Source organism: Vipera berus, assembly GCF_964194415.1.
Source record: "Vipera berus genome assembly, chromosome: 2".
NCBI classification, from domain to species: Eukaryota; Metazoa; Chordata; class Lepidosauria; order Squamata; family Viperidae; genus Vipera; species Vipera berus.
The window spans coordinates 24,727,519-24,788,466 of NC_138203.1; the positions used below are offsets into that span (position 1 = coordinate 24,727,519).

Genomic DNA, 60,948 nt, shown 5'->3' on the forward strand with positions numbered 1-60,948 from the left:
TTATGTCCAAGGCAATACAGAGCCATGTATGAGTGTTCTATGAGTTTGATCATTCAATTATGAATCTATCCAATAATTGGGACATTTAGCTTATTCTTACTATTTTATTAACAATGTCACAAGAGACTTTGTCAAAAGCTAGGCTGAGGTTGAAGTAAATAATATCCATAGGATTTTTCTGATCTGCAGAAAAGGCAGTAAGATTAGTCTGACATGACTTCCTTGTGACAAATGCATGCTGGCTTTTGTTCTATCCAAATTCTCACAAACATAGAGATATAATAAGATCTGTTGGAAGATCTTGCTCAGTAATCAAGCTGGTAGTATAATGTCCAGGACATTACAGAAGGACAGATACATTTGTTCTTCAGTCTTCTGGGACCTCACTAGTTCTCATGGAATTCTTGGAAATTACACCTAACAGCTTTTGCTCACCTCTACTTTAGTCTCCTAGAAAGGAATTCCACCTTATCATGGAAATTTGAAATCCTTAAATTGGCTAAGTATTCCTTTACTATCTTCAATTAGAATAGACTGAAAGGGACCTTGGAGGTCTTCTAGTCCAGCCCCCGCTCAAGCAGAAGTCTCTATACCATTTCAGATAGATGGCTGTCTAGTCTTTTCTTAAAAACCTCCAGTGATGACCCCTACAACAGGGGTGACTAAGGAATTCTGGGAATTGAAGTCCACAAGTCATAAAAGGGCCAAGTCTGAAGACCCCTGACCTACAACTTCTGATGGCAAGCTGTTCCAATGGTTAATTGTCCTCACTGTTAGGAAGTTTCTCTTTAATTCCAGGTTGCTTCTTCTAATCCAGGGGTCTTCAAACTTGGCCCTTTTATGACTTGTACACTTCAACTCCCAGAATTCCTCAGCAAGCATGCCTGGCTGACAAATTCTGGGAGTTGAAGTCCACAAGTCATAAAAGGGCCAAGTTTGAAGACCCCTGTTCTAATCTATGCTGAAGTTACGGCCTTGTTTCCCTTCTGAAAGAAGAAAAATGTACTGTATTGTGTATGCTGGCCAGAGTCAGTACATGAGATGGGTGGTTATGTAAATATAATAAATAAATGAGTTAACCATTCTGCTGTTTTGCCATTACCTATTTCTAATGCAGTCTCTTTCTATTTTCTTTTGTTTCTCATGCAAGTCTTTGAGGAACTTTTTTCATAAACCTCTGAACATTAGCTTTTCTGACATAATCACTACAGTTTCTGTTGATTGCCTCTTTTATTATATGCCCCTCCTTTAATCTTTATATGTGTTTCTTTTCTTTAGTATTTTGGAAAGCTCTATAATCTGCATAGTCTCTTTAGAGATATCTCACTTTTCCTGATAGAAAAAAAATAGTTTGTGATTGTGCTGTCAGTATCTCTTTAAAAGGATTTTGCATATTTCCTGTACTCTTTTTTTTCTTTTGGGATCTAACTTACTTCCATCTAAGATCATCAAGATCCATTATTCTGAAATATAATTTGGAACTCAAATTATTCCTCCCCTTGATATAATAAATACATGATGTTAGTATCATGAGCCTAGGTCATGAACTCAGAGACTGTGATTTGCAAAACATGGTTTAACTTGATGACTGAGACTAGTCAACAAACTGTGATTGAGTTATCTTTGCCTTAATGTGATAAATGAAACAGGTCAGTGAGATGGAACAAAATTAAAGATATACCTAGTGTGTTTAATCACATCAGAAAAGTTTCTGAATAGAAACAGAAGTATGGCATTACAAGCCTGTTAAACAAAACTACAGCATTACAGGCCTCTTAAGGATACTATTGATACAAGCATATCAATATTGCTCAACTAATAGTGAATGAAGTGTAATCTATGCACTTACCATAGTTTGTATTATCAACAGCACTAGAAAGAAATCCAGCATGGTCAACTGGAACACTGGGCGCTATCTAACAAAATGAAATTCAATGGTGAAAAAAGTAAAGTTGCAAGAAAAACCAAATGCACAGGTATAGTTTAGGACAGGGGTAGGCAACCTCAGCTCTTTTATGACTCATGGAGAGCTGAGGTTGCCTACCCATGGTTTAGGACAGGGGTGTCAAACTGACAGCCCGCGGGTCGGAGCATCAAAGAGAAACTGCGCCCATCCCATTTTCGGCAATGGGAAAAAGTTCCAATACGTCGCGAGTTTGACATGCCTGGTTTAGGAGGTACCTTGCTCAATAGTATCAACTGTGAGAGGGATCTCAGAGTCCTAGTGGACAATCACTTAGATATGAGCCAGCAGTGTGCTGCAGCTGCCAAAAAAGCCAACACAGTGTTAGGCTGCATTAACAGAGGGATAGAATCAAGATCATGTGAAGTATTACTCCACTTTACAATGCCCTGGTAAAGCCACACCTGGAATACTGCATCCAGTTTTGGTCACCACGATGTAAAAAAGATGTTGAGACTCTAGAAAGACTACAGAGAAGAGCAACAAAGATGATTAGAGGTCTGGAGGCTAAAACATATAAGGAATGGTTTCTGGAATTGGGTATGTATAGTTTAATGAAGAGAAGGATTAGAGAAGGTAACATGATAGCAGTGTTCCAATATTTCAGGGGCTGCCACAAAGAAGAGGGAGGCAAGCTATTCTTCAAAGCACCTGAAGGCAGGACAAGAAGCAACAGATGGAAAATAATCAAGGAGAGAAGCAACCTAGAGAGAAACTTCCTGACAGTTAGAACAATTAACTAGTGGAACAACCTGCCTCCAGAAGTGGTGAATGCTCCAACACTGGAAGTTTTTAAGAGATGGGTCAGCCATTTGGTATAGGGTTTCCTGCCTGAGCAGAGGGTTGGGCTAGATGACCTCCAAGGTCCCTTCCATCATTATTATTATTATTATTATTATTATTATTATTATTATTATTATTATTATTATTATTATTATTATTATTATTATTATTATTATTATTATTATTATTATTATTTGCAAGCATAGGGAATGGTAAGAACTCTTCTTTTTGTCTTCTGAACATTTCTGTATGTAAGCTTCCAGGCAAGCCAACTGCTGTCTGAAAACTCAAATATGTAGCGTGTCTCAAACAGAGACAAACTGTTCCAGAGGGTGAGGAAGGGCTAAAGAACATGCTGGCTTAATTGTTTGCAGGTATATGCTGGGATCAGAAGGGCATTCTTAGGAAATGAGAATGTTTATTTTAAGAATAACTGGATGTTCTGAAGAGGACTAGTGAAACCATAGAATTATTATGCTTCACTAGTGAAGTCATAGTTTTATAATATTATATTAGAATCAAAAAATCCATACTCCATTGGGTCACCGTTTCAGCAACATTTCCTCATTTAAACAAAGAAATAGAATGACTATGGGTGGACCAAAAAGCAATGGGAGCAGGAGTGATTTCTGACTTCCCCACTGAGTTTCCATGTGGGAAGCTGGCAAGGAGCATCAGAAATCTTTCTTCCTTCCTTCCTTCCTTCCTTCCTTCCTTCCTTCCTTCCTTCCTTCCCTCCCTCCCTCAAATTCCTGATGGCTTCCCTATTTACTTTGCTTGTAGGAAGCTTGCAGAGAGAAAGTCAGCAGGAAGTTGCAAGAATAGGTCCATCTGGAAGGCAAGTGGCTGCTTCCAGATAAAGGAGGGAACAAGGGGGCATGCAGGGGTATGGGTCAGGAATGATATGTTGTATGAGAGATGCCACATGGGTTAAGAAGGGTGTGTGGGTATATGTCACAGATATTGAGCTGGTTGGGGAGGATGTATGGATGGATAGCGTACATCAGGAAAGGTGCCTTGGGGTGCACAAGAGATACTTTGTAGGTCAGGTCAGTGCATTGGGGTGGCACAGATCAAGAAGGGTATAAGGGGGTCACAGATGTGTGTAAGAGGTGCTGTGCATGGGTCACGGGTGCAGGAAAGTGGCATGGTTAAGAAGAATGCATGGAGGTTGCAGTGGTGTATATATTTTAAAACATGCCTCATTAGGCAAAAAAAAAATCTCTCCAGGATAAAAAAAGTCTAGATAGATTGAATTAATAAGTGTTTGGCACTGAGGGAAATTACAATTAAAAACATTTGTTTCTGACAAATTCCAAGTAATAGAAAGAAAACCCTGTGGTGATGAGAAAATTCATATAAAATGTTCGTGGTCTTTTTTCTCACTGTTGCACTGCCAATTACTTATTGGTATCCTTGTGACATCCTGCGGATATACGTGAATGGATTATTTACAAAAGTGAACAAGTGATTAATAAAGCCATCAGCGTTGAAAGCATGCTTTGTTATGCTACAAGGGCATAAACCTTCTTTGTAATCAAATGTTGTGGGGGGAAAGAAAGCAACTATCACAACATTGTTCTGTATGACTCACATTCATGTCAGTGTCCTGACATAGTTCAGCTATAAGCAAAAAGAAGACAATGAAATGTTTTCTGTGGAAAACTTTCAAATAGGGTTAAGAAGCTCCAAGTTTAGGAACAGACACTCTAGATCAAGACTAATATAATGCTGGATTTAAAAGATTTTAAAAAGACAAAAGCTCTAAAGGTTTTCCTTCTGGAAATAAACTTTGTGAACATGGATTTGAAAGTGGATAATAATCTAAGTAAGACACACAATATTGCTGTTCATGGAATGTCTTCATTTATTTTTAAGAATGCATATACCCTCCAATTCTGCTACATCCCAGTAAAAACTCTCAGAGACTACAAGGAGTTTATCACAAGTTAAAATAACAATGCCTCAATTCTGGCCACTATTCTTTTACTCTTTGCCTGTCCATATCAAGAAGGTGGGCTGTGAGATTGTCAGAAAAGGCCAGAGGGTGACTTCAATTGTACAGTCAAAACTCTGCCCCCTTTTAACATATAATACCAATAATAAGGGGCAGTCATAGTGGGTCTAGGACAACTCACCACAGCCTTCTCGCCATGGTCATCTCACTCTGGCCAAACTGGCATGGCCATCTCATTGAGGGACAACTCACCATAGACAATTCCCAGTGAGGCAACTTGGCCTGGGACAATCCATGCAGGATAACTCAATATAATAAATGTTATTCACCACGGTTTCTTCTACATTATTTCCATTTTTGTCAATGGAAATAGTGTTGAAGAAACAGTGGTGTATAATGTTTATTGTGTTGAGTTATCCTGTGTGCAACTGTCGCACAGTGAGTTGTCCTGCAGCAAGTTAGTCATGGCGAGATGACCATGGCAAGATGGCCATGGCAAGTTGTCCCATTCCGAGCTGGATTTGCTTAACTACTATATTTCACTTAACATCAGTGATTCACTTAACAACTGTGGCAAAAAGGTTATAAAATTAGGTGCAACTCACTTAACTTGGTGAGCAACTTACCAACCTTGCTCAGCAATAGAAATTCTAGTGCCAGTTGTGGTCATAAGTTGATGACTACCTACTGTATAATGGTAATACCCATCAATGAAAATGTCAAAACCTGAGAATTTTCAGAATATTTTAAAGTGCTGAAGTCAACAGGAAAGGTACCAGAAACAATAGAGATGCACTATTTGTGAAAGTGGTATGTCAGAACCGATATAATCTTTCCAGCCATGTTGCTCTAAAAAATAACCTTAGGGTCATATTTTGGTACCAATTGAACATGATGTTATTTTCCATTGTATTCATTTAAAGTGCATTTTAACAGTTTGCTTTGAATGTAACTAGCATGAGTAAGTCTAGATCTGCCTTTTTCTCTCTCTTTTGAGCAGAATCATAGCTGGCATGCAAGCCCAAACTTATCAAAAACATTCCTGCTATTTCTACCATTTATTCTTTTATAAACAGTCCCAAAGTTCTGGGAATTCAGTCCTTCAAGAAGAACCAGAAGTCACTGTGTCCTTCTGCTTAGTTCCAAATGGGTTTCTTCCAGTCTAACTAGGCTCTGAGAAAGGAGTACACATCAATGCTTGCCTCAGAAATGAAAAATTAATTGAATCACAGAAGTTACCCAGATCTATCTACTAACACTTTGAGAACATCAAAAATATGCCATCTTTCATATATTCAGTCCGTATAATAACTTTAACATGCAGGTTGGGAAAGATTCCAAACACTCATGCGTTTGGTCCTCTTCCTCCAAGTAGCTTGGAGATGCTTGTAATTGAAAATGTGCAAGCATTGTGGTGTTTTTGATGTTGTTTTTCTAAGAAGAATACTAGAAAAAAACCATTTTTAAAGTATTGATAGCTAGATTGGAAGATCAGTGTTTAGTGTTACTGAATCTGTTTGGTTTCATCAGAAACTCTTCAAAAGTAATATACACGGTAACTGCTTTCAACATTTATATCTGAAGTATGTAGGTTCTTATCTCTCATTTTATTTGGAGGAGTATGCTGAAACCTTTTTCAAACTGATTTATACTACCTAGCTAGAATTCATCTGTACATTCCAATTACCATCCTACTTCCATAATTAATATGGATATTAAGATTTTAACAGCTATCTTGGGCCACAGATTATAACTTCCAATAGTTATGCTTGTAGTTCTGGCTGGATTTCTAGACAACAAGGTTCTGATAATAAATACTTTACAGGTCATCTCAGTATAAATAGAATATAGCAGACATTATTAATTTAAATGTTAAGGACTGAAGGCTGAAATCAACATTGAGCCAGTGAGAATTGAACTCCTTGCAGTCAGCATAATAAGCCTGCAAGACTGCATTCTAACCACTGCACCACCGTGGCTCTTCTAGGTAGTATATGAGTGTGGTTATTCAATATATTGGAGTAAGTCAAATCTGAGACCATTTGATCCCACCTAAACGTGTAGAAATTAGTAAATTTAATAATCTAATTTAACATAGTAAAACAGGATCTAAAAAGATAATCTAGAATCTTTTGAGAATTTAGAGTAACTTAATTCCAACTCTGATTGATATTTCAAGAAGAATTTATTTTAGCATTCCTTCACATTCTTTGAAGCAAATTATATATTATTTAATAACTTTCTTTAACAGGGGTATCTTTCAAGATTTCATTGTGTATAAATTGCCATTAATTGCCTTATGAGAACAATGCATTAGATTACCATTGGGCATTTATTTTAACTCTGAACACTTGTTAGAAAAGGGTTTCAGCTCCTTTTTTGGTTTAATTTGAAATATGCTATTTGATAGCACTAACATCCTGCTATTTGAAATACTGTAATCAAAAGAATGTTTAATGCTGATTTGACTGGTGTTCTAAATAATCTCATGAGTCTCATATCCCAAAGTGACCCATCTGACTCTATTACAGATGAACAATTCAGCTAAGGTTTTTTTTAAAAGGAACATTATAAAACACACAAAAACTGAGAAGTACGTGCATCAGATACTTTAAAAGACTGAATATTTATTCTGTATAATTTGAAAAAGGAATTATTTCTGCTAATAGAATAGAAGCTATTGGAGGCTCATAAAAGAAAAAGAAATAAAGCTTGGGAGATTGGATTATTTCCCATTTTGAGCACATTAGTTTACTTAATTCAAAATGTCTGGTTTATATTAATATTGTTAAATACTAAATGGGATTTTAGGTCACTGGTTGATAGTAATTCTATAAAAATAAACCTTTTTCAGTTCTACAAAATCTAATTTACAATGTGAAAACAAATGTTTTGTGTAAATTTGTTATGTGTTATTGTTTTTCAGCTGGAAAATAATGCATTAGGTTTTAGGTAATCCACTGCTGCTTATTCTCTGAGTTCCTATTACAGATGTCTGGTGTTTCTCATTATGTTTTTCTTTGTTTTGCTTTTTGTACTGATTCCAATTTAAAATTTCCCCTTATTTATAAATTATAGGAATTGACAATTAAGCAACCAAGAACCTGCAAGTGAAATTAAGCCAAAATATAACTTTGTAATGTGCTTTGAAATTTATTAGCCATCTTCAGGCTGGTGCCCCTAGATATATTAGACCATTTTCCACAATTCTCCAACTAGGCAGGAACTAGGTTTGTAAAAAAGAGAAATAAGAAATAAGAAGTATGCCTTCAGAGGTTGCCATTGAGGAAGAATGAGTACAAAGGCCTGTGTTGAGATGCCACACAGTACAACAATATGTGATCTGCTGCCCTTCTTATAAAGAACTAAATAACAACTTTTTGTGTTTTCCATTTAATATTTTTGTAACATATTTATAATGCTTTATGAATTTGTGGGTCCTTTATGTTCCCTGAGCTTGGTTGTTTTCCTGCAGATATTTCATTACCAAACTATGTAATAGTGCTAAAAGGAAGTGGGGTTTGCTTCCCACAGTTCAATTCTGAGCTACAAATATTCTCTTCCTTTATGGTTTTTTTAAAAGCACATTATTTTGAATTGTGCTTTGAACATAGTGAAGAAGTTACAGGACCTAAAATGTTTATGCCATTCATTGATGCCTACAGAAAACTGGAACAATCCAGTTTGACAACACATACACAATGGATGTTGGGACACTAATTCTGCCATAATGGGCTTGTATCCTGACATCTGATACAAGTTAAGACATGGCATTTGGATGATGATGTTATCACACATATGTCATCATTCACCCACTCTCCACCCATCTCTCGGGATGATTCTTTATACATTCTACTGGCTGGTTTACACATTGGTTTAAGCTACATTAGTTTGATTATAGCTTTGTGTTTTTTGTAACCTCTGCCACTGTAGTTTGTAAACCATTCTATCTGGCTTAGATAATTTGCAAAACACATTAATTAAGAATTACTCAGTAAATTCTGGTTAAAAAAATTACAGCTAAGCACAGCTGTAAGTCCAGCTAATAAAATGCAGCTTTTCACTCCAAATATATTCTGTCTGATGTTAGACAACAGCTCCTCCTGAGCTCCCCACTTTGACATCCTTGCATATCTTTGTTTCTTTCCTTCACATCCAGACTCTTTTCTTAGCCTGTCAGTTCTGTCTAGATAACAACATTCCTAAAAATATGCCCTTTCCACTCACCCTTGTCTGCCACTCTCATCAGCAAGAACTGTCACCTCTGATTGTCTTCTTTAGGCTTTTTGAGTTTATACTAAAAAGACACATAGTGTTCTGCTTTGACTGCAGCCTTAGAACCATTTACAAATCCCACACTCTTTTTCTCTTCTCCATAGAAAGCAGGCTGAAAGCTTTCAATCTGTAAAGGTTAGCCTATATACTACTTTCAGATTGGTATAGCTTCTTCTCTAATTTTTCCCATGTTTGAAGTTTTCTTTTCAATTTTATAGCAAAATCTTCTTTCTTGATATGCATAAGAGTTTTCCTAATCCTGGTGTCCTCCAGGCATGATGTAATTCGGTACATGTGAAGAGCAGTAGACAGAGGAAGGATGATGTCATATTCAGTCTTTCTCCCAGCATGACAATCTTTATTTCAAGACTACGTTTATAAGTCAAGAGAAGAATAGATAGTTTAAATGAGTGTTATCATTTACTGGCTGCTCTGTTCATTTGCATCTATATATCTTAGCATAATTCACTTCAGCACTTACTTCAGAATTCAAGTAAACAGTAATAACTTTGTATGTTCTTCTCTGTCAAAAATGTTTGTAGAAAACGAGCATATCCTTAAAAAGGCACTAATTTATGTGGAAGAACATTATGAGATCAAGATATTCCAACCCTTTGAATTATAGTATGATACAATCTTTGACAAATGTTATGCTTTTTTAATGTATTGCAAATTAATCGTCCATTAACAGATATTATAGGTAATGATTGATATGCTTTACTGTATTATATAAAAGCAAACCATTTTGGTTTATTTACCTGACAAAGTTATTCATGCTTTACCCTCTAGGTTTTGTATCAGCTGCATAATCATTCCTGTGCACAGTCAGTCATGTACAATCTTCATATGCCTGATTTTAAGTCATTCTTACGAAACTGTTGGGTTGAATGGCATGTTGAGAAGAACTCAGAGATTTGATTTTGCATCAGCAATTCCTCCAAATCCAGTTGCAGGGAAACTTTAAGTATAGTTAATGGAACAGATGTGCCATGTGACATAATATAAAAAGCAACTTCTTTCTTGCACAGTTGCCAATTGAAGACATAAGCTAGCACAATTGCAAGAGCAGGATAGCCATATCTTGAAAGCAAATTGCAATCTACAGTGAGATCTTTCTAGCCTTGGTGGAGCAGTGGGCTAATGCCTCCTTAAGTAACACCAGCTGCCTGCAATTAGTGCAGGTTCGCATCCCACCAGGCTCAAGGTTGACTCAGCCTTCCATCCTTCCGAGGTAGGTAAAATGAGGACCCAGATTGTTGGGGGCAATAAGCTGACTTTGTAATAATGCCGCTTGGGGGGGCACAAAAGCCCTAATAAGCAGGCATATACATAGAATGAAGGCTACTGCTAAGCTTGTAAGCTGCCCTGAGTCTTAGGAGAAGGGCGGGATATAAATGGAATTAAAATTAAAAAAAATAGAATTAAAATAAAAATATTAATGGGTAAAAAAGCAATGTTTAAATTAATAATAAATAGTTTTATGTATTGGATCAGTCTTCCTATTTAAGAGCAGAACAAAATATGGCACTGATAATATGTTTAAGATTGATAATATTTTCAGAATTGTTTTTAGTAGTTTCAGTTATGAATTTTGCTCTCCTGACTCAAATATAATCATTGTCTTGGTAGTATCTGAGGCTTGACTCCTGCGATGTGGTTTATCTGAGTAGTCCTTTATAATCTCCTTTGATCCAGATATACCCTAGAGTTCAACACTGATTCAGTGTAACATCACACAACTAATCCAGCTACATTTTATGTAATTCCAGTTACCTTTTATTCAGGAAATCATAAATGGTAGTGCAACTGAACATGACATTTGAACCCTGTCATACATCATTAACATATATTTTACTTTAACTACAGTTATATTGAATAAATTCCATAGTTCGATTCTCACACAACATATAAAACAAAGCCAGACAAGCCATAACATGAGTTAGTATAATTAGGGAATCCATTCAGGATCTCCTTAGTAGCCTCTGCCCATGATCTCTTCCTGACTGACTATTGTTTGCTGAAATCTTGATCCTTGAACCAACCCCAGAGTCTGCTTTTGAGACCTTATGTTGATGCTTGAACACAATGTATGAATTTAATCTGGCTTTGATTCTGCTATTACTGGTATTGAGCTGGAATGGGCTTTTATAATTATATTTTTTGAGTTTCCCAAGCTTCTTGAGTTGTTTTTCATCCATGGAAGCCTTCCTGAGCTCTGTCTAAGTTTGTTAAAATCAGCTGTTTTAGCATCTAAGACACTGGTTTGATCATGGTCTATTGTTTGCGTATGCACAGGGCTTTTTTTCTCATAGAATGCTCAGAACGGAGTTCCGGCACCTTTTTTGGATGGAACCTTGTAGGGTAGGCAAGGTGTGTTGTGTGACATGTGTGAGTTCCGGTACCTTTTTCTTTTACAAAAAAAGCACTGCGTATGCATTATATTGAATTCCAATATGACATGGTCATTCTCGCCCAAAGTTCTAGTAATTTCAATCCCCTCTTTCTCTTCATCTGTTAGTAAGAATTAGGTGTAGTGTAGCTGTCTTTCTAGTACTCTCCTCTACCTTTTGGATGACAAAGTTAGCTAGGTTGGTCAGGAATGTGATGCAGAGTTTGTCTCCCAGTTGATGTCAGGATAGTTAAAAATCAATTTTCTGCAATAAAACTACTAACCTAGCCAAACAATGTCTGTCAGTGTTCTGCCAAGCAGAAATGACAGTAGTTTTATTTTTTATGTATTTACAACCAAGCAGAGTAGAAGCATACAATAAAACAAAACAAATCAATGAAACAATAATACAGTATAATTATAACATTGAAAGATAAAATAATGGTCCATTAAACTAAACTCTCCATGACATAAACTAATCTATATAGATCCAAAGTGACAGGTACAAAATTATTTTAAAATAACTTCATGTGGGCAGTGAAAAACAAGTCTTTTTAGAACTTTTAATTTTTTAAAAAACAAGTCAGACTGAGGAGTTTAGCTAAGCCTTTTTGTCAAAAGATCTGGGTTTACTATCAAATCAAGGCTGAAAAGATTGAAAGTAACAGGATATTTATGATACAGCATTTCCTAGACACTATCAAGGAGATGAAATGGTGGGGATGAAGGAAAATGACCTGATGCCATGTATGATAAGCATGCTTGATTTGCAATATTTCCTCCACCTTGCTCCAGTTATCTTCCCACTTTCTATTGCTTTCACTGGCCAGTAAAGCAGGATACCTTATGAATACTTAAGAGTGTAATTTTATTAACATTTATGCATATTCCATATAGAGATTAATTCCATCAGCAAAAAAAAAATCTTCAAAAGCATCAGAATTGAATTGAATTGAAGGCATTATTTGGCCAAGGGTGATTAGACACACAAGGAATTTGTCTCCAGTGAAGAAGCTCAGTGTACATGCAAAGCAATAGAATAATGATCCTGATCCTGATCCTGATCAATCATCATACCAGCAAGAAGGGGGAATAAGAAGGATAATAAGAATGCTACAGTCATACTACTTGGGTAAATACACAAACATTAGCCAGCACTGTGAGAATTAGGTGTTCAGCAGAGTGGTGTCTAGTTGTTTTGGCCTGCAATGTCTGTAGTGCTGTCCCGAGGGGAAGAGTTCAAACAGTTTATGTGCAGAATGTGAGAGATTTGCAGATATCTTGTCAGCTTCTGACCTGCACAATATACAGGTCTTCTATGGAAGGCAGGCAGGTTGCAATTGTTCTCTCTGCAATCTTAACTATCAGCTGGAGTCTGTATCTGTCCTGTTTGGTTGCTGTGCCAAACCAGACAGTTATAGAAGTACATATGATGGACTCAATAATTCCTCTGTAAAACTTTATCAACAGCTCCTGGGGTAACCTAAACTTCCTGGGTTGATGCAGGAATAACATTCTTTGTTGGGCCTTTTTGATGATGATTCTAATGTTAAGCATCCATTTCAGTTTAGAACCCCAAAATTTGAAGGATTCTACTGCTGATACCATGTTATCAAATATGGTAAGAGATGGTAAAATAGAAGGGCTCCTCCTAAAATCCACTCTCATCTCTACAGTTTTAAGTGTATTCAGCTCCAGATTCTTATGGCTGCACCAAGTGCAGACTCATCACCATCTCAAATGAGGCCAATGACAATTGTATCATCTGCAAACTCCAGAACTTTAAAAAAAGGTTCCTTTGAGGTGCAGGCATTGGTATAATGAGAAAGCAACAAAGAAATCACATAGGGCTGAGGGGCACCTGTGTTCATTGCCTGGGTACTAGATGTAACTTTCCTTAGCCTCACCTGCTGCTTCCGATCTGTCAAAAAAACTGATTATCCACCTGCAAGTATGAGCAAATACAGTAAGCTGAATCAATTTAGAGTAGAGAATTTCTGGAATGATGGTATTGAACGCTGAGTTGAAGTCCTCAAAAAGGACCCGTGCATAGGGCCCTGGAGATTCAAGATGTTGTAGAATGTAGCATAATGACATTGACTGTCTACCAACCTATTTGCTTAGTAGGCAAACTGCAAGGGATCTATCAGGGCATAAATGATGACTTTCAGATGAGCCAGAACTAATCTCTCAAAGGCCTTCTTGACTTCTTGATGTCAGAGCAGGCGGTCTGAAGATTTCTTAGGAACTGGAACGATGATAAACTGTTTAAAGCAAGAAGGGACATAACACATTTCTAGTGATTTATTAAAAGTCTGACTGAAGATGGGGGAAATTGTTCAGCACAGGCTTTCAAGCAAGAAGGGGTCAATCCATCTGTGCCTGGAGCTTTCACCATCTTTTGTCTACTCTATGAAATATACCTTGCACATCTTTTTCTAGGATTACCAGACATTGAGAGGGGGGCTGGAGGGATTGAGATAGGTATAGGAGAATTATCTACTGTTGGTGTATCTGAGGTAGGGTAGGTAGGGGTAGATGATGGTGATCTCTCAAACCTGCATTCAGGTGTCTGCCAGTTGATAATTCTCTTCAGCAAGAGAAAGAGATATGCTGTGGCCAATGATTTCATCTGATCTCATAGGAGAAATCAGGTGAACATTATTCAAACCACTTGATTTCATAGGAGAAAATATTCCCCATTTTTGCATAGGTGAACTATTGACAAAAGTAACACTCAGCAGACAATTATCTGTCCATAATATTAGACCTTCTCATCTCACCCCAAAATCATGTCCTACTAATCTAGGACAAAACACCAAGTAAACAGTACACCTAAAACCTATATAGGACAGGTACAAATTGAAATAAGCTCACAATGATTTTTACAAGTGAGTCTATCTAAGGACTTGGGGTCTTTTTCCATCAGTTTAGAAATCAGGCTATTATTCAATAAAGTAGGTAGTGTACCAACAGAATCCATATGATGGGCTTTGAAAATAAAAAAGTAGGGGTTCAAATATACCTGGTTGTCAGGCAGAGCATCTAGAAAGAGTTATGGTATCATAATACATAAGCCTTCCTATATTTGCTGTTTATATCCTAATGTTTTATAAATGTTTTCTTAGGATGTTGCATATCGCACAGGGGTCTTATATACATATACACAATTCCTAAGAAGTCCAGAAAATCATTATTCTGTTTGAATGAAGACATATACATAGATGTACCATTAAAAATACAGTTTATATTCATTACTTTCAAATTTTTTTACTTTTATTTATTTTACTATTACTTGTTATTTGTTTAACTGAAGGTTATAGACTTACAAAAGGTCTTCTGAGACACAAATATGAATGAAACAAGCACATCATTGCACATACAGTAGGATTATATAATCTTAGAGCTGGAATAGGCAATCCATCCCCTGAATTATGCAGAAATCTGAATAAAAGTGACCTCATATATGGCTGTTTAGCTTCTTCTTAAACATAGTCAATGAATGCAAGTTCACATCTTCTTCTGGTTATGACATTTATTTTAATATTCAACTGAAATCTATCTTCCTATAGCTTAAATCTGCTACTCCATGTTCTCTGTTCTAGAATGATTCTTACCAAATAATTCAGCAATTTCCTAAGAATTACAGGGATCTTGAAAATTCGCACTGCTTTTTGTGCCATATAAAAAGGTAAAGGTAAAGGTTCCCCCGCACATGCGTGCTAGTCGTTTCTGACTCTAGGGGCTGGTGCTCATCTCCATTTCAAAGCTGAAGAGCCAGCGCTTGTCCAAGGACGTCTCCGTGGTCATGTGGCCGGCATGACTAGACGCCAAAGGCGCACGGAACGCTGTTACCTTCCCACCGTAGTGGTCCCTATTTTTCTACTTGCATTTTTACGTGCTTTCGAACTGCTAGGTTGGCAGAAGCTGGAACGAGTAACAGGCGCTCACTCTGCTACGCGGCACTCGGGATTCGACCCGCCAAACTGCCGACCTTCTGATCGACAAGCTCAGCGTCCTAACCCACTGAGTCTAATACAGATATTACTGAATACAGATTTTTAACTTTCTTCCCCTTAGCCTATCACTGTTAGGATTATTGTAACTGGGAGTAACAATAATGAATTGTCATTTCCAGTTTTAGTTTGCAAAACACATGCCAGGACCTTTAAAATTTATAGGAATCAACACTTTAAATGCCTTTATTAGCAGTAGGTTTCAACATCCTGAAAAGATAGAGATGTTCATAAAAACAATTTTATACACTTTTAATGACACAACCTCTTTTCCAGTTACACTGCTTATGGTTCCCATTACGGTTATTTCCTAATCTTGTATTTCCATTTGTTGTCTGTATAAACTGGCACATATTTTTTCTGTAATAATAGTGAAAATGCATTGTAAATACATGTTGGCACTGGTTACCTCCTTGCTACTGAAACAGCTGACAACAAGCTGCTTTATGACTCAACTGCTTTTTTTTAAAGAATAGTTTTAAGTCATAGTTAGGAAAACAAAGACATTGCAGAGGAAGGATGTGAATTCCTGCAACACCGTGTGAATGAAAAAAGATTAGAAGCCTAGAGCAGATTCAACAGAATCCCAAATTCTGTTTTGAAACAGACCAATTTGGTAAGAGGGATAGGTGTGGGGGGAAATGCTTTATTGCTCCAGGCTAAGAAAGGCTCAAGCATGCAGAGATAAATGTGACTAACAGATCAAGTTTTTAATCACAATGAATGATTTCCAAACAATGTTGTGGAAAATATTGAAATAACACATTGCAGGAATGTCTAATATCTGTTGCTCTGTTACTAACAGGCAGGAATGTCTAATTGTCTTTAATTGAATCAGTGAAAACAAGGAGGATGCAATTTTGGGTGTTTATTTGAGGTCCTTCTAATTCTGCCACCAGACCACATCACAACCATTGCTCACAGCTATCCTGTGGCATCTTCAATAAATTGGGGTTGAAATGGGTAAAAAAATAAACCTCCAAAAATGTGACAGTCTTTTATCCCCCTGTAAAAAGTCAACAACGCTTACAGATATTATCCATTAGAACAGACATGTCAAACACAAGGCCCGGGGGCCGGATCCGGCCTGTGAAGTGGTTTCATGTGGCCCGTGAAGCCATCCTGGAAACAGTGAGGGAACGGCCCCCACTGCCTTGGCCCTGGCCCAGAAACCCTCCTTCTGCCAGAGACACTCAGATCTGTCCCACTCCTGCCCAGGCCCCCATAGGCCCACTTGATGCGAACGATGTAGAGCTGGCCACGCCCACCCAGTAGGCCATAGGCACTCTAGCCACGCCCACCAAGTAGGCCACGCCCACCCTGGCCATACCTACCCGGCCCCTTGAGGGCAACCGCAATGCTGATGCGGCCCTCAATGCAATTGAGTTTGACACCCCTGCATTAGAAGAAAATGTTATAGTTGTTTTTCAGTCAATTGGAGGCAAAATAAATTCCAAACAAGATAAAGATCTGATCTTGAGTTTGATTTAAAAAGAATTATTTTTCTGGATTGCTGAATTATGATCCAAACCAAATTTTGCATGAAATATTCAGAGGAAACACTTATAAAGTGTCTATGTTAAGGATCTATCCAGATCTAGCTGTCTAAACTGAGTATCTGAACTTGAAATAATTTGACCAAGGGTTCGTCCTGAATCTTTTCATGCAATGCATGCATTGACTTAAATGAAAAGTAGTGTTTTCCTAAGAGAGTTATTGCAAGTGAAAAAGGTACAAAAGAACCCCATATAGGTTGATCAGGGGTCTTCAAACTTGACCCCTAAGATAGATATTGCGTAGCACCATCTTTCTATGCAAAACTCACATTCTGATTTTATCTAGTGGCCAAGAGACCAAAATCTTCAGTGAAAGAACATCTCTGAAAGAACATCATAGCAAGTGATCATCCCCAGGTCCTTATATCAGCCCCAGAAAAAAAATGATGACTTTTTTTACACTTCTGACTTGTTACCCTAGAATACACTTATCTAGGAATTGAAAAACAATTTCCTCTAGTGGTATCATTCACTCCCCTTTTTTCAATGCATTTTCTTTTGTAAATTTATGAAAAGACGACCAATAACCTAAGGAGAAGGTAAGTAGTCATACCCTATGATAGTATAATGTCATGTATAGTAGTCTTGCATTGATCATTTGATATAATATATATATAAATATTATTTTGTTATTTTTATTATTTGACAGAATCATAGTGTTGGAAGGAACTGTTTGCTTGACAAATATTCAAATATAAGATCAAAGATTCCTTCAGAAATAAAGCCTTGAACCTGGGAAGCATGCTACTCCTGTGGAATGCAGAGATCATTTTATTCAAAAAGTTGTCACCTTTGTAGCATCCCCATAGTCACATGATTGTAATTTCCAATGTTCGCTGCCAGCTTCCTTCAAACACAGTCAACTGGGAAGCCAGCAGGAAATGAGAAATCATTCCTGCTCTCATTGCTTCTTTGCTTATCCTATTTATCTGTTTAGGTAAACAAATTTTGACTTATTGTTGAAGTTCATTTCCATTACTATTATTTTTACATTTATGATATACAGTATGCTCTTCTTAGATGATCATGCAACTGCCCAGTATTGGAGTAAAAAAAATGGTCAACTTAAAATTTAATGTGCATTCTGGTCCCATCAAACTGCACTACCTTCCTCTCAAAGGATGACCTAACGGATCACAGAGTTGTCTACTTACCCTTGTATCCCATCATTCCTCTACCCTGATGAGCTGAAGATAGCTTCCAGTTCTTCTCACCATGGAGCTCCATATGACCTCACCAACCATGTCATGAAGGTAGTTCAGACTGAGAGACAATCACTTGCTCCAATTAATCCACTGAGCTTTGTGACTGACTGGGAATTTAGAACTGAAGTCCCTTTGTTTTATTTCAACAGCTGTATTGACACTCTATAATTGGTATTTGGTAATCTGTAGAGGCTGTATATATTTTTGGATATAGGTTTTTCCCATGTTTGCCATATTCACAATGTACATTTTAGACATTCTATATTAATGTAACCATGGTTCTAATGTTTGAAAAGCAACAGTGGCCTTTAGACTGAGCCACCTGCCTGAGTCATATCTCATTTGTAAGTAAAAGGTGACATTCTACATTGCAATGGAGCTTTTCTTTTTTCTGCCTCTGTGCTCTTTTGAAATCTGATCCAGCGAATTCCCTTTACAACAGGCTGCTTGGTAGAGAGGGAATCACTCACCTTTCCATTGCATTGGCAGAAGTTGTTCCATTGGAGGGGCCACTTGGATTTCATTCTAAATGTACTTTGGTTTTCTTTATTGAGTTTATTTATTTATTTTATTCAACTTATATGCCACCCATCTTGCCTGGAGGTGATTCTAGGTTTATTTTTTTAAAACCCACTAAAATAATAAGCAGCAATATTAAATTAACTTAAAATTGACAAATTGTGTTTTAATCCACACATTAATAAAATTACTCTGAATACATTACCTAAATCTGAAAAAAGGAAGCAATACATTATAAAGTCAACAAATTCAAATATCACCACAATAACATTAAAATGGACATTACTGGGTAAAGAACCATCTTTGTCAGAAAGAGGACAACGTCGGGGAAGGTTTTCCATAATTTTCATACCGCAATCTAGAAAACCTCCTTCCTTAGTACTTACCTTAATTGGCAGAGCCACCTCCAAAAGCAACTTTGTGAACCACCCAGAGTCACTTAGGTGAGATATACAGACAAGCAAAGCAAAGCAGAGTAGAGCAGTGGAGAGCAAGAAAGAACTGTAGATTACTTTTGCTACGAGAAATTTAGAACTTTTGATATCTGCAGTAGGTGTTTCAAAGTAAACTCAGAAATAGAAGGTAGAATAATTGACAAAGTAAAAGGATTGATCATACAATCATATCAGTCAGCTCCAGTTAGCAACCTAGTAGGTCTGTTTGGATCTGACTTAAATTTATTTTCAAATTAATCCCATGTACAACATATTGAGTAATCCATATTTGGAGAGCTGGACTACCAGATAATAGATAGTTGGTATGATGTATTCTCTGGCAGTCCATCTCCACAAGTATGGATTACTCAGTATATTGTACGTGGGATTACTAAACTTTTCCAAATAGAAATACAGCACTTATTTTAGCTAAAAAATGTGCTTCTGACCATCAAGGCTGCCTACACCTCCTATGATAATGATGGATTCTTAGCACCTCAAGAAGTGAACCCAAATTTCAAGGAAAATGGAAACTTAGCCAAAATGTTTGAATGTCATTCATCTAAACTAATGACCCATCCCAATGATAAGCATAAGCATCCTTGGCAAGAATGGGGTGAGGGTATTGATGCTGAAAAATAATCACAATGCAAACTCAGGACTTAGGTAACTGTGCCTCGTGTTAGGAATGAAGTAAACAGGGTGGGGTTAGCATAAATTCACTTTTTTATTATGGTTAGCAGTAGACATCTATGGCACAAATCGTAGCTCTTTCTTTTCTAAACTGAGCTACCATTTATACAGGCTGATCTCCAGTCCATGAACTAATTCAACTGTTGATTCAAATCATACATTGCCTCCCCTGGACTGGATGAAAGAAAAGAAGTAAATTTGGATGCCATGTTTGACCCATGATACTTCTTTGATCTAGAGAGCCTTGCCACTAGCTTCTTCCCAAAGTTATTAAATTATATAGGGGAAAAATACTCAAATCTTGAGGTTCTTGCTATGGTTTAACTGCTGAAGGACAGAGCAATAATCCCTCAGCACCACCTTCTGGAAATGTCTATGCAAGTAGATAGATAAACAGAGGCACATCATAGTGGTTGCTGTAAAATATCAAACAATGATAGTTCATCAACAAAACCAAGAAAAGGGTCACATTAAAATATTGAATTTTGTACATCCCTAATTCTTGGATTTTAAAATATTTTATTCTGCTCCATCACTTTTTTCTTATTTTGTGATAGGATTTGGTATTTCTTGAGGTAAAAGGGTTCACTAGCCTCTTGCAAGTTTCCAGCGTGTTCATATTTTCCTCCACTGTCTCAATGTTAACAATGTGTGTCCAAATCTATGACCTCAAGTAGGGACACAAGAGTCTGTTATTACTATTTGAGCTTCCAATAAACCCCAAGCATGGGTAAGTTTGACCTTATACAACATGTGCAGATTTATTTAGAAGCATTTGGGAATGTCACCTGCTCCCAAGCCCTTTTAACTATATCCACATAAAGCATTTGTCTAACCACACACAGTCACCATAGTCCTCAAAGCTTCATGAGGCTGCACAAGAGGCTGCTTGTGCTTAAGGTCACAGACATGGCACCCCCTCTCAGTGCTTCCTTTGGCTCAGGATGAACCAAATACAGAAAAGAGACAGCTGGTCTAATAAAGCCACTACAAAGCGATAGAGAGTTTTGGAGCCAGCACAGTAAAGTTTGTCATAGCCTTTTGGTTACAGAACTCCTAACGAAAAGAAGAGAGGGAGAAATTCTCTGGAATTTCTAAATTAATGCATCACTATTTCTTTTAAAAAAATTTTTAATAAGATAACACATTTTTCTCAACAGCATAACAGATTATAATTCTCCACTGAGACACAAAGTATGACCAAATGTTTCCAGAAAACTCTGAGAAATTCAATGCAGAAATGAAGCAGGGGTTGAACTAGGTTTAATAATAATAATAATAATAATAATAATAATAATAATAATAATAATAATAATAATAATAATAATAATAATAATAATAATAATAATAATAATAATATAAAGTTGGAAGGGACCTTGGAGGTCATCTAGTCCAACCCCCTGCTCAGGCAGGAAACCCTATACCATTTCAGGCAAATGGCTGACCAGTCTCTTCTTAAAAACCTCCAGTGTTGGAGCATTCACCACCTCTGGAGGCAGGTTGTTCCACTGGTTAATTGTTCTAACTGTCAGGAAGTTTCTCCTTAGTTCTAGGTTGCTTCTCTCCTTGACTAGTTTCCATCCGTTGCTTCTTGTCCTGCTTTCAGGTGCTTTGGAGAACAGCCTGGCTCCCTCTTCTTTGTGGCAGCCCCTGAGATATTGGAACACTGCTATCATGTCACCCCTCACCCTTCTCTTCATTAAACTACACATACCCAATTCCAGCAACCGTTCCCTATATGTTTTAGCCTCCAGCCCCCTAATCATCTTGGTTGCTCTTCTCTGTACCCTTTCTAGAGTCTCAACATCTTTTTTACATCGTGGTGACCAAAACTGGATGCAGTATTCCAGGTGTGGCCTTACCAAAGCATTGTAAAGTGGTATTAGTACTTCACTTGATCTTGATTCTATCCCTCTGTTAATGCAGCCTAGCACTGTGTTGGCTTTTTTGGCAGCTGCAGCACACTGCTGGCTCATATTGAAGTGATTGTCTACTAAGACTCCGCGATCCCTCTCACAGTTACTACTATTGAGCAAGGTACCACCTATACTATACCTATGCATTTGATTTTCCCTGCCTAAATGTAGAACCTTACTTTTTTCACCATTGAATTTCATTTTGTTAGATAGTGCCCAGTGTTCGAGTCTGTCCAGATCCTTCTGTATCTTAAGCCTATCTTCTGGAGTATTGGCTATTCCTGCCAGCTTGGTGTCATCTGCAAATTTGATGAGTTCCCCATCTATCCCCTCATCCAAATCATTAATGAAGATATTGAAGAGCACTGGGCCCAGAACAGAGCCCTGGGGCACCCCACTATACACTTCCTTCCATGTAGATGCGGTTCCATTGAGGACCACACGCTGAGTACGGCCTGTCATCCAGCTACGAATCCATCTGGTGGTAATGCTATCTAACCCACATTTTTCTATCTTATCAAGTAGTAGGTTGTGATCTACTTTATCAAATGCCTTACTGAAGTCCAAGTAAATTATATCTACAGCGTTCCTCTGGTCCACTAATTTTGTCACTTGGTCAAAGAATGTAATAAGATTTGTCTGGCATGATCTGTTTTTGACAAACCCATGTTGACTTTTAGTGATGACTTTGTTTTCATCAAGGTGCTCACTGATTTGTTGTTTGATTATCTTTTCCAGAATCTTCCCAGGTATTGAGGTCAGGCTGATAGGTCTGTAGTTTCCTGGATCTATTTTTTTCCCTTTTTTGAAAATGGGAACTACATCAGCTCTCTTCCAGTCCTCTGGTAGTTCCCCAGTGCTCCAGGATCTTTGAAAAATATAGTTCAGTGGTTCTGAGATCACGTCTGCCAGTTCCTTGAGAACCTTGGGGTGTAATCCATCTGGTCCTGGTGATTTGAACTCGTCTAGGCTGGACAGGTGCTCACTTACCATTTTCTTGCCTATCTTAACTTGTGTTTCTATTCTGTTTTTTATGGCACTGGTTTGGGTAGGTTGGACTGTTTTTTCCCTTTGTGTAAAGACAGATGCAAAAAATGAATTAAATAGTTCTGCTTTCTCCCTGTTGCTTGTCACCTTCTTGCCACTTACCCCCACTAATGGACCAATCATTTCCTTAACTTTTTTCTTGTTTTTTATATGTTGAAAGAAGCTTTTTTTGTTATTTTTGACTTTGGTTGCAAGCCTTAGTTCATTTTGAGCCTTAGCTTCCCTCACTTCATCTTTGCAGGCACGGGCTATTTGCTGATATTCTGACTTAGTTATGTGTCCCTCTTTCCAATTCTTATACTTGTCCTTTTTATCTTTCAATTTATCAGGGAGTGGTTTTTGCCGTGGTTCTTTTTACAATGTATGATCTAATCATCTATTTGCTAAACAGATCATTAATAGCATCAGTAATACTTTAAGACAGAATGTTTAATCTATGACTTTATATTTGGTTCCTACTAATCACTACATAATTCTGTGTAGGGAGAACATGTATTTTATCATGAGGTATGTTATATTCCAGCCAATGAGGAAGCCATAAGGAGGAACCTGGGGTCGTGATTTGCCCTGATCTTCTGGAATATTACTATGGTAGGAGCATAAATTCCTAGCATAGATTCCTTGGAATCTCCTCATATGATAATGTCAGAATGTGCTGGAGATGCATCCATAAATCATTTCCTTCACCTCCACCACCCCTTAAAAGTATAATGAAAAAGAGTTTTTTCATTATTTTTGACCCCTGGGAAATACTCTAATAGAATAAAACATTTATAGCACTTTCTTGGGTAGCCGCTCTCAAATGATGATTCTAGACAGTAGATTCCTCTACTCAGTGCAATTCAAATAGTCCCATGTCATCTGGCAACCAGGCTTCCAATATTCCAGCAGTGCTCATCAGTACTGCTATCTGGACTGCTATTTTAAATTTCCCATAACACCTGGAGTACAGCATCAGAGTATTGTAGGAAACGTTAAATGGAAATGGAGCCGACCAAGGCACCCTTTAACCACATTTCATATAGGAAAGGGTCTCTTATTCCCAAAGAATTTGGTTTCTATATAAACAACTCTGTGTTTGTGTCTGTGTCTGTGTCTGTGTCTGTGTGTGTGTGTGTGTGTCTGTAATCCACAGACTCCTCTACTATAGTGGGCAGTGTTCATTTCCATTTCAAGGCCATTGAGCCAGCTCTGTCCAAAGACATTTCTGTGGTCATGTGACCAGCATGATATCATGTTACCTTCCCATGTAGTGGTATTATTTATCTGCTCATATATGCATACTTTCCATTGCTAGGTTGACAGGAGATGGGGCAAGGATGGGCACTCACCCTGTTGCATGGAGTTCAGGTCTCAAACCTGGACTGCTGGCTTTCCACTGAGTTACTGTACCACCCTATGTATATATGTATTTATGTATGCGGATATATATATATATATATATATATATATATAGGTAAAGGTAAAGGTTCCCCCGCACATGCGTGCTAGTCGTTTCCGACTCTAGGGGCCGGTGCTCATCTCCGTTTCAAAGCCGAAGAGCCAGCGCTTGTCCGAGGACGTCTCCGTGGTCATGTGGCCGGCATGACTAGACGCCAAAGGCGCACGGAACGCTGTTACCTTCCCACCGTGGTGGTCCCTATTTTTCTACTTGCATTTTTACGTGCTTTCGAACTGCTAGGTTGGCAGAAATATATATGTGTATATATATATATATATATATATACATATATATATACATATATATATACATATATATATATATATATACATATATATATACATATATACATATACATATATACATATACATATACATATACATATACATATACATATACATATACATATACATATACATATACATATACATATACATATATATATATATATATATATATATATATATATATATATATATATATATATATATATGCAGTATGTGTATACTGCAATTTGAAGTATAGGTAACCCTTGACTCACAACCACAATTGCAACCAGAATTTCTGTTGCTAAGCAAGGCAGTTTGTAAATGAGTAGTGCCCAGTTTTATTACCATTTTTGCCACAGTTATTAAGAAAATCACAGTTGTTAAGTGGATAATGTAATTCAGGGGTCTTTAAACTTGGCCCATTTATGACTTGTGGATTTCAACTCCCAGAATTTCTCAGCCAGGCATGCTGGCTGAGGAATTCTGGGAATTGAAGTCCACAAGTCATAAAAAGGCCAAGTTTGAAGACCCCCTGATGTAGTTGTTAAGCAAATTCAGCTTCCCCCATTGACTCTGCTTGTTGAAAGCCCCTTGGAAAGGTTATAAATGGTGATAACATAATCCCAGGATGCTGCAACCATCATTAATACATGTTGGTTGCCAAGCATCCACATTTTGATCACATAACTGCAGGGATGTTGTGATGACCATAAGTGTAAGGATCAATTATACAGCATTTTTTTCAGTGCCATTGTAATTTTGAATAGTTGCTAAACAAATGGTTGTAAGTCAAGGACAACCTTTATCTGAGGACTCTGTCACCTCACCCACATCATGCTACCAAACAATCAATAGTTTGCTTTTCAGTATATGAAGAAGAAAATATAAATCTGTAAGATAAACTTCAAAGGTTTTCATATTGTTTGAAAGCCTAAAATGGGGGAAGCAGATTTTAATTTCATTGCAAGTGGCAAACCCTCATCTACTTTATCCAACATAATTGCCTCTGCATTCCTCCCACACCCCACAATTAAATAATCCAAAGATTACCCACCTTGGTTTTGGATTTAACTACTGCAGATAAAAAAGAGAGAGGAATAACATTTTTGGCAAATATTACTAAGTAAATTCATATAAATTCTCCTAAGAAGAAAGTATCTTCCTAGCTGCCTCTGGAATTTCTACAAATGTGCAGGAATATTTGCCAAACTTCTGCTCTCAAAAAAGTATACCTCATGTTCACAAATTCTTCTTAGTGAAACAAGGTATAACCAATCTTAAGCAATGTGCCAAGGAAACAGAATTTTCCAAAAACAAGTCACACTGCTGTTAAGTCATGATACAGCTGGGCAGAAAATCCTTATTGTTTCTTAAAGCCAATGCTAATTAACTTCAACAATAAGATTCCTCATAAAGAAATATTGGCTATGATTCCACTTATTTTTTCCCCACAAAATACTGTCTTTCTTGTATTTTTCTCACAATCCAGCCAGACATATTAAAATGTATAAATTTCCCAAACAAGCTTGCTTTTTAGGGAGAAAATGCAGTCTGAGAATAGTGACATTCTTGTATCCTGTTGGACAATTCCATGTAGAGTGGGTTTTATTGTTACCTTTACTGTAATTTGCATTTTTGTGGTTAACAAACAAAAGAAAGGCAGAGGTATGGAACAAAAAAACAAGTCTACTAATATATGAAATAAATATTCAAGGATGAAAACTTATTATTTATTTATTAATCTGATTATTCATTGATTGACCGTCTTACCACAGGGTATCTCTGGGCGGCTTACAATATTGAAAAGATAAAACTATATAAATAAAATACTACAAAAATGCAAAATACAATGGCTTCCTAACACTGAGGTACAGGCAAACGTGAACATTTAACTTAATTTTCCCTCAACCTAGTGATGTATTGGAATTACAGCTCCCAGAGAGCCCACCAGATGGAGGCAGAAAGGTCCATATGCATCACATCAGGTGGCTTTCAGGCTGTGGAAAGTTATTCCAGAAGCCAAAACAATAAAAGACAAGGCAATGGTTTTTATTCTATGGTGGTTGGATTTAAGGTGGATATTAGTATGTTAACAATAAAATCAGTCTGGTGTAGAGGTTAAAACACCAGGCTAGAAACTGGAATGTGCAAAGAGGCCTTACTTTCTGTGGACCATGATGGGTCTTTATTGTTTTTCCTTTTGTCAATATAAACAAAATGAACATAAGAAGGTAAAGAATGCTTGTAGAACTAGCCGAAGATCAACAGCTGACCAACAGTGGTATAATGGATAAGGAATGTGGGAAAGGGCAGATATAGGATCATTTTCAGAGTACAAACTCTGATTTCACTTGCTGGAATTTACAAATTTGCCTTGCCCAGTTTATGAATGAAATGTTAATCAGACTTTCAAGTTTTATTACTGTTTGTGACCGATTGGCGAAACAAAATTAAAAAATGAATAAAAGAATCAAGTAAAGCCATGAATAAGCTCCTTGTTATTATTCCAATTCGTATTCTATTCCTAAATGTTAACTCTACTTTGCAAGATTGACATTACTATTTTAAAAGTTGCATTCCAGTAGACAGAAGTTCATTTGTTAAAATTGTGAATCAGGGATGGGAAACAATGCCCTCCCCAGAAATGCTGAACAATTCCTAACAGCTCCATTCAGCATGATCACACTGAAGAATTCTAGTTGTTGAGGAACATCTGTAGAACTTCATACTCCCCACCTCTGCTTGGAAGTAGAACTTGTGCAATCAGAAGTAAGTACTTCTCAAAGTGACCTCCTGTGTTTTCTATTTACCAGTACAAGTCTTACAAGAAAAGCATAATGAGGATAATTATGTCCTATTTTTGGGAGCCACAACTCCTGATCAGAAATATAAATAATCTTGTGCTAAGTATCTTCTCATGGATCATTTTAAGCCTGTCCATTGGTGGTCATTATTCCATCATCTAGAAGCAACTTTCATAGCTTCAGATATACTTGTATTTATCTTCTGGAGGAATAAAGCAACTCTCTTAGGAAGCATTCCTTCTGAATCTGTTAAATTATTTCTCTTCTTGGATTTTGGAAAACATAAAGCTGTTTCGTCATCTACTAAACACCTGTGTTAAGCATGCAAAATGTGATCTGAATTCTTGATTCAATAAATCAATTGAAATTGGACATTTGAATCAAGTTGTCTAATTGCATCAATCTGATTTCCCAATTAACTCGTAAAAATGGTTCTGCAAATGACCAGAAGCTTCTAAAATTGTCTAAATCAACCCAGAATCATCCTGTTTGATACAATAATTGGAATCAATTTCCTGCTTCATCAGAAATTTGAAGAGTTCAATTGAATTGCCTTCAAACTGGATTTCCATATTAAATATTCACACAATCCTCCTAAATTAGTTTATCACTCTCAGATGTATCTATCTATACTATACTTGAAAGGAATAAAATGTCTTAGATCATTTTATCTATCTACCTGTCTGTCTGAATGTCTATCTATCAGTATGTCTCACATCTCTTCTGCATGCTTCACTGAACATCAACCTTACTGAATTCAAGAGGATTCCTTCCAGATAAGTAGGTAAAGGATGATGTCTGTAAAGCAAAAACAACCATACTGAAGATGATACACATTATAAAACAGTATTTTTATTTGCATGCAATCTTTCAGAATTCTTCATTAGGCAAGATCATTGAAAATTTGGAGGTGATAATGGAACAGGAAAGAGTTATAGGTGGTGTTTAAGCCATGTCTCTGTCAGATTATTGTCTGGGATGGAGAGCTGGAATAACCTGCAGCCTTTCCATCTCATGCTGCTCCCCTGACAGTAAATGTCTAGGGAGGTACAGAAAATGCTTCTTGTACCTTTATCAAGAGTACCTGGAGACAGAGAACAAAAAGTCCATATATAACATTCGTCATTGTGCCTTAACGATTTAGGAATGGAGTTCATAAAGTCAAATCAGAAAATTAGACATTTTTTGGTGCAGAGTGAAATACATTTACAAGTCATCAGCCAGAGCTTGTGGAGTAAATTTTTCTTCTTGACATCCTCTTGAGGAAAGTCAAGAGGTGGAAACTGCTTTATTCAAACCATGTTGGGATATTAAAATTTCAAACCCCACCACTGCTTATTCTTTTGTGGGCAGGAATGTGACAACTTCTGCACAAGGATGGTGGGTTTTATTTTCCCCTTATAAATTGATAATGCCATCTACCATAAGAGGGCGCTCAAGAACCCCACATTAAGGCTATTCCATGGAAGAGAAGAAAAGATGAGAGTAGTGGTACTAATTGGGGAGGGGGGGAACGGAGTGGTGGACCAGATGAAAAAAGGATGTAAACTGTTAAGAAGCTTCTGAAGTAATCAAAATGCTTGATAGGAAAGGTCACAATGTCTGTCTCCCCCAAACACAAAATATACCCCCACCCCCCAAAATGCAAGAACAGATCAGTCATTTACCAGTCTGGTTATGAATGGTTTTGGCTGTGGGTGATGGGAGTTGCATTGTGATTCTTGCCCATTTTCAAAGCTAGGACTACGGCACAGTCTGAGGCACCCAAACAACTGTCTTCTAATATTAGCACGGCTGTATTTCTAGATCTATTATAGTCTGTCCAGACAGATCCTATTGTAATGGGATCTTTTATTAAAAGATTAGCACTATCTCCTGCAGTTGGTGGAAAAAAATCTGTTATCACTGAGTTATTTGCAGTTGCAAGGCGGGGCGTTTGAGAGGTGGGGAGGAGAGAGACACTGGGGAGACTGGAGTAAGGAAGGCGGGGGGGGGGGGCAGACCGGGTTGAATGGAAAGGGAAAGGGGGGGGGTCACCCGGACTTCAGGAGAAAGAAAGCACCGTGACCTGGCAATAGGCAAGAATTTCAGTCTGCATAATTTGCAGTCTGTTGCCTGTTGGTAACGGCTGGGAGCATAGGGGCTCTGAAGCAGGCGGCCACGCAATAAGTCTCCTTCTTCCTCCTTTTCTCTTCTCTCCCTTCCCCCCCCGCCCCTATTTTATTGTTTTTATTTAAAGAGGCGGCTTTTTGAATCCACACACCCTATATTATTTTTTTCCGTTAAGTAATCATTTGGTGTAAAAGGAAATATCGCCTATTCAGTTTCATTCAGCAGTGCCAAAAATTGTTATGAGAAACGGGCCCGCCAACTCTCTTGAAAGACGGGAAGAGTTGCCAGACGGCGTTTAATAGAGTAACGCCGCAGAAGTTCATTAGGCCCGCTCCAGGCGCGTCCTTCCTAATGGCCGAGAATCTTTATTATTTCATTCTCCGCCGAAGAAGGACCGCCTACGTCGCCTCCCCGCTCCAGCTCCAGACGCCCTCGAGTCAAGAGACTAACACGCGGGACATTAAACCGGGCATTAAACTCTGATTTGTTTTTGACGAGTCCCAGAGAGGGAGATGCGGGCGCGCCAGACACTTAACTACTGTTTGGAGATGCGAGGGTTGAAGATTTATGAGGAGTAGCCACAACATTTGGGCGGGGAGCGGGGGTGCGAAGGGGAGGGAGCCCGTTCGCAAGGCGCCCAGGGGCAAAGGCGGCACAAGGGAACGGCTCCGTGCCGGATTAGAAGCGTGGCTCGCTGGACGTCCCAGTCCCTACGGACTGTGGGGATGCCGTCGCGGAAACTTCTCCGCAATGGCACCACGCGGCACCTTCCACCTCGACCACGGGATTTGGGAGAGCGCGAGGCAGAAACGAGGTGGGATAGTCTGGGTCGCGCCTCTGCCCTCCCTCGGGAGAGAAGCGAGGCTGTTGGTTTGCTACTCGGGAACAGCCCCGGGAACCCTTGCAGGGAAGAGTCTCGCCTGCGTCTCCGCGCGCCCAGCCGCCTGGCTTGCAGCGGAGGAAGCGTTTCTCTCCCTCCTTCCTCTTTAAGCGAGGGAGCCCTGGGTTTGGGGTTCCCACACTCGGTTCCCCCGAAAGCCACCACTTGGCAGCGAGCGCAAACCCTCTTCTTCCCTCCCGATCCGCTAAGTGCCAAAGCCCCGGCGATCCTCCTGTCGATTTGATCAAAGCAGCGGCGGGGGGGATGGGGGGAGGAGGAGGTGAGTGGAAGCCACTGGATGGACCCACGCGCGTGCGCGCACACCTTTGGAGACAAACAATCGGAAAAGGGATTCACGCCGAAGTTTTTTAAATCTCCCCCCACCACCCGAACACGCGCGCGCGCGCATATACACACCCTCCTCCTTCTCTCCCTCCCTCTTTCTCCCATACTCCCCCCACACGCACGCACACACACACACACACACACATTAGGAGACCGCCCACCGCAGAACTAAGACCCCATTCGATTTAAAGCGAGGCAGCGTTCTGAGGCTGACATTCATTCAATAGATAGAGCGATCATAAGCAGCTGTGTGACGGGCGTGCTCTTTCTTTCCGTCGCCTGACTCTTGCCACTCGAGGTTGCGTTCGTCTCTTTCACTGGAGGGAAGTTAATTTAAGGATGTTAAACCAGAGAATGTTTCCGGGCATGGTTTTGTTCCTGATGTTTTTCTGCCACTTCATAGAAGATCAAACAGCACAAGGTAAGATACAGTTCACACGTTTCCCTGCTGATGTGCCTCGATCTAGCTCTGCATGTCCTACTTAGCCCTCTCCATTTCTAGCACACCCGACGCCTTTGCCTTCTTCAATCCGCCCGACGCGTCTGCAGCTCCAGTCCTAAACTCAAATAGAGCTTCCCGCTGAACTCTCGGGGGTTTCCAACTCGAAAGAAAAGCGCTTAGGATCGCTTTGCGCTGGGGGCTTTCGGGGAATGCGGAGACTAGAGAGAAGGAAAATCCACGATTCGCTGGAGAGAGAATCCCTCTTCCCGTCAGCTTTATCACCTTCATCACCTTCTCCATCATTAGCTCTATAAAGGGCTTTCTGAAAAGCTGGCGTCGCTGTTGCCTGGCTTAAACTTCCAGCATCAGCCAAGAACTTTTCCGACTTTGGCCACCGCGGAGGTTGCATCCTGCCTGTGATTTATCCGCATATTTACATTTCTAAAAAAAAAAATCACTGAGGCTGCTTCCTTCTACGGGTGCAAAATAATCTTCGCGTTATGGCTCGCAAATCCGGGCGCGGGTTCAGGGGGACGGAAAGAGAGCAGAAAAGAGATGTTAAGTTCGGAGGATTTTCTTTATGGCCTCCTCGTTTCACGCCACTCTGGGAATGAACTTCGGAGGGTTGGGTTTCACAATTCCAAGCATGACTTGCAGTGGCCATCTAGACGAGCCCTTCCAGGATAAGTTCCTCCTTCAGTCCAGTGGAACTTGCTTCCAGGTCAGCCCAGTGAAGGCTTGCAACCCTGGGCTTCGTTTAAAACACAGTAAACGAAACCCACATTTTGGAAACTGAAGAGAGTCTCCTCCGCCCCAGTTGGTTTGCGTTGTCTGTGAGGGAGTTAAATGACATTTACGCCCACAATTTATCGTTGTAGCCCATCCATAAATTTATCTTTCCTGTTACAGTATTGTAACTTTAAGCAAGTAGTAATGGAAAGAACTTCCTAGCTGATAGACGGGTCCCTTGGTACTGCTGATATTCCTGCCGCCGCCACCTTAAAATAGGTGGATTTGGGGCGTGAGCTCAGAGTCGGTTCTGCCTGGCATCCTGTGGTGTAAAGAAACAAATTCGATTTGATCTGCATTGGTCGGAGGTCAGACTGATGATTCACGAAGAACTGGCTCCAACAAACTTCTCTAGATTACCTCAAGGAATAGGAAGGAGAGGTCAGATCAGTGTTTTGGGCTCTGTTCCCACAGTAATAGACAGACTCAAGGTGGCTGGTGTCAGTGTTGCGTGTAAGTGCGCTTGTGTTGCTTTTCTCCATAAAGTCCATCCATGTCAACTTGTCTATTCCACGTCCTTCTGTGTTATCCCATTGGTGGGGCTGCAAATCGCTGCTGGCGTGCGTCTGCGGAGTTTCAACGCTCGTTCCCCCAAATGCTTTTTCCTCTTTGCTTTCCTTTGCTTCCGAAGTAGGCGAAATTCAAAGATTTCGAAAGAGCCGCCTCTTATCCTTGCTAGCACCAGGCGCTCGTTATTCAATCCTCCATCTCGGGATTGATGGGGGTGGGGGTGGGGGCAGTTGTAGTGAAATTTCTTTTTTTTTCTCGCACACGCACACAGATACACGCGCTTTTTGATGCTCCAGATCTATTTCAAGACCCTGCCGTGCACAATTAACCCCTCCCCTCTCTGAAATTGCTGGCAGTTGTCTACCTTCCCCGGGTGGAATAACAAGGCGTGGAACGGGTTTGATCAAGTTGTTGAAACAGGGCTTCCGTTTGATTCAGAGGAGTAGCTTCAGGTTATGAAACGGGACAAATAAAAGTAAACAGTCTAGTAAAAGTCAATTAAACCCGCACGTGTTATGTCTGGGTCGCTGGTAACTGACACTCAGCTGGCTGCGTCTCCCTCTCCCTCTTTCTCTTCCTGCACTAGCTGGGAATTGCTGGCTCCGGCAAGCCAGGAACGGTCGCTGCCAGGTCCTCTACAAAAACGGCCTCAGCAAGGAAGAGTGCTGCAAAACAGGGAGGCTCACCACTGCGTGGACGGAGGAGGATGTCAGCGACCACGTGCTTTTCAAATGGATGATTTTTAGCGGAGGGGCCCCCAACTGCATCCCCTGCAAAGGTGGGCGCTGCTAAAAAAAATAGTTGGATTCTTAGAAGAGCTTGTAAGTTAATAGATGAAGATAGAAAGCTGCTTCAGACTGACTTAAGTATCTTGGTTCATTAAATCTAGTAATGCCTTTACATAGGCAACATTAGATACAGAGGTTCCCTAGCTCTACAATTAGGAATGTAGTTTCAGTCCCTGAAGATGTGAAGCTACATTGCTGAATTGTTTCTCCTCCCGTAAGAAAAGGATAAGCAAGATTATTTTCAGTGCCAAGGATTGTACATAAAGCATACAAAATCAACTGGCATGGATGGAATTGGGCTTGAGCATTTCTTCTCTTCATCGGGAAACCCTAAAAGTGGAGTCAGATAAAAGCGTTTATTAGAATGTAGGACTCTGTGTTACATCAAATTTAGTTATTAGGCTTCCAAATTAGCTATCTCTCTACAATGAATGGTACTGGCTGTTATAATTTTCAAGAGTCTATCTAGTAACACTAGTTGACTAGTTGATCTAAAAAAAAACCTGGGCTGATCAGAAACAGGATGAGAAGCGATTACTATTTGGATGAAGGGCTACCAAACAATGCCAGAGCTGTAGACTAGACTGGGAAGCAAAACAGAACAGAGCCTATCCAAGGAGACAATGTATTGTTGTCAAGAAACCTATCCAAAATGTTTGAATTGTGTTCTACCTGCCCAACTGGAAGAAGACCTTCCTCTCACCTAAGCTCACAATTCTGCATGGAAAGAATGTGTGCAACTACTTAGCCCTAATAAGAAGGTAATTTGAGTGGAATGTTTTCTCCTCCTTATCATAACTAAGGCTATTTCAAAGTACATATTTCCCTCCATGGCTCAACTTATTGAAAGCTGCATGACTTGACCTGCTCCCTCATTCTGGTCCTTGGTATGCTCACACAGAAAGGTATTTTGTCCTCACTCAAGTTATACTCCAGGTATCCTATTTCTCTAGTTTATTATTTGTGATGTTCTTAATCACTAAAGTCTCTGTGCTTTTTAAGTTTTGTAAAGCAAGCTTTTTAACAGGATTGGCTTCCAGCTGCATCAGATAGCTTGTTGTAAGGAGAGGGCCCTGCCCTCCAGAGGATGACGTAAAGAAGAACCCTTTACCTGCATCTAAATGCACTAGCATTTAAAACAGATTTCAGACCTAGCTGAAATACAGAATGGTGTGTATATGAGAATATTATGATGTGTGTGTCCTTGGTGCCAGCAGGGTAGTACTGGAGAGAGCTAAGAGATGATACAATGGAAATGTAGTTCCCAATTCACTTAACTTGGTCTGGTGAGCGCATCTTGAGCAGGATACTTTACTAAAAGTAAAAACTATGAATTGCAGCCAAAGCTTTTTACCCTGCAACCTTGAGAAATCTCTGCTCCAGTAACCTTCAGCATGAGGGATGTTAGAGAACAAACTCAACTCATGTCAAGGGCATCATATGAGCAGAGATGTTATTGCACTGAATGATGGGGTAGATAGGGGAGGTGGCTGAAACAAAAATAAGGCAGCTTTGGTATCCTGTCTCCCAACTGGCATACAGCATGTTTTTAAAATTAGTCACCTTGACATATACAGTACTTATCAGTGCAATGAGAGATTATTCTATCTTTTCAAAGTCTGAACTCACACATTTTACTAAGTCATAGTTTATTGAACAAACCAAAGTTGAGTTGGTTTCTCAGCCCTGACATTAAGATCTGTGTACTTTAACTCCCCTATTTCCCCATGCTACCTCAAAGTTGTCAAGAGTAAGAAACTCTGTTCTAAAACATAGCTTGCACTTCATAATATTGGATTTGTACAACATCCTGAATCAAAGTCCAACAAACCACATTATGCTAATGCGAAGTATGACCTGAGCCAAAGTATATTTAGAGAGATTTTAAACTTTAGTTGCTACTACTCTTTTTGTATATAAAATTGCATAGCACTTCATTGCAAGTTAACAGACTAATTTTCTAGGGAGTCACTGTCATTATTTTGTGACGCTAGCATCACTGCAGGGATCATTTGTGCAATTTTCATAACCTCTTGCAAGCTTCCTACTCAGAAAATAGAAGGCTTCTGTCTTTCATTGCATGTTATATTTTTGCTGGAAAAGTAATGTGAGTCAACAATATTCTCATGTGTGGCCAATGAAATTGTGATGGGAGTTTTAGATGTTATTAGACAATGTTTATGGATTGTATTTTGCTTGCCCAACTCTTTTCTCTCTGTTCCCTTTCCATTTCCTCTTTAGAAACCTGTGAGAATGTGGACTGTGGACCTGGGAAGAAATGTAAAATGAACAAGAAGAACAAACCTCGGTGTGTCTGTGCTCCAGATTGCTCAAATATCACATGGAAGGGACCAGTGTGTGGCTTGGATGGGAAAACCTACAAGAACGAGTGTGCCCTTCTGAAAGCCAAATGTAAAGAACAGCCAGACCTTGAAATCCAGTATCAGGGCAAATGCAAAAGTATGTTTACAGTAACCCTGCTTTCTTAATCTTAGAATCTGGGATAGAAAGCATGTATAGAAAAGCCTGTAAACCATTTATTTTTTAGAAAGATTATACGACCAAGTGAGAAAACAGGTTGTGAATTGTGTTTGCATTCAAAAAATAATAACACAAAGGGTGTTCTAAACACAGATGATGGGATGGGCAGGTTTACCATAGACATGTCAAACTTGGTGCCCCCAGATGTATGCTTTTCAATTCCCAGAATCCTCATTGTAATTTCACACTGACGGAGGTATTCTGGGAGCTGAAGTCTGCATATCGAGAGAATGCCTAGATTGGAAAAGCCATTCCTATAGAACAGGCATGTCAAACTTGTGACATCACACAATGTATCGCGACTTTTTCCCCATTGCCGGCAATGGGGTGGGCGCGGTTTCAGTATGATGCATCTGGCCCACAGGCCCGCAGTTTGACATGCCTGCTATAGAACCTATTTATATTTCTGCAGCAAGATAAAGTAGAAAATCCTGAGGTGACTAAATTGTATCATACACTTTCTGCAATTCTTTTTTTAAAAAATGAGGAAAAATGTTAGAGAGTTGCTCCTTGATGAATTAGCTGCCTTTTCACTTGCAAGTAAATTATGTCAGAGCAGTGGACTGTCTAAGCCAGCATTCAGTTTCCAGAAATGTCTCATGGAGGCAAGTAGCGAACAAATAAAAGCAATAATAGAATCTTGACCACATTTCCAAATAACTGCCTACAATATTGGATATAATTCATAGCCACCAAGATAGTACTTTCTGATCATCTTAGTTGTCCTATGTCTAATACCTCTTTGAAGTCAACCAAGTTGATGGTTGCACTGCATCTTCTGGCAGGGGATTCCATCATTAAACTATAAAGGTGAAGAAAAACCACAGCCAAGAATACAAATATGCAATCTTATACCAGTTCTCAGAAAGTACACAGCCTATTTTTCTTCCTATTAAAGTTGGAAAGGAATCTGTGGACTTAGTGAGACTGTGGTCCTGCCAGTGAGCTACGAGTCCTTCCCATTAACTTGCAGCCTTGAAAGTGTTTTTCACATGCCAGTTTTAGATTTGGAGGAGGCATAACTAGCCACGTATTAGCATGAGAACCCCTTCCTTGGAGGTCTTCCTGATTACCTCCAGATGCTGTGAAACAGTTCGGAGCAGCTGAAACTACAGCTTCTCATTCTTGTTGGCTAGGGAGTAGGTGACAAGGAAGCGGAAACAGCAAACTGGACAATGACAAGCCATTGTGACATTGACAGTGGGCTTCTTCAAGGTTATGCACTTTGACAGATGCCAAATCCTAATGCTTTTACCAGGATGATAAGAAGAGTTACTATGTTGTAGATCACCGATCCCAAGTCCAGGACCTTATAATTACTAGGTCATCCATGCAGCAACTAGAGTATAAGCTAACTGGAAATTCAAAGATTGGTGGTCCAGCTGCCTTGCTTTAATCAAAGCTTTTCAGTTTTTGCTATTTGTGTCGATTCTGATAGCCCAGATGCCCCTATTGTTCACATAATGTTTTCCCTACTATTTATTTCAGAGACATGCAGGGATGTTTTATGCCCAGGCAGTTCCACATGCGTGGTTGATCAAAATAATAATGCCAACTGTGTGACATGTAATCGGATTTGTCCCGAGCCAACTCTACCTGAACAGTATCTCTGCGGGAATGATGGAATAACATATGCAAGTGCCTGTCATCTAAGAAAAGCTACTTGCCTGCTTGGAAGATCCATTGGCCTAGCCTATGAAGGAAAATGTGTCAGTAAGTACCATGGAACAAGAGATTACTGCTCTATTTTTAAAATGAGAGGAGATACACAAAGGGGAAAGTTTTTCCATCTGATGAGGAAACTTTATTTCATAGCACAAACTTAGTTCAGTTTTTTTTTTCCTGGCTATTGTTCTCAAGGACCATTTTAGTTATTGTTTTCAGATTCCCCCAGGAAACCTCAGCAGAAATTATAGGATCCTTGACTTAGCTCAGCCACTGGAAAGTCTCAGACACATGATGTGGCATGGCTAGATACAAATCTTTCTTGACTTACCAGAATAAAGCCATATAAAGCAGTTGATTATCTTCTGTCAGAAGTAAGGGGCAAATTACCTTTTAAATCCTACTTTAGCAGTTCAAATCCATTGCCTTGAAGCTGAATTGTTATCAGTTATTTATATAACTTATTTGCCCCAGAAACCACTGGCTCTTACCTTGATTCTTGGAATTGTTGCTTGGATTGCACCACATCTGGAGGGTCTCACAAAAGGGAAGATGGAATGTTATGAGAGAAATGTAGGTTCCTGATCTTAACATGTCACGCAGGGGGCATTGAAGATAGGGATGGCCCAAAGGGCAAGTGGTCTTCCTTTCACTACACATATAGGTAGTCCTTGCTTAATAACCCTAACTAGGACTAGAATTTCCATCAATAAATCAGTCTTTAGGCAAAGCATCATGTAACTGTACCACTTACTGACAATAGTTCCAATAGTTTCAGTTGCAGTTGTTAGCCAAAGACCAAACCATCCCATGTTCTGCCATGCTGGATTCCACTTCAAACCTCCCCCCCCCCCTGCCTATCTTCCTATTGCCGCTCTTTTGGCCACTCTGCACTCTGCAACCACCATCTACCCTTGCTTTCTCCCAGCAGTCCCAGCATCACCATCTTCTGATGAAAGTGCCCAGCCAAGGCAGCTGCTGGACCTTTGAAGACCTCTGTAATTCATCAACGATTTTTCCAGGCTTTGGGGAGACTTTGTACAGCACCAAGTAGGCCTTGCAATGTCTTGGGTGGTCAAACAACAGAGATGGGGAGATGATAAGTCAGTGTGGGGAGCTGCAGTTGTTAATAAGGATGGGCTGTCAACTGCCCAAATTTTGATCATCTGAATGCAGGGTCATTGCAACAGCCAAAATATGAAGCACCAGCTGTAACTACATTTTTTCCATCACCTTCATTACTTTGAATGGTTGCTGAACAAATGCCTATTAAGGGAGGACTGCCTATACAGAACCTGAGCAACCAGGGATTAGAATTGCATCTCAGTACTGGCAATGGGATAGCTTCCCATGGCACTAGAAGGTTATTTAAGGTTATAGAGGAGGCTCCATAGTATAGCCAAAGGATCTACATTATCTGACAATTTTATCAGAATAGTGAAGCTGCAATATTATGACACAAGATCCACCTCTTACAAACATCCATGAGATGTCACAATATGTGTACGAAACAGGCATAGCTTGTATTGTGGCATTACAATGCTTGTTTGTTCTCTGTGCTACCTGTATAGGTATCCATGAGTACAACTTTGTCCTCTTACATCTGCTAGAACTGATTAACTTTCTCCTACTTAAGGATAGGGCCAGCCTTCAAAAGTTAAAAATAATGGAGAAAATAGGTCACATTATACTTTTTTTTTCATTGTTCCCAATTTTAAAAAAAATCCACAGGGTAACTAATTCATTTTGCTTAATGGTAAAGGTAGTCTTCTAAGAATCAAAAAACGTTAATTGTTTCCCACAATTGTTTTCACTTTCTAACCTCAGCAGAAATGGGCAGAGTAAGGAGGAGTCAAATCAGAGCAAGTGATTTGATCTGATAGACAGGTGGAGAAAAGGAGCACTGCCAAATAATATTGTGCAAGAATGAAATCAAGGCAATTTACGTAAAGGTCTCAATGGAGAGCAAAGCTGGAAGAAGCCATGTTACCAGATAGTGACAGTTTTAGTTATACTGTGTTAGTGACCATAAGAATGAAGAATAAACTAAAAGAGAAATTTCTTTCTTCCAAAGTAATCTTATTAATTAATGCTGTCAAAAATAAAAGAGATGATAAAGATGAAATATTTATATATCATTTCCTGGTGTTGAAAATGTGGCAGTGGTAATAGGGGTCGTTAATCCAAGAATTATGCATGAGGATTTGGATACTCCAGATGCTGATGAGCTCAATTTCCTGCTGGTTTGGGCTGCTGAAAGCGATGATTCAGCCACATCTGAAGGTCTATATCCTCTGCCATAAATTCCATTGGTGTTATTATCTTACCAAATTGAAGAGAGTAACTTACTAAAAGCCCCTTAAGGAGTGAAAGTCAGAAGCAACTTTGAAATTAGAAGTTTTCTGATTATAGCTCTATCTCTTATTGGCACCAGCTCAGGGAATAGGAAAAATCATACTGCTTATATTCTTTTGCTTGGCCCACATGTTCTTCTATGAAATGTTACTTCCGGTTTTAAAATGACAAATTAAAACAGAGAAGGATAGTTTGGTGAGTAAGTTAACAGATCTGATTTCAACCCACTTTATCTATGGAAAACCACTTGCATATTTTTGCCAAGAGAACTCCCCGGATGTGTAAATTACCAAAAGTTGTAATCTCTTTATGTGCCTATCTCAGATTATAGACAGTAAATTACAAATATATCATTATGTTTATCAAACACAGATTGATCCAGTAGCATGTCTCTTTAATTAACAGTCTCAAGCAGAATACAGGCTTCTCAAAACCAAAAGAGAAGATGGTAGGTGCTGTTGAAAGCAATATTTAGGATAATATAGCTAAACTACAGTTCTCAGAATACTTTAGTGTCAATTGTGCTGACTAGGATTGCTGGGGAACATTGTTTAGTAACTTTTGGAAGGCCACAAGATCCCTAGTCCTGAACTGATAGCAAAATCCATACTTCCAACTTTAAGCAATATGAAAATTCATAATGTTTCCCTCTACTGTGTTTTCCTTAGTTTTGTACATCTCTCAGAAACCACTGGAGCTGGACAGCCAATAAATATAAATAAATAATTAAAAGTAATAATAATAGTATTAAGCTAATGTTAAGGCCCTATAGAAAGCAAAGGGGATGACTTTGACAGAAATATGGAAAAACTGTTACCTAGGCAAAGGGAGCTGAACTTTTCTTTAAATCATACAGCAGGGGTGTCAAACTCACAATGCCACGTGACGTGTTGCAACGTATCGCGACTTTTTTTCCATTGCTGGCAATGGGGTGGGCGCAGTTTTGGCATGACGCATCCGGCCCGCGAGCTGGCAGTTTGACACCCTTGTCCTAGAGACTGAGATAATATTCTGAAGCTACTCAGGGAAATGCCTCTCAAATTCAGTTGAGTGTAAGAAGGAGAAGCAATAAAGTACAATAAGTACAATAAGGCTTGCAAGATTGATGTCAGCTCTACTAGATAACCCAGACCAGGAAACTGATTCCAAAGGATGACTAGAACTATATTTGTTTGAGATAGGCTATAATAACAGAATCTTGCACGTCTGTTTTATTTCCCCTTCCTTATTCTCCATCTATTTTAATAGCTCCTGATCCACATATTTTTGGCCACTCTTTAACTCTCATCAGTCACCTTCACTGATTTCTGTTACCTCTTTCATTTCTGTTCTCCTGAACAGAAATTGTTTGACTGGACAATATAACCTCCAGTCCACTGAAATGCAGCCAGAGCAATATGTCAGAAATGACAAACCAGGAATGACAAACATTCTTTCCCTTCTTTTGTTCTCTTATGGCTGCTGATGGGGCGGCAATAAACCCAAATAGGTTACCCAAAAGATTAGAAATGAATCACTCCCTATCATGATCTCAATAATGTATCAGGATTGGGTTTGCAAATATTTCAGCTATTTTCCAGAAATGAATGAAGTATCATGATTTTTTTAATAATCTTAGTTCAGCGTTAGGTAATTGAGGTGAGGGATTTTTTTGCATAATTTATATTGACACTGGTTGATAGACATATTCCATTTTAACCAGTTATACTCAAATCAGGTTATTTCATATTTATAAATCTGCATGTTCTTTCATATTTAATAATAGCCATCTTTAATTTATTATAATATATTTGCCAACACCTAAAATGTCTAAAGTTCTGCGTCTTTGTAAAGAGATGTATTTTATTGCTGTCATTTATACTGAATTGATCTAACTTGTCTTCAGTGATGGCATTATATAGTCAAAGCCTACAGGCTTAAAATAATTCCTAATAAATAGTAGTAGGCAAACATGATAAGAAAAAGTAGATATTTTCAAAAATTGCTAGTTCTGACTTCAAATTATTAAAATAGAGGGGGGGGAACCCTGGCACAGCTCTTGCATAAAACAATCCACTCTACATCTGCCACATCACAGCTACTTCCTTGCTATGGAAAAATGCTATTATATACAAAATTATATTTAAAAAACTCGTAGGAATGCACTCCTTGGATCCAGAAGGATAGAATTTGGTCAAAAAACTTTCTGCCAAATCTAGTTGACAATTATTGAAGACTAGTCTTTGGCCATGATTCCACTGGAATCTGTGATACTTGTGAATACCAAGTCTTTGAAGACATTTTCTGACCACATGGCTTAGGATTCAGTTCAACTGGATTCCAATGGAAACATTTTGCTAGGCAAGAAAGCTTAGGAAACACACATTGGATTGATCCAAAACCACTTTTCTCCCTTACAAATAATAAATAACAGGTCATGCATATAATGGACATCTGCAAGTACTAAAATCATGACCAAACGTAATCTTCAAAACTGTATCAGCATCTTGAAGTGGCTTATACATTGATAAAATAGAAACAACAAATACAATCATTTTCCACTAAAAGATCAGAAACATCAAATTACATTTGGATTAAGACTTGATTCCTCTAAAACAGGTTTGTAGAATAATTTCCTTTGAGTGATCTGCCAAGCCAGGAAAGACATTCCACAATGTAAACAGTACCATCAGAAAAGTAAATGCTGCATAATTTAAATATCATAACATTAATATAATTATTCTCTAGGTGATCTCCTGCCACATTAAATATTAAAGTTCAGGTGCAACTATTGCATGGGTTCTAGAGGCTATACTCAAAGTTTTTAGGGACCAGGTGAGACCCTGAGGATTCAAATTGAATATTTCTGAGTCTACATCTAATTGTAATGTAAGCAAGCATTTGGACATGCACACAATTACACAAAAATACACACACAACCTATTTCTTTGTGCCACAAAGAAGATTATTGTTCTCTTCACTATGACAAAGAAGCAAGAAAGCAGTAAACCCTAACTGATGATTGATAATTTGGGAAGGAAGGAAGCAAATATAGCAAACAAGAGCTCCAAGGGTTTTGTACTCTGCAACATAGGCACAGGCTATAGGAGTTGCTATCTATGTTCTAACATGCTTCTGTGTTCCTTTGATTTTAAAGGAACAGATTTAAATATATGCCTAACTTCCCCATTTAAATAACCTACTTTTTAAAATGCTGAACACTGATGAATCATATCCAGTTTTCCAAAACAGTTGTGCTTTTACAGCTACTACTCTTGAATCATAGATTCTAGGTTAGTACTGCTAAACTTAATAGAATGATTTTATAGACTGACTTTTCAAAAGGCTAATCTATCCATTTATTGCCATTTTTCAATCTTCTTTTGAATTCAAAATCAAACAAAGTGTTACATTTGTAGTATTCTTGTATTAATGTTTGTGTTTGTTGCATGAAATGGTATTATCAGAAAGAGAAAGAAAATAAGTGGAGAGGCCCCAAAGCCTTGATATGTGAGGTACAACTTTCAATGTAGTGAGATAAAGTCAATAGCCATTATTCATAACACAATCTTTCTTAATTTAACGCTGATCTTTGTTATCTGACCCTCATTACATGACAGATAGACATTATAAATGGCTTTTTCTATAATATCATGTTATAGTCCTTTGGATCCAACCCTTGAAGGCCTTGGAAAGGCTATTTCCAGAAGTCCCAATCTCAATGACCTCCAAGATTTTGGAGAGTTGTTGCCTAGACACAATAGGAAGGCACCAGTTTCAGAAGGCAGATCTAGACTGTAGCCAGTACACTAGGATATCTGATCATGATTTTTAAAAAAGGTCATTTAGCCATCTATTTTTCCAAGAAACAAAGCATTTCTTCCCCGTTTGCCATACTACATGCCTTTCACTTTAAAAAACTGTTGTTTTTTTAACTGTGAGCACTGACATCCAAGATCAAGTGAGCTTCAACAGTTCCTGTGCACTATGCAGTGTAGGGAGATCTGTTGACTAGGAGCTTGGGAGACCAATATTAAATAAGGAATCGTGTAGATAAATTCTAAATGTCTATTCAAACTTAACTCTTATTGTATTTAGTGACACTGGCTTAGGTGACAAATACTGAAGACTGGGAAAATTAATAGGTTGGCTCCTGACATCCTAAGTCCTTTCTTAGGTCAAAGAGTAACACAGAAGTCATGCCATGTATATGCCATTTTTAAAAAGTATAACCATGTATGAGAACTATCCTATTACAGCTAAATATCAGCTCTTCAGACTAAAGTAGTTTTGAATGATCAAGTTCCAAGCTTGCTACAGCCTGATCTCTCTCTCTCTCTCTCTCTCTCTCACACACACACACACACACACACAGAGAGAGAGAGAGAGAGAGAGAGAGAGATGCCAACAAAAGCAAAGAAAGCATCAGCAGAGAGTAGACAAGCTATTTCAACTTTTAGGAACATTCCTGCCATTAGATTCATTAAATCTGGTTTCTGTAAGCAGCATGCTTTTTGTGTGCACATGTCAGATAAACACAATACACAGTACTCTCAGTTACCTTGAGCCGCAAGATATGCATAAAATAAAATTGATAGTTTTCTACCAGTTTGATAATAAAGTGCACCCCTCCATCAATCCACCCTAAGAACTCTGATGTCAACAACTCTGAGAGTATATATTGCGTTATCACTGTCACTAGGGCAGAAATTAAGAAACAGATTTTCCAACCATTTTTTAAAAGAATTGCCTCCAACTGAAATTAAAAGAAAGGAATAAATTAATTTCAAGCCAATGTAGATGTCTATTTGGGCAAATGTTTTTGGTTAAAAGGACCACCCTATCAGGCAAAGAAACCCAATCAACATTCCTTTTGTTCCTTTTGTTAAAGCTGGATTTTTCCAAGGTTTAACTTTTTTAGTGTCAAAAAGAATAAGCCTTTGAGGCTACTGGTCAGTACAAGATGATTGTCAACATTTTATTTCCCATCAGAGGTCTCTCCCCAACTTAAGGCTGGGAAATATGTTGATTTGCATGATTCTTAGATAACCCTCCCAAGTGTTGTTGGATAGTAGTTTTAGTCATACTCACTTAAGTCCCATTAATTCTGCTGATTCTACATCAAGCATGGCTGGAATTCAGATAATACTACTTATACCAGCAGGGAATAGGAAGATGTTTAATATTTTCTGCTAAACTGAGTTCAGAACTGGTCTTGGGTACTATGCGTCTTGTCTTGAAGGTTGGGCATCATTTCTGCAACACTACAGGTGTTGTCCATAGAGCTTGCAGTCACAATGATTTTGCTTTTCAGCTGAAGAATTCAACCACCTTCATAAGCTGTCTTTCCTAGTAGCACCCTTGACCCTATCCTCTACCCCAACACTTGGTGATAATTCAAATTCTCCACCTTTGCCTTTCCTCTATTTTGGGGGGGTGGAATTCACTACCCCCCAACATTTTTGAGAGCATTGTTTTCCTTTTGCTCTTTTAACCCTTAACTCTTCCCATTTTTCTTTTAATGAAAACTCTTTATAGAAGCCAAATCTTGTGAAGATATCCAGTGCAGCACTGGGAAGAAATGCTTGTGGGATTCCAAAGTGGGCAGAGGACGGTGTGCCCTCTGTGATGAGCTATGTCCAGAAAGCAAATCAGACGAAGCTGTCTGTGCCAGTGATAACACCACTTATCCAAGTGAGTGTGCCATGAAGGAAGCAGCCTGTTCCCTGGGTGTGCTATTGGAAGTAAAACACCCAGGATCTTGCAACTGTAAGTGAGATTTTTAACCTTGCAGGAACTTTAATCTTCTGAAGGCAAACAAACAAAAATCCTTAGAAATAGGTGAGGATGGAAACCTTTATTAAACAGGAAAGAAAACTATGCATTAGTGAGATCTTATGTAGAAAGATTTATGTATTATGCAGAAATCTTGTGCTTGATGAGAAGAAAAATCAGATGTTTGGAGGTCCTTTCTCTTTTTAGGGAAGTGTCTAACATCAGAAAGTTGCCTTAAATGCATCTTCCTAGCTGTTTCTTGCCTTCCGTTAATATTGTTTGCTTGAGTGTGCTTTGCTGCCTGCTTTATTAACACATGGCTATAACATATTTGTTCCCTCACCTCAACCCTTCCCAAACTAGCTTAACCCCTAACCATGTGGGCTGCTATCTGCTCACAATGGCCTCTGAATGAAGGACTCAACAGCAGTTTAAAAACCTAGAACACAAGAGCACTTTTTATCTAATTTCAGGAATCTGCCAAATAAACCTGAGCCATTGAGTCTCCAGAACTTGCTGCAGTTATGACTTCATAGATTATGTAACACACACTTTACACATACATGCAAAAAAAACACACAACACCAAATCAAATCAAAGCCCACAATCAACTTTATTGTATAACCACAGGTGCCAAAGTGCATCTCACTGCAATCTACGCTTTAAAAAACATGCCACATCGTATTTTGGCTATGCAGGGGGCTTTGAAAACATGCACAGACAGCTTCTGCGCTTTGTCATCCATATTTAAACAAGAGCTCCCCTGTATTCTCCTATCTAGCCATCAATGAAGATCCTGAGGAAGAGGAGGAAGATGATGACCAGGACTACAGCTTTCCTATATCTTCCATTCTAGAGTGGTAAAATTTCCATCCCTTTTGAAACAGCCATTGGGCAAGAATTACAATGTCCATACTGTACATAAGTGTATGCTTATTTATTTGGGGAAGAAAGAAGTATACATATAGTTGAATCTTGTAGACATTTATTTATACTGTGTCATGTTTTATAATTTATACATTAAAGAAGTCTGATTGACTGTACACCTTTTTTTGAAGAAGAAGAAATGTAATCGTTATGGGATGAGCTGTGTTATTTATTGTGAGGTCTCTTGCTTGTAAAGTAAAGCTTTTTTTCTTGTAAACTATAAATCCATTCCTTAGAGCCTAACCCTCCTCCCCAATTACAATTTTCAGCTCCTTATTTCTGCCAATGTTAACTCTTTTCCATTTTAACAAAACTTTGCATGACATTTTCAGTTACATTTTCTATTTATTGTGTTTCCTTCTTGCCAATTCTGTATATAAATACATGATCCCTCGGATATTTGTTTACAAGGAATCTTGACTGACCAAAAGGCGCTGTAAACTGAATTAAGTATATATTTGAGATGGGAAGAGGGAAAGCTTTAACAGAACCTCTTTCCCTGCCTATGTTCTCTGATTGTATCATGTAGTAATAGGATCTCAAAATCCTGAACGTTTATATTGTACTATGAGAATTCAAACCCAAAGATCGGATTATGAAGGGTTTTTTAGTTGTTATGTGGCTAAATGTAAAGAAAGCATTATTTTCTTTTTTTAAGAAAAAGAAGAAAAATGAAAATACATTGTCATGAGCATCAATGTTTTATTAGGTCTGTCCTCACAGATGGTCCTGCGTTCCATTTTTTTAAACCTTTCTTTTGTTTCACATTCAAATGTTAGCAGAATATTGTATCAAAACTTTATCAGTTCAAGTTTCTTGCTTTTCATAATACTTTCTTTTTCTGAGGCAATTTTATATTTTCAAACATGACAAGTTAAATATAAATTCATTTAAATATATAGTTTTGTACTTTTCTACCATGTAAATGTGCAATGTATATAAAAGTTATAATGTGTATTTGTAAATAATTATGAGTGAAAAAAATAAAAAAATGGATATCCTTTCCCCCAAACCTGTATATATTGACTTCAATTATTGGTTGGGTTAAGAAGGTTGCCAAGAATGGGTTTTTAAATGTGGGGAGGGTGATTAATGAAGAGGGTATTTAGTATTTGTAAAAAGTCATTCTAGGTTTTGTTCTGAAGGTCCACAATGCAATGTGTCTTTGCCAAATAGTTAATATCTAAATAGAAAACCACCAAATAAAATCTTTTGGATTGCTTCTATTATGGAAAAAGGGTAATATAAATGTAATCATTAAATTAATAAGTTGAACATAACTTTTGCTTGGGTGTAAAACATGCAAAGTAAATGTTAGGTTCCTTCAGCATTAATTTGGACTCCATTGGAAACTATTCACATTCTAGGTGACCTGTGGTGACTAAATGGGAATTATGTAGTACAAAGAAGGAAACAAAGATTTTATATGTCCAAAAACTGAATTTATAGTTAGTAGTTGTCTGGGAATATGGTAAAAAATGTAGGTTCAATAATTTTAAATCTACATTACTCAATCTTGATGAGAGTAAAATTCTACCCTATTTCATTCTAATGTAAAGGTATTTTTACAATCTAGAGCAGAGGTCTTCAAACTCGGCCCTTTTATGACTCATGGACTTCAACTCCCAGAATTTCTCAGCCAGGCATGCTGGCTGAGGAATTCTGGGAGTTGAAGTCCATGAGTCATAAAAGGGCCGAGTTTGAAGACCCCTGATCTAGAGGATTCTAGCCCAGTTTATTATGTTTTCACTATCTCATATTGAAATTAATGAATATACCATACTCAAGTTGGATGTTGACTTAGGACTAGAAAAATCAAGATTCAAAATCCAAACCACAGAGGAATGTTGTGAGAATACAATCAAAGAGGACAGAATTATGTATATTTCCTTGTTTCTTGGAGGAAGGAAAATACTGTATATAAATCTAATAAAACAACATTATAATATTAGCATTATTTGTGTTTCATTATACCTTCAAAATTTCACTGCAATTTTAAACTTCCTTCAAAATCATAGAACTTATCTCTGTTTCATAAAATCATGAGATTCTATAGCGAGGTATTTTGCCAAGATAATAAAGTTTCTCTCTGACGGACACTGGAATCTTGAAATTGTAATCATACATTTAAGCCTTTTTATTGAGGAATTGCTCTTGTATATTCCTTACATATAGCAATTCTATGAAAATTTAAAATAATAACTTAATTTCATTGGTATTGATGGCCTACAGATGAAAGTATTAGCTAATATTACTGAAAAGCATATGCTTGAGATGGTATTAATTTTTATATCTTATATTTAATCTATATCTCATTCAAATGCACAAGCCATCAGTACATCTTCATCATCATCATTTTAGCCATTGTCTATCCATTGCAGGATGAAGGCCTCTTCCACTTGTTTCTAACCAATATGGTCCTGAGCTTTTTTTTGCCAATTGGGATGGCAATAATTGCTGATGTCAGTACATCTTACAATAATTAAATACATCTAACTATATAAATTAGTCCATTCAATTTGCACCTTTTTTCTAGTGTGAACTAATTATTTTACAAATAATTGTAAATAGATTTCTATAAAAAACATACTGTGGTCATGGATAAGAAACAGAAAAGATCCTGTTGAATCATAGTAACAGTCCCTGTAATCCAGCATTATATCTCCCAGCTACAACCAACTGAATATCTCTACGAAGCCCATAAAGAAAAATAAAAGTTATTATTTTTTTCCACTACTGATCTCCGGGAAGTGATATTCATAGGCAAGCAGTCTCTGAAATCTGAAGACTACATATACTGTAGTCAGTTCCATTTGGCTTTTTCAAAGCAGCTAAGCTTATGATAATCATTATATCCATTACAGAATTCCTCATGTGTGATATGATACAAATTTTTCACGTTCTTTCTTTCTAGCAGATTAATTCAGAGATGGGTTATTTATGGTTTGCCCATCCTTTTGCAGTTCCTCAAGAATTTTCTGACACCGTTTTTATTGGCCACTTCTTTATTGGCCATCCTGCCACTTCTCCTTTACTATCAGAGAGCTTGAAAGCAGATTATATTTTTGAGCACATTTTCTTTTTTAGAACTAGTGAAGGATGCTATTGGTGATATTGCTTTGCAGATCAGACTGCACCCATCACTGGTTACTCACACATCTGAAAATAGCCTCATGGGAAGAACTTCTTTACAATGTCCTCCTGGGAGGTTTTTAAAAGTAGAGGTTTTTAAGAAGAGATTGGACAACCATTTGTCTGAAAACGTATAGGGTTTCCTGCTTGAGGAGGGGGTTGGATTAGAAGACCTTCAAGGTCCCTTCCAACTCTGTTATTCTATTATTCCTTTGGTATTTAACTGAAGACAGGATGGATCCAAGGAAAGTCAAACATACACATGCACCTCTTAGTCACCTGTTAACTAAAAACAATGCAAGGCTGTCACACTCTAGGGAACACTTTCAAATTATATGAGGATGGGTAGAAAAAATGCAAAACAATGATCTAAGTTGAATGAATGCTAGTGTGGATTCTATAAGCTATAGACAACTAAAATCTCCCCTCAGTGAATGTTCAATCCCCCTTACTCACACAGTCATTCTCTCTTCCTCTTTCTCTCAGCCTTGCCTAGATCACTGGATTCTGGTGTGGTTAAAAGGAAACAATCCATTCTGCATGCTGCTCTGACTTCCTCCAACAAAAGAAGAAAAAATAAAAACACGAACAAGGATTTAAACTATTAAGAGAATTAAGCGCTTGGCTCCAAGGGTCTTTTTGTTTACCAAGAGATGCTCTGTTGCAGGCTTCTCCAAGCTTATGCCCAGTAATGTGATGAATTACAAATCCCCGACTCCCAAATGTATTTGACTACATATGACCATGTTGAGTAGCCATTTGGGGAGTTGTAATCCAACACATCTGGAGAGTATCAAGTAGGGAAAACTGATTCTTTTCCCAGAAAGGATGTGAGGAAAAGATGAGGCTGCAACATTTGTAAGATTCTTTCCAGACAAAATAATTTGTATTTGCTGTTTAGATGCCACTGGGACCAAGTCTAAATCCAACCAGGGCACCATCTTATAATGTTAATTTGGATTTCATTTAACCTTAGGAGAGTGAATAAGTAAGCTGGGTTATCTTCAGGGTATGAGCTCAGCCATTCGTGCCCTATTTGGGTCCTTTGGACAACAATCCTATATGTGGCTGATTTCAGGAGAAGATCAATGCTTCTTTGAGAAAAACAAATACCAACTGCCTTAAAGAAGGCAAAGTTGTGCTCTCTCCTGCCACTGGCACAAGGGCACAGTCTCTCAGTCCAGCTCTTTTATATAACTTCTGCCTGTCTCCAATCTTCAACTTTGGGGAAATATTTTGGATGCTATTGAGGGGTATGAGAGGATCTTAGATGGAGTGAGTCTGGGACTGGTTGTTCTGGTGGATTAATTTTGTTAAGACCTGAAAGGAGGGACTATGTCCCTTTTGGTCTTGTTCATTACTATTGACCTTAATATATCTCTGGACTCCCTGTAAGGTTTGGGGAATGGAATACTTTTTTTACAGTGAATCTGCTCCTTCCTGACTCTGCAATTCCAGGCATTGTCATGGGACAAGAGAAGTTGATACTGTGATAATGTTACAATATTTAACAAATACATGATACTTCCGAGAGAGGTCATTTATGCCTCTCTTATATCACCTTTCCAAGACCAATTTGAGATGTAATAGAGGTAATTACCTGCAAGCTGTGATGCACCAAATAAAATGAAACAAGTTAAATCCAAAACAAGTTTAGATTGTTCTTATGAAAACATTAGAGCTCCTGTTTGGTTCCAATGATGGTTGTGCTTCATCTGAAATAGCAACTCTTGAACTGAATGTTCTGTTGAACTTACAGATCTTGCTATTTGTCCCCCTTTCACCAAGATTCCATAATCAATGGCCTGATGCCTCTCTTAAGAGATAAAGCTAAAGTGTTATCCAGTCCTTATCTGCCATGTTTTGAAAACCTTCTTTCTTCCCTTATAAATACCTTTATATCAAGTTGAATAATTTGATAATTTTAGATTTTGTTTTATAATTGCCTTTAATCTATGGAGTAAGTAATATGCAAGCATAAATAGTAAATTTCAGACATATGCACACATATTCACATACGTGTGTTTATATCCCAAAGCTCTGTAGAGCAGAAATATCTAACACTTAACATTAATGGCAATTAATGTTTCATCCATTCACTTACCCAATAATCTACCATCAATACAAAACCTCTCAGCTTCTGCTGCTTGGCAGATGGAACACAACTGATACAAGCTCTGGATACAAGCTCTGCCCTTTTCAGTGTACAAGCAATGTTGTCCCATGAACATCAGAAGTAGGGCTGCATCATGGCACTACATCTGCCCTCTTGCTGATTTTGATCCCAACTGCATGGACTAATGAAATAAAACACTATCTAATAATACTTCTGCACTTCATACAGCCCCAACATAGCTATAGAAAAAGTTGAGATTGTACATTGGCCACTGATCTGAGACTGAATGGTATATAATGTACCTCTCTTGTAATCAATCGGATGTGGAGGGGAGCTCTTTATCACTAATATGGATTGAGTTTATCATACAGTTTTTCACATGGTGTGTCTCATATTTCTTTGAAAAAGGATTGAATACAGATGCGAAGTGAGTAGAATCATTTCAATGCATAAGTGAGACCATGGTTCTTTAATGTCTTTCAAGATTTGGAGTTTGTTTGCTTTTTAATTCCATTTTAGTATTTTACCCAGTTTCAGCATATTCTGTCTTAATTTAGTTGGAATGATGTTACTTATTTGCAGCAATCATGCCATTAAAATTCAGCATTATGGTCAGACAGGATCTGGGGGAGAAGCAAAAACATTTTGCAAATAAGTAATATTTGAAAGCAGCTATATAATTCAATATGATAAATTACAAGTTGAATTCACAGCCACCAGATTCATTCCTTCAAACCCAGTGGGTTGACTAGTAAAATTGAAAATCTGATTAACAATTAATTTCAATTGGTATACACCTTTTCTGGGAAATGAGAAAGCGAAATAGGATGCATTAGGAATCTCTTCCTCCACCATGGCATGTAATTATATTTCATAGAACTACAACCCAAAACAAAGCATTCCATAATCACTGAAGCAGCTAAATTATATAGCAATTGGTAGGTGAAGCTGTGGAGTTTGGAATGGTTGAGTCCCATTATGAGATCAAGTCTGCCACATGTTTAAAGAGATACCGCTCTGTTTCGGAAATGCAAGGAATGTGTGAGACACTTATTCCTACGGGAGACTAGCTGAATGCATAAACAAGACAGATTAAAGGAGGTAACAAAGCTGCAGATGAATTTAATATGAGGTGTCCATGCTAAAATGTATAAACGTGTTAACCTGCCAACTGTTCCATGTTGCATCCATATTCATACAGTAATTGCATGAATTTTACTGGGAAAAACTAAAGAGTATATTGTCCTTTTAGATGCATTTTTATACATTCTACAATCATCTGTAACTTCAAAAAAAATCACAGCATGGTATTTAAAGATACTTATATGAATATTGAAATAGGTAGCATGAAATGTACCAACATGAAAGCTCTTAGCATTACAAAATATTGTGCAGCTATTCCATCTGGACTTTTTTCTGATGATAACAAAGACAGAGGAAGCAGTGTTTAAAAAAAATGAAAAATAAATTCCTTGATGACAAAATCCCAAGAAACTTGTGTCACTGTACACATTAAAATCCAGTCACAATAAGATGCTTGGCTCAAGCCAATTAACTCAATAACCAAAGCCAAAATAATATATATATATATATATATATATATATTGCAGACTTTACTATATACAGTAGGTCTGTGCAGACTGACTGAGCTTTATCTGAATGATACCTTTTGCATTATGAAGTAATTTACTTCTTTTGTTGAGGGGAACAGAAAATGCAATTCTCTTCAAGATGCTTTGTGTTATTGAGTCCCCACTGATTAGTTAGACTAAATGGAGATTGGTGTAGAGAGAAAGAGAGCCCGGCCAATGTCATCCAGTCAACTTCCATGCCTGAGCCTGAATTCCAGTATAAAATTTTCTTCTCTCTAGTCCTAGTCTAACATCATAATAATAAACTCCTACATTTTATACCAGTATCTATCATTTTTATTCAAGGTTTTGCATATAACATGTTTCATAATATTTCATTTAGGGGGGATGTGCATAATGATTTTTAAAGAAACCTATTTTATGTCATGAGTATTGCAAATTATATGTTATTTTAATACATTTTGTGCACAGTATTTTTGTCATACTTTTGAGTATTGTGTTTATATATAATTTAAAGTAAATAAAATCTAATCCCTTGGATGTAGATATCATTTAAAAAAAAAACCCATGAGTTAGCCCTTAGTGCAGAAGACACTGTGCTGTTCTTTACTGTAGAATTTCTAACTTTAAAATCCCTGTTACAAAGCAACATTACCTCTATAAACCTCACGATGACATAAGCTAGCACAAACTTTTCTTCTCTAGTTTGGTGGCCTTCAGGTATTTTTCAACATAAGTCCCAGCAGTTATAAGGATGCAATTGGAAGGTCCCAGGTTCAGGAACTTTCATCGACACAACTTATATAGAAAAAATGGAGAAATATTTTGCTTTGAAATGGTCAGTTAAAAGTTGAACATTGTTCATATATGTAGTTATATATCAACGAGCAGACTTTGGTGCATGGTCCCTCACAATGCTCAATATCAATTGCAAAGGGTCAGTGGGACTATCCATTACTGATGTTAGTAGTAGTAGTACAATTAATTAAAAGTGTATTAAATTATTTTTATATATGAAATGTTTGGGTTGGATAAACAATCTAAAACTTCACCAATGCAGTCACTGAGCTAAGGAGTTTGGGGACTCCAACATTAAAAGGATTATTTAAGTGACTGTCAAGATTTTGTCATTATAATAAAAATATCTGTGCTGTACCTTTTTTATATTAGCTGGAATACAACATTTGGCCCAATCTAAGCTGGGCCTTTCAGTCTGAGCCAGATTTATAATTCAGAGGATTTGGGTAGTTTTGTTTTGCTTTCCTTAAATTAACATAAAAATTACCCTTGTTCTAATATTGCAGTCTACCATCACCACCCTGAAAGTCCTGAATTAATGTGAAGTGAATTTGGGATTGCTTACTCATCTCCAAAGCAAACTGAAATAAGTTATATACAAAACCTAGCCTTAAAAAGAATTGTTTATATTTAAAACTAGATTTTGTGCTCCTTTTTTGATCTTCACTTCTGCTTGATCCTTGATGCTATAGATATGCCATGTATCTTGAGATCGGTGAACAAGAAGTTAAAAAAAAAAGGCAAGTGTTGTTTAAGTGTTGTTTTTACTTATTTTATATGACTAATGTTCACCCTGGCAGTCCTGGGAAATCTATACCTCTTATTTTGGAAAGCTCTGCCTGAAAAGATTTCAGCTCCCAAGAGACTGATATGTAGATGAGACATTAAGGAAGATTATAATACCCTGTTATTACCTCCCCACATGCTACTACCCAGCACAATAGCCTAAGAATAGTCTTCATTCACCAATTTGGGTCGCTATTGAATTCATCCTCTTGTTTCAGGTCTTCACACTGAAAAGCCATCACTGGAGAACCTTGTGAGCATTCAAGGATAAGGAAATCTGGTGCTAATTGTGATGGAAGATTTTGAATCCAGTGAACTGACAGACAAATCACAATGAAGTTAGGATCCAAATTAGAGAGTTTATTCTCTCCTGCTTCTTTTTAGAAACTTTAACAAGAAAAGATTACATCCAAGCCAAAGAATACTGTACTAGAAAGCAGAAAATAAAAGCTGCCAATTTTAACCCAAGTATTTCTAAATATATAGTAACAAATCATTTAACAGACTAGGAAAGATGAATATTTAATTTAGGAACAATACATTTCTACATTGCTTCCTTTTCATGTTAAATATAATATGCCATTAATTATTAGTAAACAATGTGGCTTTTGTTGATGAAATTTTAAAGTTAATTAACCTTGTCTGTCTTACATGTCATATTTTCAGTAGTCGGAAATCCAATTTAGAATCAAATAAACTCCATCCAGAGTTACCCTAAGATGGGCGGCCAATACGTTATAAATATTTTATAAATATAAATAAATACATAAATAAAATCTAAATAAACATAAAGAGGAAGATTGATGCAATTTCTCCCTTGTTTTATTACTAATGCCCTAGTAATAAAATTACTAGTAATCAAATTGCTATTACTAGATTGTGAAGATTATTTTTTTTTAAAAAATCCAATATTCTATATATACATATAATCATTCTGTTTTACTGAAAACACTGTTTTCCATTAAATGATCTTCATTAAAAACATGTCTAAAGCCCACTAAGGTCAAGATTTAGCAAAGAGTCAATAAGATGATAATAATGAAGATCAGAGTTACTAATATAATAAGAAAATAATAGCTTGGTTGTAGACCCTTAGAAAGAGAGCTGACTGGCCTCAGGTCAGTCATGTTCTCTCAGCCCTAGGAAGGAGACAATGGCAAACCACTTGTGAAAAACCTTGCCAAAAAAACTGCAGGGACTTGTCCAGGCAATCTCTGAGAATCAGACATGAATGAATGGAAGCAAAGTAATGCTAGTCTAGATTATGGCAAAATATTAATGGCAGACTTACACTGATTGGCTTTACATATCCAAATGTGTTTAACCATAAGTACCACTGAGAAGAGTGCTCAAACTCTCAATGTCACATGACATCGCGCAATGTATCAGGACAGTTTTGCCATTGCCGGCAATGGGGTGGGTGCAGCTTCCAGATGATGCGTCCAGCCCGCGGGCCAGCAGTTTGACACCCCTGGGTTAAGGCATCATGTCAGAAACTGGGAGACCATGAGTTCTACTCTTCCTGCAGGCACAAATTCAATTGGGTGACCTTGGACCAGTCACACCCTCTCAGTTCCAGGAAGAAGACTGAAAGGTTCTGGAACAAAGGGAAATTGTTTAGTCCAGGGATAGGCAACCTCGGCTCTTTTATGACTCATGGACTTCAACTCCCAGAATTCCTGAGTCAGCTGACTCAGGAATTCTGGGAGTTGAAGTCCATGAATCATAAAAAAGCTGACGTTGCCTACCCCTGGTTTAGTCTAACTGTTGCTTTCTTGCTTTTTGTAATTGGCTTTTGCACCAGGGAAATCTCATGCAGGTGTGAGAATCATGTACATGGATGGGATGTACTGAAGGAGGGAATAAGGGAGTGTACAGGAATGACTGATGTCTTCCTTATGTTGTAATGGCTCTGTTATCTGATTTTCATTGGCTAACAAAGTTTATAAAGTAATGCTACTAACTTTCTAAGGTGTGGCACTTCTGGATGTAACTCTGCCAGCGTTCCAGATTGTTGGCTACCCAGCTGCTTAAAGTGCTGCTTGATCAAGAAGTGTACACTTGGATTATCTGATTAGATTGATATGATATCTCAAGTTCACATAAGGGACTGGGACCTTACAAGACAATGACAAACCACTTCTGCAAAACCTTCCCAAGAAAACTGCAGGCAGTACAGGCAGTTGACAGCAGTCAACATTACTTAAAAGCACAAAAATAAATAAATCCTTTAGATGAATCCACTCACACTAGGCCATGATATGGTAGCTGGGACTATGGATTTTACAGACCTGACTTATTGGAGAACATCAGTTGAAAAAATGCACATATAAGCCATATAAAGTTTATTTATTTATTTATTTAATTATATTTTTATACCGCCCTTCTCCCGAAGGACTCAGGGCAGTGTACAGGGCAATAAATATAAAAAAGCAGAATACAAAAGTTAAAAAACGATTAAATATTTAGCCCAGTTTAAAACAGTATTAGAACATATTAAAACCCCAACCCTAACCCATCAGACCAGGTCAGAACTGCTCGAATAGATATGTTTTTAAGTCGCGCCGGAAGGAGCGGAGGTCGGGGGCCGTCCGGAGCTCAACCGGCAAGCGGTTCCATAGGTCTGGCGCGCCCACAGAGAACACTCTCCCCCTGGGGGCCACCAATCGGCATTCTTTGATCAGAGGCACCCTGAGGAGGCCCTCTCTGTGGGAGCGCACTGGACGGAGGGAAGTTGACGCCGGCCGCAGGTGTTGCCGTAGGTAATCCGGACCCATGCCATGTAGGGCTTTGTAAGTCATCACTAACACCTTGAACCTCACCCGGAGGGCAACCGGCAGCCAATGCAGCTCGCGGAGCAAAGGTGTAACATGGGAGTATCGGGAAACCCCCAGCACAACTCGCGCGGCTGCATTTTGCACCAGTTGGAGCCTCCGAGTGGACTTCAAGGGCAGCCCCATGTAGAGAGCATTACAGTAGTCTAGACGAGAAGTCACGAGCGCATGAGTGACTGTACGCAAGGCATCCCGGTCTAGATAGGGTCGCAACTGGCGCACCAGGCGAACCTGGGCAAAGGCCCCCCTAGTCACAGCTCCGATATGCTCTTCTAAAGAGAGCTGTGAATCTAGAAGGACCCCCAAGTTGCGCGCCCTATCTACGGGGGGTAATAGCTCACCCCCCATGGCCAAAGATGGAATAATCGGAATTTCCCAGGATGCCGGCACGAACAGCCACTCAGTCTTGTCAGGGTTGAGTCGAAGCCTGTTCCTCCCCATCTAGACCCGGACCGCCTCCAGGCAGCGGGACATCACGTCGAGGGCATCACTGGGGTGGTTTGGGGTCGAAATAAAAAGCTGGGTATCATCAGCATATTGATGATACCCAACTCCAAAACCACGAATGATCTCACCCAGCGGCTTCATATAGATGTTGAACAGGAGAGGCGAGAGAACCGATCCCTGAGGAACTCCACAAATGAGAGGTCTCAAGGTCGATCTCTGCCCCCCTGCCAACACCGACTGCGAGCATCCCAGAAGGTAGGAGGAGAACCACTGGAGAACTGTGCCTCCCACTCCTAACCCCCTGAGACGTCGCAGCAGGATACCATGGTCGATGGTATCAAAAGCCGCTGAGAGGTCTAAAAGGACTAGGACAGAGGAGTAGCCCCTGTCCCGAGCCCGCCAGAGATCATTCACCAGCGCGACCAATGCCGTCTCCGTGCTGTACCCGGGCCTGAAACCCGATTGGTACGGGTCTAGATAATGCCCAGTTCCAGGAAAGTGTCTTGGCTTCTTCAATATTTATTAAATTTTACTTATTGTTTTGTAGCCTTTTAATACTCTGATTCACAATTAGCCTGCTAGATATGGCTCCATCATAGATGACAATAAACAGCTTGCCAGAATCTGATTCACTTCATAGGATTTTTGCATTGTCACCAGTCCTGTATATTTTCCCACAAATCACATTTAAGAAAGAAAGAAAGAAAGAAAGAAAGAAAGAAAGAAAGAAAGAAAGAAAGAAAGAAAGAAAGAAAGAAAGAAAGAACTATTATCCAGTCAGATAGGTGCTGTCAGATTTACAAATAAAGATAAACTGCATGTACCATTTGTTTCAGCTGTTGAATTGATGGTTGCATGCACATCCCACAACAGGTGTTTTCCAAGTCCAGTGCCCTCTCAAGCTGGCAACGCTACACTGGAGTCGGATGCCGGTCTAAATCTAGCCCTATTCATCTGTAAAAAGGAACCTTGTTTGTACAAGCGCAAACCTTCCAAGAAAGTCGGTAATTTATTTTGTATTACACTTAGAATGTCACTTTTCCCCCTAAATTCCCCTATTTTTCTTGGTCTTCCAGCTATAATAGTCTTTCTCTATAAGCTGAGGAAAATATGGAAACTGGAGTTAATGTTAATTAAACTTTAAAGAAATTTATTCTTAATCTTGAAAACAAACCCAGCCCATATCCTGTTTTAAATTGAGGCCCTGTAGCCCTGTGTGTAATGAATCCAAAGTAAATCTGACATTTATGCATTACATTTGCTTTGTTTTATTCGGTTGTACAATATTGTTTTGTTATCTTGTAAATCCAAAAACTTTCGTGCATTCATTTTGAACAGTCAACCTGCCGAATAAGTCAAAACTATGCATGTTTAATCAGAAATGCAGAATTTATGGCCTGATATCCATCATTATACTTTATTTCTCCCTTTACTATTATAATCTTAATTCTAGTCCTAGCCTCCGTTATTCTCCAGATCAGGAAAGCAGACTAATTCAAGGTGTTGGCAATGACCTATAAAGCTCTAAATGGCTTGGGTCCGGATTATCTAAGGGAACAACTGCTGCCGGCATCAACTTCCCATCGTCCTGTGCGCTCCCACAGGGAGGGCCTTCTCAGGGTGCCGGCGGTTAAGGAGTGCCGGCGGGTGATCCCCAGGGGGAGGGCATTCTCTGTAGGCACGCCTGCCCTTTGGGATGATTTACCGGTGGAACTTCGGACCGCCCCCGATCTGCATTCATTTCGCCGGGACCTGAAAACCTGGTTTTTTGATCTATCAGGCCTGGACTGAAGAGGTTTTAGCTTTTAATATTGTTTTAATTGTTGGGCTTAATTAATTTAATCTATTTTAATTTTATACTATTTTTATATTGTATTTATGCTGCCCTGTAAACCGCCCTGAGTCCTTTGGGAATAGGGTGGTATAAAAATTTAATAAAATAAAATAAATAAATAAATAAATAATGTGCCACTGCCACCTAAATTTATTATTCTCCAAAAGAAATGATTTGACGCTCAGACTTCTAACAAACTCCACTGATAATGTAGTTCTCTTAATTTTCCCCCACAGTATTCTCAGCAATTCTAGACAAGTAAATCAAATGTTGTTCTTAGGTACTAGGAAAAATTGAAAGGATGAGTGGAACCACTGCCTAATATTTCCATTCCAGCACATATACAAGAGAATCCACCAAAGGGTGTATTATCCAGAGTCTCCTAACCTAAGCCAGCTCAGACCAAGGTACATAAGAACTGTAAATAAAAACAATATATCTGACAAAAATACTGACATTAAATACTTTTATTATGGCAAAGTTAAGGTGAGCATTTTCACGTAACAGTCAATTTTTTATGTAAGCAAATTTAATAATTTGTTTTTAAGAGACTCTCTTCTTTAATAAATTAATTTCTATTACATAGGGAACTTTTGGAATTTAAAATTTCATAGTACAAATCCATGAATAACATATCTACCTATATCAAGATCTACCTAAGTAAAAGTTGTTTTGCATGTAAATAGAAAGATGTCAAGTTAGGAACTAGTTTGATCTCCTCTGTTAGGGAGTTCTCCAAACTGAATATCATATCTAAGAAGACTCCCATGTTTTCACACAATGAACATTTGACAGCAAATCAAAGCATCTTACACATATCTGAAAGGTCAGAAAAAATGGGGTTAGAACATGCAGTATTCCAGACTCCATGATCCTAAGCGGCATCTGGCATTAGAAATTATAACTAGCATTTTCAATTATGGATAGGAATATGGCCGACTGTTACTCAAATATTTGAATGTATTTTCATCTAGATTGGTGAAGAAATTTTAACTTCATTAAAGTTGAAAATATAAAGAAGCAAAAGATGTGT

General features: G+C 38.3%; 1 protein-coding gene across 1 annotated transcript; it reads left to right on the plus strand.

Annotated features, from left to right (window-relative positions):
- Positions 1 to 30,842: 30,842 nt before the first annotated feature.
- Positions 30,843 to 47,380, plus strand: FST (follistatin). Its single transcript, XM_081321670.1, has 6 exons — positions 30,843 to 31,026; positions 32,933 to 33,124; positions 35,376 to 35,594; positions 37,164 to 37,388; positions 45,213 to 45,443; positions 46,231 to 47,380. The coding sequence occupies exons 1-6, from the start codon at positions 30,945 to 30,947 to the stop codon at positions 46,311 to 46,313; spliced, it is 1,032 nt and encodes a 343-aa protein (XP_081177796.1). The 5' UTR covers positions 30,843 to 30,944; the 3' UTR covers positions 46,314 to 47,380.
- The last annotated feature ends 13,568 nt before the right edge of the window (positions 47,381 to 60,948 follow it).

Coding starts and splice junctions, on each gene's coding strand:
- FST (XM_081321670.1), top strand. CDS start 30,945: ATGTTAAACCAGAGAATGTTTCCGGGCATGGTTTTGTTCCTGATGTTT. Junction 31,027..32,932: donor AGAAGATCAAACAGCACAAG/GTAAGATACAGT, acceptor TTCCTGCACTAG/CTGGGAATTGCTGGCTCCGG. Junction 33,125..35,375: donor CAACTGCATCCCCTGCAAAG/GTGGGCGCTGCT, acceptor TTTCCTCTTTAG/AAACCTGTGAGAATGTGGAC.